This window comes from Aotus nancymaae, unplaced genomic scaffold, assembly GCF_030222135.1.
Source record: "Aotus nancymaae isolate 86718 unplaced genomic scaffold, 86718_ANA_hifiasm-v0.15.2.pri h1tg000021l, whole genome shotgun sequence".
Taxonomy (NCBI): domain Eukaryota; kingdom Metazoa; phylum Chordata; class Mammalia; order Primates; family Aotidae; genus Aotus; species Aotus nancymaae.
The window spans coordinates 1,824,698-1,896,786 of NW_026988433.1; the positions used below are offsets into that span (position 1 = coordinate 1,824,698).

A 72,089-nucleotide genomic window follows, 5' to 3' on the forward strand; every position below is an offset into this window, starting at 1 on the left:
AGGAGACAGATAAGGATGGTGAGGGGCTCTGAGGGGAGCACTGTACATGACCAGCAACAGACTCACCAGCCCCTGGGCTCACTTAGGGACATTGATGGTACTCAGCTCTTCTGTCTTCTCTCTAGGAATCCACCCTGCAGAAAATACACCTGTGGGAGCCAAGAAAGAGATTCCAGGGTGTCCTCTCTGGCTCTGTGGGATTCGGGGGTCTCACTGAACTGCCCTGGATTCCATCAGCAGGGGGCAGGTTAGATGAATGACAACTCATCTCTACTACAGAACACTGGACAAAAAAAAAAGGATTAAGGTTTAAGGGGGTTCTGTATGGTCCCATGTTGAAGGAGTCCATGGGCTAAAGCCCCACCTAGGACCTGGACGTGGCCCATCAAGCGCCGTCTGCAAGCCCTGCCCAGGTGACGGGACTGGTGACCGCCGCCGCTGCATCAGCCTCTGCAGTTCTAAGGGGACACAGACCAGGCAAACACTTCTCAGTGAAGTGAAAATGAGTCCTGGCAGGTGTTATCCTGCGGGAGAGTGGGCAGGAAGGGAGGGGCCTTTCCAGCTCTGGGGACCCCACAGAGAGGGGAGGGGTGGGCATGGGGAGGCAGAAGGAAGCTCTGATGCAGGTGTTTTCCTTTGCTGGGTGCCAGCCAGGCCTGCGGACATCAATCTGACTCCATCCCCGGGGCTCTGCCGGCTGGTCATGTCCATGCTTTCACCTTCATCCCTGCCATCCTCACCTCATCTGTGGAAGCGTCCTCATTCAGACCTTGGGTGAAGTGGTCCCTTCTCCACCCCAGTCCCTCTGGGGGACGACCTCAGATGTCTGTGCTGATGGATGAGCTGAGGAGACCGAGCACAGAGCCTCCAGGGAGGGTGCTCTGGATGCATCCCTCAGCTGCCCTGCCATGGGCACCAGCTGCTTCCGTGGGTGGTGCTGGGAGGAAAGTGGGAGGGGCCTCCAGTCTGGAGGTGCTCCTTGTAAACTGGAGGTTTGTGAAAGCATCTCCACCACCACCCCCCAATGTTTTCTCCGTATTTAGGACTCTGTGGTTGAAGGAGACAAAAAAACTCAACTCAAACCAACTGGAGTCCAGCGTTGTGCACCTTCAGGTACGGCTGGATGAAGGGGCCTGGGAGACGCCGCCAGGACCTCTCTGTCTGTCTATGTCTGTCTCTCTGTCTCCTTCTCTCTGACTCTGCTCCCCATCTGGCTCCCCTCCCAGTTGAGCTCAGCCATGTGAAGCCAACCCCCTCCACCTGCAGTGCCAAGCCCACTCCCCTCCTTTCAGGGACACTTGTGAAGAGACCCATCCTCCCAGTCCTCTGCTGAAGCCCAGATGTGGGCCCCTCTGGCTTTCACTGGCTGGGGCTTGTGTCTATTCAGCACCAGGCACCCTGGCCAGGGATGGACATGCTCTGATTGGCCATATCTCATCAACATCCATCCCAGAGCCAGAACAGACCATGTGATCTGAGAAGGGAGGTCATTTTCATGCAAAATCTGTGCTCTGTTAGTGGAATAGGAAGTCAAGGTCATGAGGGACACAGATGTGAGCACTTGGTGACCTTGAGGGCTGGGTTTTTTTCCTGGTGGGTTTTAATTGTACAAGAGCCTCCAGGGAGCAATACTTAGCCTAGAGCAAGGGAGGTGTGACTCTGGGATCTGGCACTATACTGGGTTGCAGAGGAGACATTTTGGGGGACAGGGGATCACCAAGTGCAGAGGAGGGCCCAGGGGGGTTGAGCCAGGCCAAGGAGGGTCCTCTCAGCTACAGAGCATAGTGTGAACACAGTTGCACAACATTATACGATTGGAAAATGAGATTCCAGAACCAGGCAGCCTTCCCTCTCTGGTGCCAGCAGCAAGCGTCTGTTCCTGAAACAGTGATATGGCCCTCGGCACAGTCAAGAATCACGCCATTTGGGAGGCAGGAAATCGTTTCCAGGAGAAAGGGCTCCATGCAGATGGCTGAGCATCAGGCCCTGGAGAATCTGCAAATGCAGAAAACTTCAGGATTTAAAAGAAACCCAGACTTGTTCCCTTTTCCTAATTGTTCCCAACCCTTCCCTGAGCCTTTTCTCCCTTAGAGACAATGGAATGGGCTAGAATGTGCTGAAGGATGCAGAATGCTGGGTAGGAATCTCACCTCTGGGGATGAACTGCAGAGAGGTGATGGGGTGGGGAGGATTTCCCAGCTCTTTCCAAACCAGTGGCAAGTTCCAGTTGGGAACCTATTCCCCAGGGCACTGAGCTACTAAAATAGGGCACGGACTTATCAGAATGGTGCATGGACCAATCAAAATAGACCACAGACCACACAGACTGGAGCATGGGCCAGTCAGGATGAGGCATTTTCCAATCAGGGTGGAGCATAGATCAATGGGAATGGATTATGAGATGATGACCCAATCAGGATGGAGCATGGACCAATTATAATGAAGCATGGGCCAATCAGGCTGGAGTATTTTCCAGTCTGAATGGAGCATGAGCCAATCACAGTGGAGAACCTGCCAATCAGGCTGGAGCATTTTACATTCGGAATGCAGCATGGGCAAATCACAATGGACACCTGTCCAAAACCCGGCACAGAGGGAGTGCTGTGTCCAGCTGAGTGTCTGTCATGGTGCGGCACTCACCGGGCCCCCTTTTATCCTGCTACCCTAGGCTGTGGGTCAGGACAGAGAGGTGCTGGAGGAGCCAAGACCAAGCCCCACTTCCGCCTGTGCAACGGGACACCCACGCTGAGAGAGGACTGTGGGGGGCAGAGGACAGGAGCCCAGGGATGCACTGTGTCTGTGTGTCTGCCCATGCAGGAGCCCAGAGACCTCAAGCAGCCTCAGGCTTCCAAGCCAGCATTTGTGCTTCAGATCTGAGGTTGACTCCAGGACAAGCTGATACTTACAGACACAGAAAGCGATTTAAACGTGTCCCCAGGAGCTGACAATGTAGTCTGGGGTGAATTCATTTGTAAGAGTCCATTGACATTCGTTGTAAGAGGTTAGTACTCGTCACTGGTCCTCACATGTCTCATCCCTGAGACGGAAGGGGAGAGCATAATGTTAATTGCCATACAGTATGTGTTTCCTGAAGACTTTATGGTTGCTTTGCAGTTTGTCATCGAGGGGTGGATTTATAGCACTGTCTGTGGGACCTTGTCTGCACTGGGCTCGATGTCAGGCTCTGGGTAAAATGAGAGGGTCTATGGGGCAGCCCCTTGCCACCCAGGCATCTCCAGAGCTGACTTGTGGCTCAGGGCCAGAGGCAGGCCAGGGACAGTCCAGCCAGCGGTCAGAGCCCAGGCCTGCCGGGCAAGTCCAATCCCAGGCTGACTCTGACAGCTGTACTGCATGATTCCAGAGCCATTCTCACCTCTCAGCATGGTTTCCTCCTCTGTCAAACAGGGAAATTGAGGCTGTCCCAGGGACACCACTCAGCAGCCATTCCTGCAGTACCTGGAACAGCCCCCTGAGGATCACCCCGCACCCAGCCTCAGTCCACGTGGTTTGGAGACTTCCCCAGTCCAGGGACAGATCATATGACCGTGTCACAGCCAGTCAGCACACCACCCTCCTGTGGCACGTGACTGGTTCAGGCATAGGGGCTGGAATCAGTGGGGAGAGCCTGCTTGAGACTGGAATCCACGTGGAGGAAGCAGAGCCAGGGGTGGACCAGGCTTTGGTGATAGTGTCCTGAGCTCTGGATGCACCCAGACCTGAAACCAGGTCACTCTTGCCCTACCCTAGAAGCACCAGTACATCCCCTTGGGGGCTTAGGCCCTGCGGGTGGGGTTTGTGTCACTAACATCGATGAGGACAAGATGGACCTATTTCAGAGAATAATCAGGGAACCACGAGACAATGCACCCAGAACAGGAGGTGATGGTGGGTGCCTGGCCACAAGAACTCTTAAACAGGGGCTGCTGTTAGTATACAGAACTCTCCTGCTGCTGGGGTGCCCCTCATTCCCCTGAGATAGAGCAGGTAGAATGAACCGCTTCAGCCCCCTAAAGTGTGGATGGAAGTGCGAGTTTCCGGTGTGGACATCATTCTTGTCAGTGCTGGTGTTGCTGCACTGCCCCCGACCCCAGCCTGGCCACGGTCCCTAACGAGGGACAGGACTTGGTCTCCATCTCAGTTGTTCCCTATTTGTTGAATGGAGGACTGGATTGATGAATGAACAAATGGACTGATAGATGGATAAGTAAGAGAATGAATTAATGGATGAATGGATAGGTAAATGAATAGATGGGTGGATGGATGGATGAGTGGGTGAATGGATAGAGGAATGAATGGATAGATGGATGAATAGATGGATGAGTGGGTGAACGAATGAATAATTGAAAGGTGAATGGATGAATAGGTGGATGAATGCATGGATGGATGGATGGATGGCTAGGTGAAATAGTGGATGGATGGATGAATGGAAGGATGGATACAAATTTGCAGAGCCCACATTCTCCTCTCAAATGAGTTTTCTGAGTCCTCCCCACTTTCACTGACTCCTGGTCACCTGCCCAGTGTCTGTGGGGTCATGCCCCCACAACTCCCCACTTTCACTGACTCCTGGTCACCTGCCCAGTGTCTGTGGGGCCATGCCCCCACAACTCCATGAGGACCCTCTGACTTGCACTGGCCAGAAAAAGCTTCTTCGAGGAAGGGACTCAGGCAGAACATGGAGGAGTGAAGAACTTGAGGGCGGTGTGGGGACCCAGCCTGCAGATGTTGGAGAGGGGGCCTCCATCCCCTGTGGTGGGTGGGGTCTCACAGCCTCACTGTGACTCTGTTGGACCTGGGAGAATTCTGGTGGCTAAAACTGCTTTCTTCCAAAACGTCTATAACTGGGTGATAGAAAGTAGGGCAGGTTCACAGCCCAGCAGGAATGAGGCCAAGAAGAAAACAGAATCCAGACCCAAGCATGTGCTGCTCGTTTGCATATCATTTGCATGGAATTTTTAGTGTTCCTCTTCTCCCCACCCCCTCCCTGCCACCTTCTCTGGGGCTCAGCTCACAGTGGAGCTTGTCCCAGCCCCATCAGACACCAGGGCAGGAAGATGGGTCCCAGGGAGTGTGACCCTGAAGAGAGGAAGGACCTCCTGGGACTGGGCCATCCCCTGGTGGGCTCAGGAAGACAGAGGGGGCCTTGGACTGGGGACTACAAGCAAGCCCAGCATGCCCCTGCTGGGACTTCCCTGCTGAGTCTATTGTTAGAGTGCCTTTGCTTGCCTGACCGCGGGGGGCCCTCAGGACAGGAGGGTCTGGGCCCCTTCTCTGCTCCCTTACTTGGAGTTTCTTGTGTGAGAGAGGAAAGGGCTCCTGGGCCACACCACAGGAACCATGAGACCATAACTGGGGCTGTTTCAAGTCTGCAGGGGTGTGGAAGCTGTGGTGCAGGGACAGAGCCCAGCCCGGCCTCTGGGAGAGAGAATGGGGAGCTCCCTGGGCCCTCTCCTGTCCCTGCAATTCACAGCCCATGGGCCAGAAGTGGTCCATTTTATAACCATAAAACTCTGAGGAGTGCACGGGCCCCTGGGGAGGACCAAGGCCTCTTCTGCTGCCATTGGGACGACACAAGTTCTATAGAGCTGGTGGAGCCCGTGCGGGGTGGGAGCAGAGGGTGACACCCTCTGACACAGGCTGGGGAGGGACCCTGGGCATCTGTGTGGGAGTGCAGGGCCTCAGTGCAGGCAGCAGTTTGGGGTGTGTCCCGCCGGACCCCCAGCAGAGGCCATTGGTTTGGAAGAGAATCCCAGGGCAAATCCCAGGAAAGCAGGACTGGGCCACAGCTGCTGCTAAGGTTATTCAAAGGTGGAAGTCAGGGACTTCCTGAAAGGCTGTGCAGGAGCTCCAGGCTTGGGCTCGCTGCCTGGAAGACGGGAGGTACCCTGTGCTTGGAGGCCAGAAGATGAGGGTGAGGCAGGTTAAGGAGGAAATCACGGCTCAACCTGGGCCTGGGCTGGGGCCTGGCTGGGAAACTCCCAGCTCAGGAGCAGAGCATGGGAGAGGCACAGCGGTAGCTGCTCACGAGGCCCCTGGGTGGTCGGGAAGTGCACAAAAGCATCACTGAGCCTCGGGTCCTCCGTCCGCACAGTGGGCGGGACGATGTGGGGTCCTTCTGTCCTAGAAGGAACGTTTTAGGCACAAATGAGGAAATAACACAGAAAGACTTAGAGGCTTAGCTAACAGAAGGCGTGAGGCAGTACCGGGATAGGATCATGGCTGCTTTAATTGGCTGTCATCAAATATAATATCTTGTTTTCATGATTTGGATTGGAGGTGGAAATATTAAATTACAAATTATCTATCCTGCAGTCAGTGGACCTCCCTGATGGTGGCTTCCCCAGTTCCCTGTAACTGCCTGTGACTGACGAGCCATCAGCAGGGGTGGGAGGGATGGAGCCTCGGATATCATCTACTCAATTCTGCTTGTTAAATAACTCAGGACCTGGGGGCGCTTCTCGGGGCTGGGGCCAAGTTTCCCGTGCCCACTGTGGTGCTGGGCACATCTGCTGTCTCTGGGGAGACAGACACAAAGCAGAAAGGTAGGAGCAGGAAGAGCTGCGAGCCCAGGTGGTCCTGTGGTCCCATGCCTGCTGCAGCCCGCCGCCCTCTGCCCATCCCGGAAGGATGCATCTTCCTCATAAATACCTGAGCAAGAGGCTGGGTGCACCTTCCCTTCCGCCCTCTTGCTGAGCTGGGTGGCTGCATCCAGGGGATTTTTCTGTCTCTGCCATTAAACAAATGCTGGCAGGTTAATTAACTGTGGGAGGTTTCAGGTGTTTACATTTTCAAAAGAAGTCAAAACAAGCACACCTATGCTTGGAAAATGTAATAACTTTCTAATGAAAAGAGGCTGCAAATGGGTCGTCAAACAAATGTAAACAGATCAATAAATATGGGCACACACATGTTCACAGAGGACAATTCGAAGGTGAAATGTGAAATGGACCTGCACGGAGGCACCAGCCCTGAGATGTACAGGGGCCGAGGGTGAGGCCAGGGCCACAGGGATGGGTAGTGGAGCAGGGTTAGTGTCACTGCCACACCCTAAGAAACGGGGACGGGAGGGGAAGATGGTCTGGAACCACCTAGGAGGCATTTGTTTGATTTGTTTCAGGAATTCTTCCTGCCCTGTGATTTAGGAGCTAACATTCCATTCTCTTTCTGCTCCTCCTCCCTCCAACAAAGTGCCTGCCCTTCATCAGAGCACACACGGGTCCTGCTGGCTCAGGGCCCATCGAGGTCAGTGTCCCGGGCCCTGCAGGGCATGTCTGAGGGAGGCCCACGAGGGCCAGGGGCCAGGGCCGTGGGGAAAATCTACCCCTGTGGATGGATTTGACCGCAGCCACGCTGTTCCCCTGGGGAATCAAGGAGGACCTTTCCCTTGTCTCTGGGAAGCAGGGGCTTCCCTAGGTGATGGCTTCTCAATGGCGCCTCCGCAGCAGGCTTCCTGCCCTCCCTCCACTGGGAGTCAAATTCCTCCCGCCCACCTGCTGACTTCATTCCTGTCCCCCTCATCTTCCCAGGCGGTGTCTTCCTGAGCTGCTCCCCTGAGACTGAGGAGCTTGACCAGCCAATGGGCCTGGCCCTCTCCAGGGTGCTGAAATCTGCTGCCGCTTTCTGGGTGGGGCTGCGTGGCTGTCCCAGGATGAGCAGATGTGGGACCCGATGGCAGAACTACAGTTGTTTCCGTGTTTCCACCGTGCCCTAAATCCAGCGAGAAGCAGCTTGAAGATACCTGGTGAGGAATGCCCTGCCGATAGCACGCTGCTGAGCAGAGGCCTGGGAGAGAGCAGCTTTATCCTGGATGCGCTCAGAGAACCTTCAGAGCCCAACAACACACGCCCCTCCAGAATCCATGCAGGCGTCTGCAGGCTGGGAGACTTCGGGCAGAGGAAACAATGCCATGGGATTATCACTCAGCTCAGCAAGTGCTCATCAAGCCCTTTCTGCACACGGCACTGCTCTGGGCACCTGGGGGCTTAGGGAGGGTGAGATGTGGTCTTTGAATCTGGAGACTCATGGCATAGCTGTGAGCCACACTACGGCTTCTCAATCGTGAAGACCAGGCGAGAGCATTGAGGTGCTGCCGCCGCCTCCAGCCGTCTCCTGCAGCAGCTGATAAACTTGCAGCACCGGCGTTGTCAGAAACCGGCTTTCTGGGGCCTGTTTCACCTCCCGCCTCTGCAGAACTTGTGGTTGAGCCTGTTAGCAGGATACCTTCGTGTTGGACACGGCTTCCTGTCGTGATCCAGAACTCTGTGAATTTAATCTAAGATTGCTAACAAGAGCTTCCTGGGGCTTTGGAGGGGATCATCAGGAGTGGTGCGGCTCTCAGGGAAATACGAAAACTGTCAGTTAGGGCTCGTCTTCAGCTTAAAGTGGTGGAAACGCAGCTCGCTCTGGCGTAGGTCAGGGAAGCCCACATGAGGGGGAAGAGCGAGGTGTGGCTGGGTCTCGGTGAGGCTGGAATAGCGAGTGGGGGCAAACTTTGCTGTCCTCCACTCACACTGGCTGAGCCTCACGCTGACCTCTGTGGACCCCATTCCTCTGGCATAACAGATATGTGCATAACAGACTCCAGCGTTCCCTTCACGACACCTGCTCACTGTCCTTGTAGATTTCAAAAGAGCTAGAAGAGAAGAATGTGAATGCTCCCCACATAAAGGAAAGATAAATGTTTGGGGTGATGGGTATCCCAAGTATCTTGATTTGATCACTACACATTATATGACTGCACCCCAAAATATATACGTCTATTTTGCATCAATAAACAAAGAGTCTTCGGGGAGTCTTTGCTCTGCCTGGCCCAGCTTCTGTCAGCAGCCCAGCCCTGGACCAGTTGCTACAGGCAGAAAGGGAGCCATCTGAGAAGCTCCCAGGCTGGGGCGAGGGGCTGCAGCTGGTCAGGTCGGGTGGATTTTCATTTGTTTTTTCAGGTTCTGGCTGTGTTTCCCCCCAGAGGAGGCCTGAGAGTCTCAGAGGCTGTGAGAGCTCCACGTCCTCCAGGACTCTCTTCCTTTCCCAGGGAGCAAAGGCCACTCCTACCTGCCCAGAGTCAGGAACCTCATTGGGGTTTGTGGGAACAGCTCTGATTTATTTTATTCCATCATCCTTTTTGTCTGCAAGAAACTGGATTCTAATTTTGAAACGCTTCTTTTTGGCACTAAACAAAAATGCAATCCGGGGTATTATGAACATGCAACATTCAGAAAACTGGGAGAAACTGGTTATTTTCATGTGTCGTTTAGAAATATCAGACAGTGGGCCAGGCATGGTGACTCAGGCACTGTGGCTCACGCCTGTAATCCCAGAACTTTGGGAGGCCAAGGCAGGTGGATTGCTTGAGCCCAGGAGTTCAAGGCCAGCCTGGGCAACATGGCAAACCCCCATCTCTACAAAGGAAAGTATAAAAAAATTAGCATGGTGGTGCGTACCTGTATTCCTAGCTACTCAGGAGGCTAAAGTGAGTGGATTGATTGAACCTGGGAGGTTAAGGCTGCAGTGAGCCATGATCATGCCACTGCACTGAAGCCTGGGTGACAGAATGAGACCCTGTCTTACAGAATGAGACCCTGTCTTAAATATATATATATATCAGAAGCTGTCCCATTGACATCAAGAACACCGTGAAGATGTCTGACACCGCTGTCCAAACTGTATTTAATACAGGTCCTTGATAATGCACAGGACAAAGAAAAAATAACCAGAGATGTTGAAAAGGAAGAGACAACATCAACAATATTTGCAGATATGTGATGGCCTACATAGAAACCTAATTAACCAACGTCATAAATCATAGGGACTAAAAGAATAATTGCAAATGGAAAACTCTTCTTCCCGGTCAGCACCGTCTGATTAGAAGATGCAGTAGAATACCTAAGACTGTATTTACAGAGCAGTGAGACCTTTAAAACCTGCTTGAGGAAACCTAATTAATGAGTGAGATCTTTGTGAAGGTGACTGTGAAACTCTCCTGCAAGACGTTAACCTGCTCTAGAGGGAGGGAGGAGGAAGTCGCTCCACTCCCGAGCAGGAAGCTGAGACTGTACAACCGCCCATTCTTCCCATTCTAATCCACACATTCCCTGCAGCGTCAATCCCTAGCTCCACACACATTGAAAGGGACATTTGCAAATGGATTTAAATACACCACGAAGAGTAAGTGCAAAAGTAGTGCAAAAAGAAACAAGAGAGAGGAGGAGAAGAGTGGAGAGCAGTGATTCTGTCCCCGTTTTCCGTAGTTAATAAAGGCATTGTGAATGAAACACAGTGGCACCGACAGAAGTAGAGCAAGGAGCCAACAGCATCCTATGGAAGGCTCAGAGACAGAGCCGTTTGCCATGAACTTAAGATGCAGTGAGGGAGCCGTTTCACACACTAACAGGCGTCAGTGGATGGTGTTGAGATGCTTGCCTCTTCTGTGGGAGAAAAAACAAAATCGAGCCTCAACCTCACAAAAACAAAGACTTATGAGCTAAACAGAAAACAGAACTCTGCAAACAATAGACAGAAATATTTTAAAAAACGTAGCCTGAGACACCAAAGACCTTGAACAAGACAAAAACGCAGAGGGCTAAAACGGAGCATGCATAGGTTTGATTACATCCACATTTAAAATGTCTGTATCAGTAAAGGTGGGATGAACAGATTAGCCACAGACTCAGAGAAAATATTATGGGACGCATAACAAAAAAATTATATGTAGAATCTCTAAACCCCTTCCTAGAGTAACACAAAAAAGATCAACAACCCAACAGAAATTCAGGCAAAGGATATAAACAATTTGTGGGAGAGAAATGAGAAAGGGCAACACAGAAAATGCTCAACTCAGTAGGAACGAGGGCAAACGAGCGGAAACAAGAAACGACGCTTCTCCTGTCTGATGGGCAGAAATGAGAAAGTAATTATGTCAAGTATTAGCCAAGAGGTGTGGAAACGGGATTCGTGTTCGCTGCTTGCGAGAATGGAAGTCTGAATGGTCTTTTCTTGAGAACAATCTGGACCCATCTATTCGCACAAAAAGTACACACACGCCGTGGTTCCCAATTCCACTTCTCAGCGTCTACCTCAGCATGGGCAAAGGGGGCGGGTGCTGGAATGTGTACTGCAATGTCAGTCATCCCGGAGACTTGGAGAAAAATAAAACTTAAGCCTCTTTCAAGCGTAATTTGGTTAAATAAAGCCTACGGTATATCCACATTATGGAATATTGTGTAGCAGCTGTTGAGAAATGGTAGGACCGTACATAGGGACGTGGAAAGCTTTCTAAGGCTTGCTATTCCACAAAGGAGAAAGGAAGACGACATGGCCCCAGCGTGTGTGTGTGTCTGTGTGTGTGTGTGTGTGTGTGTGTGTAAAAACCACGGCGAAGGGGGCAATTATTTCCATCCATACGGATGCATGAGTGTAAAAGCTTAAAAACTCTCTGGAAGAAGAGATCCCCCCACCCGGGCCACAGTGTTTCTCTGGAAATAAACAGGAATGTGGTGAACAGGATGGAAAGGACGGGGTGGGGTCAAGAACGACTTTCACTTTAATCTTCAAATGTACGGTTGACACATGCAATGATATTTGCTCTGGTTGGTAATTTCATCACAGTGTCTCATGAGCAAGAGGTCAGTAAGCTTCATGAGGCTTGGCTTCCTCAGCGTGAAGTGGGAATGATGATGATGGTGATTGTGAATATAATGATGGTGATGATGATGACAATAGTTATGTTGATGATGGTGATGGTGATCGTGATGATATGATGGTGATGATGATGGTGATGGTGATCGTGATGATATGATGGTGATGATGATGGTGATGGTCCTGATGATATGATGGTGATGATGATGATGATTGTGAATACAATGATGGTGATGATGATGACAATAGTTATGTTGATGATGGTGATGGTGATCGTGATGATGCTGGTATCTTATTTCAGAGAGAGAAGAGGATGTGGTGAGATCATGACAGGGCTGAGAGCAGAGCTAATCCCACCACAAATGCTGTGCAAAATGTACCTGTTATTGTTATAATCATCTCAAATTATTGGGTATGTGGAGACATCCCCTTCCCAGGGGCCATCTCCCCTATTCCTGGCTTTCTCTTTCTAAAACAGTTGCTGAGCCCCCCTATGGAAACCTTCGCTTCTGGGCTTCCACTCAGCAGCATGTTCTCCATAGAGCATGCAAACATCTCCCAGGCAAGGAGGGGACACTGGTGGGTCCCCTGACCCCGTACCAAGGGGCCACTGTGCCTGGCATCCTGGGAAGAGTCATTAATGTAAGGGACCTTGTGTCCCTGAATGGGCCATGATCAATGGCAGTTGAGTTGCACTTGGCTAAGGGACTGGAGAATGGACAGCCGATGGCAGGCGCCGGATCATCAGTGAAGCCTCTGCCTGGCCCACATCATGGGAAGTTTCCCATGGGAGGCTGTGGAACTGCTGCATTTTTTCTTTTTCGTAGGGATGGGGGCTCACTATGCTGCCCAGGCTGGTCTCAAACTCCTGGCCTCAAGTGATCCTCCCGCCTTGGCATCCCAAAGTGCTGAGATCACAGGTGTGAGTCATCACAGCTGGCCCAAGCTACTGCTTTAAGGGAGGTGCAGCTGGTCTCCCAGGCTGGTGTCTGCACTTCATGGTACATTAGCGTGGAGCGGGCGGGCAAAAATGTCACAGACCTGCTGCATCTATGTCTGGCTGATTATCAGTGAGGTGGGACATCTTTTCTTTAACTGGCTGTTGACATTCTCTGCTGTGAATTGTCTGTTCATAATATCTGCTCATTTTTCTATCACTCTTTCTCTCTGTTTGTTATTCACTTATGGAAGCCACTTAGATGTTGCAAATGGCAAACTGCTGACTATGAAACATGAGGCAAACATCGCTCCTCAATCTGATCTGTCTTTTCACTTGTGCACGGGGGTGGTGTTTACAAGGAGAGGTCTACAGCTCATCGCAAGGCTCTTGAAGGGAGTCAGGAGTTGCCAACCTGAGATATGCCATGCTGGCATCGGAATTTGAGCTGAAGGCATTTGGGTTCCTAAAATTCTTTATCTCCGGCAACCAGAGCCTCCCCAAACAACTCAACCGTCCTGAGTCTCTCCCGAGGAGCAACGGGAATCTTCTCTTCGCGGAAGTGGACCCGCCCACACACACAGCCCTGCAGACGTCGTCACAAAGGACCGTGTCTCCCAGCTCTCCTCCCGAGGCCCCGTTTATCTTTCAATAAAGTCCTTTGCGTTTCGGTAAGTGCGCCTCTGCCCTCCCCACCCCCGTTAGACGCGAGGTGAGCTCCGGAATCTCAGTGCTCCTCTGCTGTTTGCTTGTTTCTGGGACGCCCTCGTGCACGTGGAGTGTAAAATGCCCAAATGCTTTCTTCCTGTTAATGACTTTCGTCGTTTAACTCACAGGCCCCAGCCACTGAGGGTGGGAGAGCAGAGGAAAAGTTTTCCTCCCCCTACAGTTCTCTGAAATTAGTTTTCTCACCTAAACCTCCACTCTGCTCTCCCAGCAACCAGGGAAGGTTTCTCCATTCAATTTAGTTCAGGTCAAGGCTTCGTAAAAGCGGAAACCCAGGAGAAGAAAGTCTGAGCAAAACGATCTTCCTAACGGAGTTTCCATTTTAATACATTTCCCCGCGAGATGGGTTTCAGCTGGAGGCCTTTTTAGCCAGGTTGATCTTTGCCCCGAGGTGGGGGGAGATCGTCCCTGCCTGGTTCTTAGAGGCTCTTCTCGGTGTGAATTAAAGGGTTTGGGGTAGAGCTTGGTAAGCTCTCCTGGAGAATCCATGGAGCTCAGAGGTGCTGCCTCTGGAGGGGAGCCCTGCAGACCCCAGCTGCCCTGGGCGGGGCCTCCTGCCCTGGGCCCGGCCTCCTCCTCTGGGCGGGGCCACCGGTTCTGGGCGGGGACTCCTGCTCTGGGTGGTGCCTCCTGCTCTGGGCAGGGCCTTCTGTCTGGGCGGGGCCTCCTGTCTGGGCGGGGACTCCTGTCTGGGCGGGGACTCCTGCTCTGGGTGGTGCCTCCTGCTCTGGGCAGGGCCTCCTGTCTGGGCGGGGCCTCCTGGTCTGGGCGGGGCCTCCTGCTCTGGGCCGGGCCTCCTGCTCTGGGTGGGGACTCCTGCTCTGGGCGGTGCCTCCTGCTCTGGGCAGGGCCTATTGCTCTGGGCTGGGCGTAATGCTCTGGGTGGGGCCTCCTGCTCTGGGCAGGGCCTATTGCTCTGGGCTGGGCGTAATGCTCTGGGTGGGGCCTCCTGCTCTGGGCAGGGCCTATTGTTCTGGGCTGGGCGTAATGCTCTGGGTGGGGACTCCTGCTCTGGGCGGTGACTCCTGCTCTGGGCCGGGCCTCTTTCTCTGGGCGGGGCCTCCTGCTCTGGGCGGGGCCTGCTGCTCTTGGCCTGGCCTCCTGCTCTCGGCGGGGACTCCTCCTCTGGGCCTGGCCCCCTGCTCTGGGCGGGGCCTCCTGCTCTGGATGGGGCCTCCTGCTCTGGGCGGGGCCTCCTGCTCTGGATGGGGCCTCCTGCTCTGGGCCGGGCCTCCTGCTCTGAGCCGGGCATCCTCCTCTGGGACCTCTCTGCTGACCTGCTGCAGTGAGACGGTGGTCTGGGTAGAGCAGCCACAGGACACAAGTGGGTCTCAAAGGCGCCTCTCTTTTGCTCCTGGGAAACGAGGCGACGGTGGGCCCTGCTCTCCTGCATGGGCCACCGTCTTCACCAGGTGAATGCATCTCTTTAAAGCCAGGGATGGAGGACGGAGGCTGTGGGATGGGGATGGGGAGGGGCCTCTGGGAGTCCCTGGGAAGGAAGAGAGGAGGCGGCGGCCCTGGCCTTCAGACCCCAGTGAGGCCCAGACCCCCGTGAAGGCTGCACTCACCCTGGAGTGTGCCTGTGTCCCAAGAGCTTTGCTTCCGTCAAGGCCTCATCCGGCCAACTCCAGGAGCCTCCAGGTGAGCCAGGTAACAGTAACGTGGCGTAAAGGGGATTCCCCACTCCTGTTAAACGCTTCCCACCCCCACGTCCCGAGCTGGCATTAGGGCCTCCTGTCTACGTGGTGGGTGTCCTCAGGAGGGGAGCCCTCCTCCACTTCCCTGCCAATCATACACTTTTTAAAAACAAATCCACAAATTAAAACATTTTGACAAACCGAAGAGTGATGCACATAACGCCTGATCAGTGAGAAAAGACACGTGAAAAATTCATGCCTTATTTCACTCCGTGTCACAGAACTGAATGTGTTGCTCAGGCTTATAAATCTTAGAAAGGAATTTTCACTAAAGAACAAAAATTGCAACCTTCAGAAATGTTCTCCGCTCTCACGGCTCTGAAACAAAAGCACACCCTCCTCCAAGCAGGAGAGAGCCCAGCTCTGCCCCCCGGGGACACCCAGGGCCTTCACCCCGAATCGAGGATCCTGTGGGACCCTCAGCACTGGGCACTGGGCACTGCGCGCCGGGCCTGCGTGGATTTCCCAGGCTTGCTGGAATTCCGTCCTTTGCAGCAAACTCCTTCATGCAGAGGAAGCCGGAGGAGAACGCCCAGGGAGAATGGAGTGTAGACAAATGCCAGGCGCCCGTCCTGGGGGAGTCAGGAAGGGGTCCCGCAGCCCCGGGTGTGGCCCTTCCCCATGCACAGTCCCGGCCCCCCACGCCTTCTGCAGGGCCCGCCTCAGCTCCGGGTCCACCCTGAGCCAGCCTCTCAGTTTCTTCAACTGTGAAATGGGTTGTGCAACCCACTTGCAGGGTGGAACTTCAGGCCGTGTCCTGGAGGCAGTCAGTTCTGGAAGCCACAGTCTGCTGCCTGCAAATGTGCGCCTCAAATCACCTTCCCACTCGCAGCCCCTCAGCCCGCCCCGTGGTACCAAATGGCCAAAGTCCACGGCCACACCACCCTGAACGCCCACGATCGCGTCTGATGTCGGAAGCTAAGCAGGGTCGGCCTAGGTTAGAATGTGGATGGGAGACCAAACAGCCGCCGCGCGGGGCTTTCTTCCTCACACCCCGCGACGACAGTGCGATACACAGGGCCACTATTGGAGGCCAGCGGGTCACAAGCCTGTCCCGGACCCATACTCTGGGAAGGCTGTGGGATCCTGAGTGAGGCCGCCCAGGGCCACGGGCCTCTCAGAGCCAGACGTGAAGGGGAGGGAGCCTCCCAGGAGCCTCTCGGGAAACTGAGCACAGCCCTCCCCACACACGTGGTTATTGATAGATGGACACGTGACACATCCATGGGTTCAATTTTCCCGTGAGGGTAACTGAGGCCGGCGTGAACGCTCCCATTTCACCCAACAAATCCCACTAACGGGCATCTGCGATCCTTCTCGTCTCGACTTTGGAGAAGTAAATGCTGTTTTCTTTCTTTTTTTATTATTATACTTTAGGTTCTGGGGTACATGTGCAGACCTTGCAGGATTGTTACATAGGTATACACATGCCATGGTAATTTACTGCCTCCATTCCCTGCCCCCCGTCACCTACATTAGGTATTTCTCCTAATGTTATCCCTCCCCAATCTCCCCACCCCCTGCTATCCCTCCCCTAGCCCCCCACCCCTGACAAACCCCAGTGTGTGATGTTCCCCTCCCTGTGTCCATGTGTTCTCATTGTTCAACACCCACTTATGAGCGAGAGCATGTGGTGTTTGATTTTCTGTTCTTGTGTTAGTTTGCTAAGAATGATGGTTTCCAGATTCATCCATATCCCTGCAAAGGACATGAACTCATCCTTTTTTATGGCTGCATAGTATTCCATGGTGTATATGTGCCATATTTTCTTTATCCAGTCCATCTCTGATGGGCATTTGGGTTGGTTCCAAGTCTTTGCTATTGTAAATAGTGCCACAATGAACATACCTGTGCATGCGTTTTTATAATAGAACAATTTATTATCCTTTGGGTATTTACCCAGTGATGGGATTGCTGGGTCAAATAGTATTTCTGTTTCTAGATCCTTGAGGAATCACCACTCTGTCTTCCACAATGGTTGAACTAATTTACACTTCCACCAACAGTGTAAAAGTGTTCCTATTTCTCCACATCCTCACCAGCATCTGTTGTCTCCAGACTTTTTAATGATCGCCATTCTAGCTGGCGTGAGATGGTATCTCAATTTGGTTTTGATTTGCATTTCTCTAGTGACCAGTGATGATGAGCATTTTTTCATGTTTGTTGGCTGCATAAATGTCTTCTTTTGAAAAGTATCTGTTCATATCCTTCACCCACTTTTTGATGGGGTTTTTTTTTCTTGTAAATTTGTTTTAGTTCTTTGTAGATTCTGGATATTAACCCTTTGTCAGATGGGTAGCTTGCAAAAATTTTTTCCCTTTCTGTTGGTTGCTGGTTCACTCTAATGATTGTTTCTTTTGCTGTGCAGAAGCTCTTAAGTTTAATTAGATCCCATTTGTCTATTTTGGCTTTTGTTGCCAATGCTTTTGGTGTTTTAGTCATGAAGTCCTTGCCTACGCCTATGTCCTGAATGGTATTGCCTAGGTTTTCTTCTAGGGTTTTTATGTTGTTAGGTCTTACATTTAAATCTCTAATCCAGCTGAATTTTTGTGTAAGGTGTAAGGAAGGGGTCCACTTTCAGCTTTCTGCATATGGCTAGCCAGTTTTCCCAACAACATTTATTAAACAGGGAATCCTTTCCCCATTACTTGTTTTTGTCCAGTTTATCAAAGATCAGATGGTTGTAGATGTGTGGCGTTACTTCCAAAGCCTCTGTTCTGTTCCATTGGTCTATATCTCTGTTTTGGTAATAGTACCATGCTGTTTTGATTACTCTAGCCTTGTAGCATAGTTTCAAATCAAATAGCGTGATGCCTCCAGCTTTGTTCTTTTTGCTTAGGGTTGTCTTGGCTATGCAGGCTTTTTTTTGGTTCCATATGAAGTTTAAGGTGGTTTTCTCTAGTTCTGTGAGAAGGTCAATGGTAGCTTGATGTGGATAGCATTGAATCTATAAATTACTTTGGGCAGTATGGCCATTTTCACGACGTTCATTCTTCCTATCCATGAGCATGGGATGTTTCTCCATCGGTTTGTGTCCTCTATTTTCCTTGAGCAGTGGTTTGTAGTTCTCCTTGAAGAGGTCCTTCACATCCCTTGTAAGTTGTATTCCTAGGTATTTTATTCTCTTTGTAGCAATTGTGAATGGCAGTTCGTTCTTGATTCTCTTTAAGTCTGTTATTGGTGTATAGGAATGCTTGTGATTTCTGCACATTGATTTTGTATCCTGAGACTTTGCTGAAGTTGCTTATCATCTTAAGGAGATTTTGGGCTGAGATGACGGGTCTTCCAAATATACAATCATGTCGTCTGCAAATAGAGACAATTTGACTTCCTCCTTTCCTAATTGAATACCCTTTATTTCTTTTTCTTGCCTGATTGCTCTGGCTAGAACTTCCAATGCTATATCGAACAGGAGTGGTGAGAGAGGGCACCCGTGTCTAGTGCCAGTTTCCAAAGGGAATGCTTCCAGTTTTTGCCCATTCAGTATGATATTGGCTGTGGGTTTGTCGTAAACAGCTTTTATTATTTTGAGATACGATCCATCGATACCTAGTTTATTGAGAGTTTTTGTCATAAAGGGTTGTTGAATTGTGTCGAAGGCCTTCTCTGCATCTATTGAGATAATCGCGTGGTTTTCGTCTTTGGTTCTGTTTATGTGATGGATTCCATTTATAGATTTGTGTGTGTCGACCCAGCCTTGCATGCCCGGGGTGAAGCCTGCTTGATCTCCATGGATAAGCTTTCTGAGGTGCTGTTGCATTCGGTCTGCCAGTATTTCATTGAAGATCTTTGCATTCATGTTCATCGTGGATATTGGCCTGAAATTTTCTTTCTGAAATGACACTGAGCGGGAGCTCCTGGCGCCCGTGTCACATTGGAATAGAGACGGGGTCCCGCGAGGGTGGCTGGGATTCCCCGGAATCCCCCCGCGATGCAGACACTCGCGGCTGCGGACGCCCTGGGTCTGGGGGCCGGGCTGGGCCTCCCTCCCCGGCTGCAGAGACCCCGCCTCCGCCCTGCCCACCCGGGGGGCTCCCCACAAGTCCGCGCCCCCCACGCTGCCCTAAGTCACCTCCCCACGTCCCCGCCACGGCCCTGACCCTCCCGGGCACAGCCGGCCCGGCCCGAGGCGCCGCCTGCTCGGGCTCCGCCCTGGGTTCCGCGTCCTGCGCCGCTTCCTGCCCGCAGCGGGGCCGCTCAGAGGAGCCCTCGCCGCCCTCCAGACGCCCCCGAGGCCCGCCGGCTCCTCCCTTCCCAGCCCCGACGCCCCCTGGCTCGCCCCATCCCCCCGTTTCCGGATCCACTTATTCCAGGGGGCTCCGGGAGGGCAGCGATTCTGTCGCTTCTTTCGCCCTGGGATCTGCAGAGCCCAGGACAGCGCCGGGCGCGGAGTAGGGGCGGCGAGAAACGCTTGTTGAGGGAGGGAACAAACGAACCTCGCCGAAGGGTGAAATGAAAGAGGAATTCATCCAGTCGCGGTAACAGGCACCCTGTTTCCTCCCAGCCCCGAGATTTGAGAGTTTTCATCCTCCTGCCGTCGGAACACAGCACGGGGCAATCCTGAGACTCAAAGCCACGTGCCTTTTAAAACTTTTAAGAAACGTGGAGTCTTGCTGTGCTGCAGGCTGGTCTCGAACTCAGCCTCAAGCGACCCTCCCGCCTTGGCCTCTCAAAACGTTGGGATTGAAGGCACGAGTCACCGCAACCGGCCTCCAGGCAGGCTTTCTAAGCCGCAAGATTCCGTGTGTCAGCTGTACCCATGGAAACCATTATCGTCACGGCCATTCCCAGCTCTGATGTGAAGACCCCGGCATTCATCCACATAACCCAGTTAGGGTCGCACTCATCACGGAGCCCCCGTTGCCTCTGGCGCACCCCACGACTGACATCTGGGGGTCGATCGCGAGTGCCCGAACAGCGCACGGGAGCTCAGGAGCCTCCGCCTTCCGTGCAGGCGTTGACAGGAGTTTCGACTCCTTTTGTGAGTTGAGTATGAGATTTCCGAGCAGCCATGAGACGTTGGGGCGGTGGAGGCGGGGAGTCCGTTCCTCAGTCAGATGGAGGGGGGGCTCCCCTGGGCGGCTCTGACGGGCCTCAGTCCCCCCCGTGGCGTCACACAGGAAGCCCAGGGGACGGGGCGCTCCAGCCCTCCTGGGTCAGACCAGATCACTGCGCCCCGCCGGCTCCCCGTGAGTCCAGCATCCTTTCCCACCGAGTCCCCGTGGGCTCTGACTGGGGGACAGTGGGACTCAGGGTTGGGGGGCCCGAGTCATGGCTTCACTGTCCGCTGTGACTGGGGACCCCCCAGGGAGATTTCTGGGGGACACATTTTGCCCACTGCACTGGGATTTTTCTTTCAGAAGAAACGGGGAGGGGGCGCTGCATCTGCATCTGCAGGTCCCGCCAGCCCGGAACATCCTGCCTGCCTGGAATTCCGTCCCACGCGCCCCACTGATCCTGGTCCGTCCCTGTGACCAGGAGATGGAGTCCAGGGAGTCTCCAGGCCTGGGCCACACGGCTGCCCTAGGAGCCTGGCCTCAGGGAGAGGTGCTGTGGAGCACCCCCAGGTCCACTGAGGAAAGGGAGGGGGCTTCCCCATGGGTAAGTGGGGATGGAGGGCGCCCTGCCCCTCTTCACAGCTGAGCAAAGCCCTGAAGGGTCACCTGAACCACTCATGGCGGCTGGTGGGAACCTACCCAGGTCTGCCTGACTGTGCGTCTGTCTGTCTGTCTCCTGTCTCTCCATCTGTCTGTCCATGTGCAACTGTCTGATGTCTGTCCATTCATCTGCCTGTCTGCCTGTCTGTGTGTCTGTCTGTCTATATGTCTATCTGTCTGTGTGCCTGCCTGCCTGTCTGTGTGTCTATCTGCCTGTCTGTGTGCCTGTCTATCTGCCTGTCTGTGTGCCTGTCTGCCTGCCTGTCTGCCTGTCTGTGTGCCTGTCTGCCTGTCTGTCTGCCTGTCTGTGTGCCTGTCTGCCTGTCTGTCTGCCTGTCTGTGTGCCTGTCTGCCTACCTGTGTGTCTGTCTGTCTGTCTGTCTGTCTGCCTGTCTGTCTGTCTGCCTGTCTGCTTATCTGTCTGTCTGTCTGTGTCTGCACAGCCCCTGGCCTCACACTCGGGCTGGGTTTGAAGCGGCCATTTCCCATCTGAGCGTCTGTGTCCTTCTCACTGAGTTGGAGGTAGGAAGTCACATTGACATTCTGTGTGTGTGTGAAGGTAAATAAAATTACAGAGACACAGGAGGAGCAGACCGTCTGCTTCTTAGAGATAATGAAATGACTTCTGGCCACAAACAAAGTGGACACACTGGCTCCAGGGTCAGTAACCCCCACTGCTGGGCCCTGCCCCTTCTGTGTCCTGGGGTGTGAGGCTCCCGGGAGGCCGTGGTCGGTAGAAAAGGGTCCTCTGAGTGGGCTGTGGCAGACAGGAAGCCAGAGCCACCCAGGGAGTCCCATGGGGGGCACTTAATCAGGGAACTCGTCACAGAGGGGCTGGAGGAGCTGCAGAAGAAACGGCGTGGGGGGTGACCCCAAGTTAGGCATCAGCAGGAAGCTGCTGCCACCCGGGGCTGCAGGGGCCGGGAGGGGCGAGCACAGCCAGGGGCTGGGCAGCCAAGTCCAGGGCACCAGGCACAGTGTCCCTGTCCTCTCCCTGTGGAGCCACATCGGGTGTGCTTAGTTCCTTCAGCAACGTGACGTGATGGCACAGGGAGACATCGCCCACCAGGGAAGCCCACGGAGACTCAGCGCCCAGTGACTGTGGGGCTGGTCACGGGGGCACCTCTGCCTGGCACACAGACATTCCAGAGACCCAGAAGGAAGCCGGGGCTCAGGTTAGACCACGTGGTTTCCACCGGAGTTTGGACACAGGAGCTCCTCGCTATTGAGGGCGGTTGTGTATCCGTGCAGGGAACTGCTACAGCCAGATTCCCAGACACCAGCCAAGGGCACCCTGGCCAGCAGGCCTTGCCCAGGACGACCGCCTCAGGGCTGCCAGGTTACTCTTTCAGGGCACTTTCTCAGGAGGTTGTTCTGGGGAGGACGGAAGCACAGAGCATCCAAGGCTGTCACATGATCCTGGCTGAGCGCTTAGACCTCCAGAGAGGAGAGCACAGAGGCGGATCAGGAAGCCCAGACCTCCAGCCCCCAGAGACGCTGACTCACAACACCAAGGCCCAGAAGCCTTTCTGAGGCAGCTACAGAGCTCTGCAAATTGAGACCAAGCGTAAGGTGTAATCTGTGACATTGATGACATAAAGCGGGGGTTGTATAAAGGAGTGGAGTTTTGCATGCAGTTGGAGTTGTTATCAGCTTAAGATAGATTGTGATGAGATGTTTTATGCAGTCCCCATAGAAACCACAAAGAAAATACCAACAGAAGGGCTGCCTCAAGATGAAGCTGAACCCCATCCCAGCCACTGGCTGCCGGAAGCTCATTGAGGTGGACGATGAATGCCAACTTCATACTTGGTATGAGATGCCTGTGGCCACAGAAGCTGCTGCTGATGCTCTTGTGAAGCATGGAAGGGTTCTGTGGTCCGATCAGTGGGGGGAACAGCAAACGGGGTTTCCCACGAAGCAGGATGACCCGACTCATGGCCGTGTCCACCTGCTACTAAGCAGCATTCCTGCCATAGACCACGGAGAACTGGAGAAAGACAGTGAAAATCTGTTTGCGGTTGCTTTGTGGATGCCAATCTGAGCATTCTCAACTTGGTTATTGTAAAAAATAATAATAACTGGAGAGAAGGAGCTTCCCGGACTGACCGATACTACAGTGCCTCGCTGCCTGGGCGCAGAAGAGCTAGCAGAACCCACAGACTTTTCAATGTCTCTAAAGAAGACGACGTCCAGGAATATGTCGAAAGCCCTTAAACAAAGAATGTAAGAAACCGAGGACCAAAGCACCCACGACTCAGCGTCTTGTTACCCCACGTGTCCTGCAGCACAAACGTCGGCGTCTTGCTCTGAAGAAACAGTGAACTGTGAAAAATAAGGCAGAGGCTGCAGAGTCAGCTACACGCTGCCCATGAGAATGAAAGAGGCCACGGAAGACCATCAGGAGCAGACTGCCAGGAAATGCAGGCTCTCCACGTGGGGAGCTTCGGCTTCTAAGTCCGCATGCAGACAAAAGAAAGATTTTTTTGAGTAACAAGTAAGATCAGACCCCTCCAGAAGAAAATACCTATAGAAGATGCACAAAAGAAAATGGAAAAGTATTCAAAGCCATTCAGTAAAAAAAAAAAAACAAAAACAAAGAAACACAAAGAAAGCCAACAAGAGAGGAAAACAGGAAAAAATCACGATAAGACAGAAAACAACAAAATAGCAACAGTAAGTTCTTCCCCATCAGTAATTAATTTAAACGTAAGTGGGTCAAACTCCCCACTCAAAAGACACAGAGTGGCTGAATGGACAGTAAGATGCAGCTATATGCTGTCTACGAGACACTTCATTTTTTGTTTTTTACAAATTTAAGGAGCACATGTGAAATTTTGTCACACATATGTAATGCATAGTGGTTAAGTCAGGGTAATAGGGTGTCCATCACCCAAGTACAATATGCTTTTGTTAACTGAAGTCACCCTACTCTGCTATCGAACATTGAATTTATATTTTCCACCTTACTGCTTTTTTGTACCCTTCAACCAACTTTTCTTCATCCTCCCCCTCTCCCCACTTACCCCTCCCCGTCTCTGTTATCTGTCATTCCACTCTCTACCTCCATATCACTTTAGATATAAGGACATACACAGGTTCAAAGCGACAGGATGGAAAAAGATACCCCAAGCAAATGATAAACAAAAGAGGGCAGAGATGGCCACACTCACGTCAGACGAAATAGACATCAAGTCAAAAACTGTCACAAGAGACAAAAAGGACTTTGTACAATGATGAAGAGATAAATTTACCAGCAATATATAGCAATTATAAATACATATGCGCCTATTAACAAAGCACACTAATATGTCAAATGAACTGACAGAACTGAAGGGGAAATACACAGAAATGCAGCAGGAGGTCTTGCTACCCCACTTCAAAGAATGGATTCATCAGCCAGACAGAAGAACAGGGAGAGAGGACTTGAGCAACAGCACAGGCCAACTGGGCCTGACAGACACACACAGAACACTCTCCAGCAACAGCAGAACACACATTCTTCTAAGCACACATGAAACATTCTCCAGGAAAGATCATAATAAAAAATAAATCATAATAAATTTAAGAAGACCGAAATTATGCAGAGTATCTTTTCCAACAGTGGGATGAAACTGGAAGTCAACAGCAAAAGGACAATTGGAAACTCTTACAAACATGTGGAAATTAAACAACACGTTCTTGAGTCATCAATGGGTAAAAGAAGAAACACAAGGGAGCTAGCAAATATCTTGAGGCAAATGAAAATAAAAACACAAAATACCAAAGTTATACATTAGGTACAAACATACAATACTAAGCAAAAGCAGCACTAAGAGGGATGCTTACCATGGTGAATGCCAACCTTAAAAAGAGAAAAAAAACCCTCAAATCAACAGCCTAACTTTATACCTCAGAGAACTAGACAAAGAACAAATTGAATCCGAAGTTAACATAAAAAATAAATAATAACTGTCAGTGCCAAAATAAAATAGAAAATAGAAAAACACTAGAAAAAAATCAATAAAACTAAGAGCTGCTTTTTTAAAAGATCCATAAAATCAATAATCCTCTACTAGACTAAAAAAAGAGACAAGATTCAAAAAACGAAACTCAGGAATAAAAGAGGCGGCAGTACAACCGATGCCACAGAAATGAAAAGGATCATAAGAAACTAGCATGAACGATTACATGCCAACAATTTGGATAACCTGGAAAAAAATAGATAAATTTCCAAAAACATCCAACCTACCAAGACAGAACCATGAAGAAACAAAAAATCTGAACCAACCAATAACTAGTAAGGAAATTGAATCAATAATCAAAAACCTCCCAAAGAAGAAATGCCCAGGACCAGATGGCTTCATGGAGAATTCTACCAAACATTTAAAGAAGAATCAATCCTTCTCAAACTCTTCCAAAAAACTGAAGAAGAGGGAACACTTCCAAACTCATTCTATGAGACCAGTATTACCCTGATACCAAAATCAAATATACTACAAAAAGAGAAAATTACAGCACCAAATCTCTGATGAATATTCATATAAAAATACTAAACAAAATGCTAACAAACAAAATTTAGTAACAGATTAAAAGGATTACACATCATGACCAAGTGGGATAGATTCCTGGAATGCAAGGATGGTTCAACATATGAAATTAATGTGATATACCACATAAACAGAATGAAAGACAAAAACCACATGGTCATCTCAACTGATGCAGAAAAAACATTCAACAAAATTTAATACTATTTTATTATTTAAAAAAAAAACAGAAAACTATAAGTAGAAGGAAATTGCTTGAACATAATAAAGTCCATTTATGAAAATCTCCCACATAAACTCAGTGCTTAAAACTGAAAGAATTTCCTCTAAGATCAAAAGCAAGGCAAGGACGCTCACTCTCACCACTTCTATTCAACATAATATTGGAAGTTTTAGCCAGAGCAATGAGGCAAGAAAAAGAAATACAAAGCAACCACATCAGAAAGGGAGATATAAAATTATATCTATTTGCAGATGACATAGTATATGTTTTTTCAAAGCTTAAAAACTCCCCCAAAAACCAGTTAGAAATAATAAACTGGCTGGGCACAGTGGCTCACCCCTGTAATTTCAGCACTTTGGGAGGCTGAGGCAGATGAATAGCCTGAGGTCAGGAGTTTGAGACCAGCCTGGCCAATATAGTGAAACCCAATCTCTACTTAAAAAAAAATATACAAAAATTAGCTGGGTGTGGTGGTGGGTGCCTGTAATCTCAGCTACTTGGGTTGCTGAGGCAGGAGAATTGCTTGAACCTGGGAAGCAGAGGTTGCAGTGAGCCAAGATTGCAGGGCCACTGAACTCCAACCTCAGTGACAGAGGGAGACTTCATCTTAAAAAAATAAAAAGAACTAATAAACTAATTTAACAAAGTTGCAAGATATAAAATCAACATGGAAAACTCAGTGTCATCTCAATACACTAACAATGAACAATCTCCAAAGGAAATTAAGAAAACAATCCTGGAGAGAGATCCAAGATGGCTGATGATTAGCAGCTCGGGCACGTACCTCCCAGTGAAAGCGCAAAGAACGAGAGGACGCCACACTTTCAGACGAATATTAGTTGCTCATGGACCAGGAGATTCCCAGTGGAGGAGCACCACGGGTCGCCAGGGCGACTCTTGTGGCCGGCGTGGCGGTTTTGCTGGTGCCTTAGCACGCCAGTTCTTGGTGCAGAGTCCGGAGATTCCCGGGCAGAAAAGCACCATCAATCTTAACACCGCTGTTTTGGCCGGCTCAGTGGATTGCTCAGATTTCGGCACAGGGAATCAACAAGTTGGACGTCAGAGACCCAGTTAGAAAGTCGGTAATTATAAAGACGACAGACGGACAAATATATAATGAAGGGAAGAAACCAGCATAAAAAGGTAGAGAATACTCAAAATCAGAATGCCTCTCCCTCTACAGGGGATTGCAATTCCTCATCAGTAACGGAACAAGGCTTAATAGATTACACGGGTGTTCCAATAACAGAAGCAGGTTTCCAAACGTGGGTGATAAGAAACTTCTGTGAATTAAAAGAACTTATTCTAACCCAATGCAAAGAAACTAAGAACCTTGAAAAAAGGTTTGACGAAATGTTAATGAGAATGGACAATTTAGAGAAGAATATAAGTGAATTGATGGAGCTGAAAAATACAACACGAGAACTTCGCGAAGCATGCACAAGTTTAAACAGTCGAATTGATCAAGCAGAAGGAAGGCTATCAGAAGTCGAGGACCAGCTCAGTGAAATGAAACGAGAAGACAAGAATGCAGAAAAAAGGATGAAAAGGAATGAGCAAAGTCTCCAGGAAATATGGGACTATGTGAAAAGACCTAATTTACGTTTGATAGGTGTACCTGAATGTGATGAAGAGAATGAATCCAAGTTGGAAAATACTCTTCAGGATATCATTCAGGAAAATTTTCCCAACCTGGCAAGGCAGGGTAATATTCAACTCCAGGTAATACAGAGAACACCACAAAGATATTCTTCAAGAAGACCAACCCCAAGGCACATAATCGCCAGATTTATTAGGGTTGAAATGAAGGAGAAAATACTAAGGGCAGCCAGAGAGAAAGGTCAGGTTACCCATAAAGGGAAACCTATCAGACTTACAGCAGATCTCTCAGCAGAAACCCTACAAGCCAGAAAAGAGTGGGGACCAATATTTAACATCCTTAAAGAAAAGAACTTTCAACCCAGAATTTCCTATCCAGCCAAACTAAGCTTTATGAGTGAAGGAAAAATTAAATCTTTTGCGAACAAACAAGTACTTAGAGAGTTCACCACCACCAGGCCTGCTTTACAAGAGCTTCTGAAAGAAGCACTATACATATAAAGGAACAACCAATATCAGCCTTTCCAAAAATATATCAAAAAGCAAAGAACTTTAACACAATAAAAAATTTACATCAACTAATGGGCAAAACAGCCAGCTAGCATCAAACACCGGTATTAAACTTATATATATTTTAATTGGATAAAAAGCCAAAACCCATCGGTATGCTGCATCCGGGCCCATCTTACATGCAACAATACACAAAGACTCAGAGAGAAGGAGGAAGATTTACCAATCAAACAGAGAGTAAAAATAAACTAATAAACAAAAAGCAGGAGATGCAATTCTCACCTCTGATAAAGTAGACTTTAAAGCAACAAAGATCAAAAGAGGCGAGGAATGACATTACATAATGGCAAAAGGATCAATGCAACAAGAAGAGCTAACGATTCTATAGATCAACGACATAGAAAATTAACAAGGATATTCAGAACTTGAACTCGGACCCGGAACAAGTAAACTTAATAAACATTTATAGAACTCTCCACTTCAAATACACAAAACATACATTACCACCTCACACCTATTCCAAAGGTGACTATATAATTGGAAGTAAATCACTCCTCAGTAATCGCATAGCATTTCATAGGTTTAAATTAAATATTGGTTGACTGTTTGTTTGTTATCTTCTTCCCTTATTCCTTCCTGACTACATCATTAAGTATAATTATCAGTATAAAAGAGGTTTTCAATACCCATTACTAAATTGCATTCTAGCCTGGGCAAGAAAGTAATACTTCCATTCTCTCTCCCTCTTTCTTTTCCTTCTCCCTCCTCCCCATTCTCTCTCTCTCTTTCTCTTCCTTTTTCCTCCTTCCTATTCTCTCTTTCTCTTTAAAAAAAAAAAAAAAAATGTTAATATCAGAGGAAATGGAGCTGCCAGTCCCTCGGTTCCACATTCATTAGTAGAAGCCTGCTAAAAGTTGCTAAAAAAAAAAAAAAAAAAAGAAAACAATCCTATTATAACACCATCAAAGAAAAAAAATTAGGAACAAACGTAACCAAGAGGCAAAATACTTGTACACTGAAAACTACGAAATATTGTTGAAAGAGATTAAAGCAGACACAAAAGAATGGAAAGATACGTTGTGTTCATGGATTGGAAGAGTCAGTAGCATTATAATTTCCACACCACCCTATGAGATCCACAGATCTGGTGCAATCCCTATCAATGTCCCAGTGGGAGTTCTCACAGAAATAGAGAAGTTAGAAAGCATTCTCAAATTCATATGGAATCTTGAAGAACCCTGAATAGCAAAAACGATCTGGTGAAAGAAAACCAAAAATGTGTTACAAAGCTACAGTAATCAAAACAGTATGCTATAGGCATAAAGACAGAATATGGACCAATGGAACAGAATAGAGAACCCAGAAATAAGCCCTCAAGATGTGGTCAAATGAACAGTGTGGTGTTCTTCAACAACTCCCTGTGATCCAGCAGTCCCACTTCTGGGTATTTATGCAAAAGAGCTGATGACAGCATCTCAGAGAGAGATCTGCACACCCTTGTGCACTGCAGGCTTGCTCACCGTGACCAAGAGGCAGGCGCAGGCTAATGTCCTTTGAAGGGTGAGTGGAGAGAGACGGTGTGGGGTTATACACGGCAGAACCCCCTTCAGTCTGCAGAAGGAAGGACATCCTGCCGTGAGCTACGACATGGGTGAATCCTGAGGATACTGTGCTCAGTCAATACCAGTCACAAAAAGACAAACACAGCACGATTCCACTCACTTGAGATCCCTGAAACAGTCAGACTCTTAGACACAGAAAGAATGGCTGCTACCAGGGGCAGGGGGCGGGGAAAGGGAGCTGCTCCATGGATAGAGGGATTCCGTTTTGCAAGATGAAAACGTTCTAGAGATCTTGTGCACCAGGTGTGCATTTGGTTAATGCTGCTGTATACACACATAGAAGAAAAGGTGAAGATGAAAAGTTTTATGTTATGTCTTTTACTACAATTAAAAAAAAAAAAACAAGCAACCTCCAGAGAAGAAAGCCAGGCAGGAATGGGGGAGCTGAGTCCCATGGCCTGGAAGATGTCCTGGCCGAGAGGCCCGGCCCCGACCCTGGAATCTCAGCTCTGTGGGCCCTCGAATCCCCACCACCACCTGAGCCCCTGGGGTGGGCTCCATCACTGTCACCAAGGTCTCTAGGATGCACTCGGCCACTCAGACCCTACGAGGGAGCCCAGCCCGGACCTTCCACCGGCAAACGCAGCTCCCCTGCTGCCCCCAGCCCTGGCCTCACAGGACCCCAAGGGCCCCTCCTGTGTGGATCAAGAGGCCAGCATCTGAGGCTCGGGTCATCAGTCACCGCTGCATCTGAGGCTGGTCAGGTCATCAATCACCGCTGCAAAGGCACAAGGAGCCGACGAGGGCCACGGGAGCCCACCCTGCCCTTCTCATTAGAGGCTTAAATGAGCTGCACACCTTGAGATTCCATTTCAGTGAATTATCAGCAACTAATCAGAGGGAGTAATGTCCAAGACCACCCGCCACACAGTGATTAGATAAACACGCTGGGAGACAGGACGGATGGAACTCTGCCCCTGTGCAGTCCCCAGAGCTGGGCTGCCATCAGAAATGGTGAGAATTGCAGTGGAAATGCTGCCCTTGACCCTGCCTGGACCCACAGGTGCTGGGTGTGGACCCACGGTGCTGGGTGTGGACCCACGGGTGCTGGGTGTGGACCCACAGGTGCTGGGTGTGGACCCACGGGTGCTGGGTGTGGATCCACGGGTGCTGGGTGTGGACTCACGGGTGCTGGGTGTGGTGTGGAAAGTGGGGACGGGAGGGCAAGTGTCCTAAACGTAGGACAGGCCTGGTCCCTTCCCTGCTCAAAGCCTCCAAGGTTTCCCTGCATATTCAGAACACACGCTGGGCCTGAGCCTGGGACAGAGCTCTGCGCAGGCCCCGCACATTCGGCTGCTCTGATGTCCTGAATTTATGTCCCCCCAACCCCTCCAGCAGCTGCCCCTGCTATGCCTGGAACACGCCGAGTTCCCCTGTCCTCAGGGCCTTTTCACCCCTGTCCCCACTGCCAGGAAGGCCCTGCTCTGAGTGTTCACACACCTCCCTCACTTCATCGGGCGTCTGCCCAAATGTCACATCCACGTCCCTGCTCTGAGCAGGAGGTCACTTTACAGAGGGGCCACGGAGGGTGGAGGGCGGGCACCTGGCTCCTCACCTTGGCCTCTCCTCCTGGCTGGTTTCAGGCCACGGCCGGGTCTGAGCCGTCAGCGTCCCCGCACCACATGCCAGCCCCGGATCCCGGGCCTCAGTGAGTCACAGATGCTGTCATTGCTTTAGATTTAGGGGTCACTTGTAGTGAAAGACTGATTTTAATCATGAGGATCGTGTGGGGAGAGGCTGACACTGTGCAGCGTGTGGACGCCAGGATGGAGGAGGAGGAGGAGGGGCCGACCTGGGGTCCGTCTCGCGTCCACTTCTGTCGGGGACTCTGGGGCTGGAGTGGGGGCAGTGGGTGCTGGGGCTGACTAGTCATGAAACACAGCTGTTGTTGTAAATTAAATCCTGTAAACTTGCAATTGACTAAATTATGTGGAAACAAAGGAAGAAACTCTCTCAGTGTCCTTGTGATGACTTTGCGACATTCTCCCGTGGCCTCCGCCCTCAGGGTTCCTGGTGTTCGTGGTGTCTGCCTGGCGAAATGGTGGTGCCGGGCTGCACGCCTCTCCCCAGGTCCGTCCAGAGACCTCCGGTGACAGCTTGAACCAGCCACGGCGAGGGTACTTAAACCGTGGCAATCATCAAACTGTGCAAATGAGGCCTAATTTATTCTTCTCTAGAGTTTCCAGACTTAAGAAAATGCAGAAGACACATGTTCATCGTGCAGATTCAGGTTAAACACATTTTCTGTCGGTAGCCGACACACCGTGAGTAGCACAAAAAAATGAGGAAATGTTCTTCCAGCGTGAGAAAACCATTTCCTTTTCTATTTTTTACTGTCTTTTGGAGACAGGGTCTCACTCTGTTGCCCAGGCTCACGTGTGCAGCGGCGCAATCCCGGCTCACGGCAGCCTCAGCCTCCTGGGCTCAAGCAGTCCTCCCACCTCGGACTCCCGAGCAGCTGGGACTACGGGCACACGCCACCACATCCAGCTAATTTGTAAACTATTTTTTATAGAGGCAGATGGGATTTTCCAGGGGGCCTCAAGCTCCTGGAATAGAGCAATTCTCCCACCACGGCCTCCCGAAGTGCTGGGATCACTGGCGTGAGCCGCCGCACCCGGCCTGAAAATGATTTTCTGATTAAGCGAGAAGCTGCTCCTTCATTGATGAGCAAGTGGGGCTGCGGCGCCAGCTTCCGTCTGACCTGCGCTGACACGTGTGATCTCGTCTCACGGAGGTCAGTGCAGTGAAAACACAGCCCGGGCGCACATCAGAACGGCCCCCGTTTGCCGGCCCCGCGAGTCTCTTGCGGAGTCTGACGGTGACGGCACTGACTCACTGTCTGTTTCTGGCGAATCCCGCTCCATCGGCAGCCAGAGTGTGTCGGCTCGGGTTCCATCGGGAGAGGGAAACCGCACGGTGACTTCAACAGGGCAGGTTTCAGTTAAAGGCTTGTGCGATTTAACAGAGGACTGTGGTAATGAGGAGTTGAGGATTAAGGAGTACAGAGAACTCCAAAGCACATGAGAGAAGCTCATACGGGCGCCGGCACTGGAGACGCCATCAGCCCAGCGCGGCCCTTCCAGCCCAGCCCGCCAGAGCTGGTTTAGGGACCTGAGAGCCGCACCTTTCCTCCCGCCAGGCCTCCTCGGCGCCCTCTGCTGACTGTGCTCAACACCGCGCCAGCTGACATAGAAATGGTGCCAGGCCCAGACCCATTTCCGCCTTGCAGACAAAGCAGGGCAGCTTTGGAACTCAGAGGCAATAAATCAATAACCAGCACCCAGAGGTCAACTGTGAACAGAATAGCTCAGTAAAAATCAGTGAAAACATCCTGCAGCAACTGGGTACAATATGGAATTCCCAATAAAGGGCATGGTATATTTCACTATTCAAAACTGGGTGCTGCAGAGCCTTTATATCAGTAAAAATGGAAATCTGCGCACACGTGCGTGAGCAGACACACACGCCAAGAGTCCTGTTGCTCAGCCTCTGCGAGCACACCGCTGGCTATGGGGGTAAGGTATCCACACATTCCAGCCGTTTCCTTCTCCCCTCTCCTCCAGCCCCTTCTTTTCTCCATGCGATTTCTTTGCGGAAGGACAGGGCTGTGCCATTTGTCCTGTGAGTCTGCTGTCCAGATTGGTGCTGATCACATCCGCAGGGGTCCTTGGAGATGCTCCTCCCTCCCCTGCGTTTCATGCAAGTTCTGGGGTCAGAACCAGCAGCTTGATTTGATGGCATTTCCCTGAAGTTTGTTAGGAAGGTGAGTCATTCATCAGAAACACACAGCGCCCGGGACCCTCACTCCCAGCGGGGCGGAGGCTCCACCCAGCCTGGGACGCTCCATGTAGCCCATATGGCGTCGTGTGAAATTCTGTCTGTCGCCCATAGTTCAAAGTTGGGATGTTCCAGGGAAAACCTGGATTTCTACCTCCTCCTTGAGGGGAGTGGAGGGGGAGAGGAGGAGAGGAGAGCTGGGGAGGGGAGGGGAGGATAAGGAAGGAGGAGGGGAGGGGGGGAGAGAAGGGGGAAAGAAGGGGAGGGAAGGGGAGGGAAGGGGAGGGGGAGACGAGGGAGAGCACTGTTGACTGCACATGACAGAACCACGTGGGGTGTTGTGTCGTGGTGCTGCTGTCATGGCATTTGTGGCATTGTGGTGTGTCGTGTGGTTGATGTTCTGTGGTTATGTTGTGGTGTGGTGTATGGTTGTGCTTTGTGTGATGTTGGTGCGGTGTGTTGTGTGTTGTGTATTGTTGATGCTGATGTTATGTTGTGGTGTGCTGTGGTGTGTGGTGCTGTTTTAGGGTTGTTTTCATGGTGTGGTGTGTACGGTTGTTGAAGTTCCTGCTGTTGTGTTGTTGTGTTATCTTGTTGATGTCCTGCTGTTGATGGTGTGGTGTATGGTGTTGTTTTTGATGTTGTTGTGGTGTGGTGGTGGTATTGTGTGGTTGGTGCAGTTATATTGTGTTGTTATGTTGATGATGCGGTGTGTGATATTGTTTTGTGTTATGTTATGGTATGATGTGTGGTGGCATTTTGTGTTATGTTGTGGCGTGGTGTGCAGTGTTGTTTTGTGTTATGTTGTGGTGTGGTGTGTGGTGTTTTGTGTTATGTTGATAGTGTGGTGTGTGGTGGTGTTTTGTGTTGTGGTGTGGTGTGCGGTGGTGTTTTGTGGTGTGGTGTGTGGTGTTGTTTTGTGTTATGTTGTGGTGTGGTGTGTGGTGTTTTGTGTTATGTTGATAGTGTGGTGTGTGGTGGTGTTTTGTGTTGTGGTGTGGTGTGTGTTGGTGTTGTGTGGTTGTTGTGTTGTTACGTTGTTGGTGTCCTGGGGATGCTCCTGGGCTCCGCCCGCTCCTAGCGTCCCCAGCCTCTGCTCCTGGGAACGGTCCAGCCTGGACCTTGTGTGGTCGGAGCCAAGTCTGGCCAGTCTCCCGCGGGACGCCCAGAGGGTGGGCACGTTTCCTGGAGAGCCCCGTCTTGGTCTGTGGGTTCCTGGGTGGGGCCGTGCCCGGCGCTGGGAGGCGAGCAGGGCCTGGGGCTGGGGCAGCTCTGCATCCCCTCCACCTTCGTCCCACCCGTGGGCTCCAGGGTCAGCGGCCGCCACCTGGATTTCTGCCTCTCGGCTCTAGAACCCCGTCCTTCCGCCTGTGGACAAGGAGATCAATGCCAGGGCCTGGAAGCGCTGAAGAGAAGCCATCGCCCTCAACGTGGCGAGTCTCCCCGCACACGGGACTGCAGCGGGCACACTCCTGCCTGCCAGGGAAGGGCTCCTCCCACCCGCGGGGTGCTGACTCCGGCACTCACGCGGGGGACCCCCACCCAGGGCTGGGGAGATGCCAGGACGTGCGTTGACCCTCAGTGCCCGAGGACGTCTGAACCCCTCTGGAAGGAGACGGGGAGCTGCCCAGGCCCCAGCTCTGCCGAGGGTGAGGATGGGCTGCGGCTGGGCAGATCCTCAGCTGAGCCAGGCGGGGAGCCCCCTGGAAAGACCATCGAGGGTGCTGTGGTGTCATCCTCAGCATAGACCATGACAGTGACGCTGGCAGCTGCCTCCCTCCTTCCAGCACCCTGGAAGCGCCATTTCTGATCCCCTCTCTCAGCACCCAGAGCCTGGGACTCTGAGACCCGTTCCTTCTTTATCAAACCTCCCTCTTCCGCGGCGGGAGGCTTGGACGGCGGGCAGCGTCCTCCTTTGGGGGCTGACGTGGAGGATGGTGACGATGATACGGAGCTCACTATGTGGCCAGCACGGATCTTAGCAGAGCCGGACACCTGGGTGTGAGCCTGGCTCTCCATCTCCCTCCCAAGCACCCTGGGAAAGCTACCCAGCCTTCTGTGCCTGCTTCCTGCTCTGTAGAATGGGAATCACAATGGCGCTGTCCCATTAGGGTGAGGCTGGAGCAGCCCCAGCACTCAGCTGTCCCTCGAGTCCTGCACAGATGCGTCTGAAGGTCAGAGGCTCCCTCCATGCCCAGAAGCCCTGCAGTCAGACTGCAAGGATCTCGAGATTCTTAATTTTATGTTTTGGGCTTTGTGAGTGAAGTTCAATGGAACTTGCCCTGGGGGTTTGGAACCCTGGGTCTCTCAGTTCCCCCTCCTTACCCACTGAGAGCTGAGACCCCAGCCCTGTCCAGCCTCCCCTCATGCAGTGACCAGGCTAATCAAGGGAGGCCACATCCCACCCTCCATCCTTGGCAGGGGCCTGTGTCGGGCACCAGGAGGGCTGGAGTTGGTGTGTGCCATGTGGCCGCAGAGGGCCCATCCGCGCCCCACACTGGGGGCTGGGGCTGGCTCTGCACCTCTCCTGAGGACACCTGCGTGTATTCCCGCCTATTAAGTGACTGGCACTGGGCTAGATCTGCTGTTGCCTCCTTTCATGCTCACCCTCCAGGGCACAGATGCACCTGCGTGACACCAGGGACACCGGGGCTCAGTCCCAGGCTCGCCAGACTCAAAAGCCCATGCACCAGCCTCCAGCAGACCCTGCCTCTGGTGTCCAGGAGGGACGAGGGACGAGGGCCCCAGACCCTGAGGGTCCAGCAGCCAGGGGACCCCGCAGAGCTTTGTCAGCTGCCCCAGACCCACCCCAGGCCTCAGGAGGGAACGGGCGCCATGGAAACACTGCTGACACCTGGCGTGTCCCCTGCCTGCCCCTGGAGAGGGTCCGGCCGAGGTTCAGCACCCAGACTGAGCAGGGAAACCTCTCCTCACAGGAAAAGAAATCTCCATTTCTACCGATGGACATTCCATGCAAGTCACCCTGAAAATTCATGGAGGCAGTCTGCTCCAAAACCGATTTTCTGCTCCATAGCATCTGCCTTCGGAGAATCTCACATAAATAAGGAATGAGGTGCGGATGTGGAAGGAAATGGAGACGCTGTGATCGTGGGGAGAGAGCCGGAAGCTGGGAGATGGAGAAAGAGGGCAGCCATAAACATAGAGGGTGTAACCCCGGCCCCTCTCCGAGATCCCATCGTGGGGACACTGGTTGCGGGGCGTGGCACTGTCCCCATATGGCCTTGAGCACGGAGTCTGTGTCCCTGATGCTGAGGCCACAGGTAATGATGCATGGGCTCCTACGGGGCAGGACTGACCCCGTAACACCTGCGCCCATTTGCCAGGTACCTGAGGCACGGGAAGCTGAAGGAGACTGAGAGTGAATGCCTTGCATCCCAGCCCTGCTAGACACAGCATGGGGTCCCCGCAAACTGTGAAGTGCAGTGCACCCCGGCAGGTGGTGGGAGCGTCTTTGCCGCCCTCACCTGCTTCTGCTCCTTTCTCCAGAGCCCCCTGCAGACCCTGATGGGTCAGGGCCTCCTGCACTGGTGGTTCTGGGAGCATCTGGGGCCGTCGGGGCCGGCAGCGCCTGCAAAAGGCTGGGCCTCCCTCCTCCCCTGCCTTTCATTAGAAAATCTGAACAGGCACATATTTCATTTGAGAAATAAATATTCATTAAAACCACATAATATGGATGTACGGCTGCATTTGAGGGGAAATTAAAGGAATAAATAACCCATAAGTCTTTGAACATGTTGTCCTTAGGTAGAAATATCTCCAGGTTTTCTATGGCCACCTACTGAATTATTTAAGTTAGTTAAGCTTAGATGTTAAGAAATAGTCAAAATGGACCTAGTGCCAGCATTCTTATTTCTTATTAAGATCAAAAGTTTATGCAAAGTGTGTGGATTGATTGCTCTAATGAGAGTTCAGTAAAGTCAGGGCAAATAACATTTTAAAGTAAATTTCAGGGAGATTCTGCAAATCTCTAACATAAATCACCAAGGCTCTCCGGGGAGCAGATGGCCACCTCACCATCCCCAGTCTGCTGTGGTCCTGGGATGAGGGCAGTCACTGCGGGATTGCAAACCTGGAGAACTGGGGAATTTCACTAAAGTCCTAGGAAGGGCTGAATCCTGGGTCCCCATGGGGTCAAAGCAGCCACCTGGAGGGGCTGTTGTCTGCAAATTGCAAGTGCAGCCCCTGCCTCACCCCCACCCCGGGCAGAGGCCCCTGGAGGGTTTCCAGGATCAGGCGCCTGAGGGGTTCTGAGCCTCACGTCAGACAGAGCCTGCTCCCCACCCTGATGAAACTGACCCCCAGCAGGAGAAAGCCTGGCCAGGTCCACAGAGCCCAGACACCCTCTCCCGCCAACTCATGTGTGTCTGGAGAGCTTGGGGTCTCATCCACACCCATGGGCTGCAGCACCCAACCATGTCCTCCTGTTATCCCCAGAGATGTGGCCTCTGGGGGACCCCCTCTTCTGAGGTGCCCCTGAGCGGAAGCCCTGGGTGAAGCTCCTGCTGGCTCCTCTCCTTCCATGCTGGAGGCTCGTCTAAGAGATCATGTCCTGGGTGGGAGGGGACAGAGCTCGGCTGAAAAAAAGAGTCTGGCCTTGGGGGAGGAGCCCCTCTCCCTTTCCCTCTCCCTCTCCACACACTGTGGGTGCCCTGAGTGGCTGGTGGTTGTCTGAGGGCTTGTGAAACTTTGGACTGACCCGCTCTGCCCCGTCCTGGAGTGGATGGTCCCTGGGGCCTTTGTATCTGTTTCAGGAACTGGTCTGCCCAGACTGTCCATGTCTCTGCTCTGAGGCCGTCAGACAGACAAGCAGCAGCACCTTGAAGCCGTGCTGTGGCCCCTGCCTGAGAGTGACCTCACAAATGCTGGTGTGAGCTGTGGGGAGAAAGTCTGGCTTGGAGCTGCAGACCACCCCTGAGAACACGCCCGAGCTGTCAGCACCAAAAAGCAAGCCGGTTGCCAGAGGGATCCCCGCGCTTTTCCCGTTTGTTGTGGACACATGGCCCTCACTGTGGCATCCATGTCAGGGAGCTGCCAGGGCAGTTGGACCTGGTGGGGGCGGAATCGGGGTGCATGGATGCTCTCACGTCCTGGGTGACCGTACACCAAGTGGCCTTGCTGTACCTCAAAACCTAAGCACAACCATCAAAGCTACGACTACCATAGCCACACAAAATCCAGGAGGCCCTCTGGTTCCTGCCAAGATGGAGCAATGCTGCCCTCCTGGTGCCTCCCACTCCCAACAAAATATCCCAGGCATCACTCAACAAGTGCGGGAGGACTCTGAAGCCTGGGGAAAGGCAAAACTGGGGCCTGGGACAGAAGGAACCACAGGCCTGGAGTCCTCTGGGCTCCAGCTGCTGCCTCCCCCACGGTCCTCCCCCCACTTCCCCCTCCCCGAGCCATGGGGCGGAGCAAACCCCCTGGGCCCACTCAAATCAGGTGTCAAGCGACCATTTTGACAGCTCAGATGGGAACCATTACAGGTGAAAGGCGTTTCTGCCAAATGTTGTTTGTCTTTTGCATGCTAATCAGCTGTAATTGTTAGGTCCACATTTGTCACCAACGGAGAGAACAGAGTTCCCACCCTGAAGCCTGGAGTCTGCTGCTCCCCAAGGCAGGGCCTCAACTGGGGCTGGGGTTCAAGAAGCCTGGGCTTTACTGTTCCAACCTCAGGGTGCTCTGAGGCAGGAGGCCTGCTTTGCATTCTGGAAACCTCTGAGATTCTCTACAAAGGAGCTCCATTCCTCTTTCCTGATGTCCCAGCTCCTCCCCCTCCTCCTGCAGCTGAGCTGGCAGTTACAGCAGCAGAGCAGAGGCGACACTGGTGTCCTGAGTCCCCAGACTGAGCCAGAGGTGATCCCGCAGCAGAGCAGAGGTGACACTGGTGTCCTGAGTCCCCAGACTGAGCCAGAGGTGACCCTGCAGCAGAGCAGAGGTGACACTGGTGTCCTGAGTCCCCAGACTGAGCCAGAGGTGACCCTGCAGCAGAGCAGAGGTGACACTGGTGTCCTGAGTCCCCAGACTGAGCCAGAGGTGACCCCGCAGCAGAGCAGAGGCGACACTGGTGTCCTGAGTCCCCAGGCTGAGCCAGAGGTGACCCCGCAGCAGAGCAGAGGTGACACTGGTGTCCCGAGTCCCCAGACTGAGCCAGAGGTGACCCCGCAGCAGAGCAGAGGTGACACTGGTGTCCTGAGTCCCCAGGCTGAGCCAGAGGTGACCCTGCAGCAGAGCAGAGGTGACACTGGTGTCCTGAGTCCCCAGACTGAGCCAGAGGTGACCCTGCAGCAGAGCAGAGGTGACACTGGTGTCCTGAGTCCCCAGACTGAGCCAGAGGTGACCCTGCAGCAGAGCAGAGGTGACACTGGTGTCCTGAGTCGCCAGGCTGAGCCAGAGGTGACCCCACAGCAGAGCAGAGGTGACACTGGTGTCCTGAGTCCCCAGACTGAGCCAGAGGTGACCCTGCAGCAGAGCAGAGGTGGCACTGGTGTCCTGGAGTCCCTGGGTTGGAGGTGACCCCGCAGCAAAGCAGAGGCCCCAGGGAGGCCACGCCCACCAGGGCTGAATGTCTTCAGTGCAGCTCACCTGGTGAGGGGTGCAGGCACAAACAAGAATGGCACAGCTTCCACCCCACAGTGGGCCCTGAGTGCACGGGGCAGGGGCGGTGCTGAGGACGGAAGCTGTGGGAACAGAGGTGGCCTCCTGAACATTGATGCTGGAGCTGGCCCTAACTCCCTTCCTCAAGGGAAAGGAAAATTTCCTGGGCCCCCAAAAATCACTAAGGAAAACTCAAGCTGGGAACTGCTTATGGCACACCTGCTTCCCATTCTGTTCAGTCAGTCTGCTGCTCACTGAGATAGATGCATATCTGATTTGCCTCCTCTGGAAAGGCTTGTCAGAAACTCCAAAGAATGCAACCATTTGTGTATCACCGATCTGTGACCCGGAAGCTCCCTCCCCACTTCCAGTCTTCTTGCCTTTGCTTCAAGTTGCCCTGCCTTTCCAGACTGAGCCACTGTACCTCTTATGCATAGTGACTGATATCTCACGTCTCCCTAAAATGTATAAAACTAAGCTGTTAGGCCGGATGCGGTGGCTCACGCCTATAATCCCAGCACTTTGGGAGGCCAAGGCGGGTGGATTATGAGGTCAAGAGATTGAGACCATCCTGGTCAACATGGTGAAACCCCGTCTCTACTAAAAATATAAAAATTAGCTGGCACGTGCCTGTAATCCCAGCTACTCAGGAGACTGAGGCAGGAGAATTGCTTGAACCCAGGAGGCGGAGGTTGTGGTGAGCTGAGATCGTGCCATTGCGCTCCAGCCTGGGTAACGAGAGCGAAACACTGTCTCAAAAAAAGAAAAAAAAAAAAAAAACCAAGCTGTACCCCGACCACCCCGGGCACATGTTGCCAGGACCTCCTGAGGCTGTGTCATGGGCGCATCCTCAACCTTGGCACAACAAGCTTTCTAAATTAACTGAAAACTCTCTCAGATTTTCTAGGTTCACACCCCAGACACGGGCAGGTCCCTTCCCACAGGCAGAGGACACAGCTTGAAGGAAGAGCAGAGAGCCCACCAGCTTCCCTCCCAGAGCCCTGGACCAGGCCTGCCCCACCTGCCAGTCCTTGGGCGCAGACCCCTGAGGGCAGCTCATGGGGTCCCTACCTGGGGGTCCTTGTTAGAAATAGATACTTGGTGCCGCAAAGAAAAATCAGCACTGAGACAAAGGGTCTCTCAGCAAGGCAATTTTGCTTTCTGCAGAAAAGGTTCTCCCATTAGCCGTCTTGCCACAAGAGTACAACAAACAAAGGAAAAGCAGACATATTTATCCCTTCCACATTTGGGGTCATCCTTACTGCTGTGTCTGATCATTGGCTGAAGCCAGACCTCACAATCTAAAACTGAACCTGACTGGCTAATAACTTAAAACTTTCTTGAGTAGGTAAAAGCAATGAAGTACAAAAGGAAAAGAAGAAGTCTAAATGAGGAAGGGACAGGAAGTTGCTTGCGAAAGGACTTAGAAAGCTCATAGCATAAATATCTTGGTTAAAGTCCAAGGACATAGACTGTACTGCACACCTGTGAGCATGTCTACAGCCACATAGGATAGAGCTTAACAAAGAGTTATTCGCAAAAAGCAAGAAAGCTTCGAAGAAAGACTTTAAAACAAACTGTCATGTCTAACACTAATGATTTATTATTTAACAAGAAAGGAAACTTGGAAGAACTTTTCTACTTCTTATAGTCCTCAAGGGCAGGCTGTGGGAAGGAGCTGGAAGCCCTAGCCGTGGGTGCTGAAATCCCGTCCTGGAGAAAGGAGACTCATTCTCAGCTTCTGGAGAAGAGCACCATCTCCCCATGGGTAGCATGTGTCACAGCAGGCTCTTGCCTTGGGTCTTTGTGGACAACTGGGTCTCACTTCACTGTGTTGATTAAGTGGGCGAGGCTCCCAGAAATGGAGAATCTCAGCTTTGTGGGGACAGGAGTGCAGAGAGCCTCACCTATTACAGCCAAGCCACCGAGACAGACCCAGCCAAGCCACACCAGAGGCTTGGAGGCCAGAGGCTGGGTGGCAGCTTAAGTTTCCTGAGGGAAGAAATTTGGTCTGAAACAGGTTCACAGTCAGGAAGAGTCCTAGACTGAGGTCTGAAGATCTAGGGTTCATTTCCGTCTCCAAAATCTGAACCTAAGATAGAGAACTCAAGATCAAATAGCCCAGCGACCTTATGTGGATGGCATGTGGCATTTTCATGTCATGAGTGGTCCACCGGCACTCTGGCATGGCCACAGCAAAGAGACAGATCCTCAGAACCAGGTTAGCAGGTGCCGGAGCAGCCATAGTAGGTGGAGCAGGCATTGGCTTAGATTCCTTCTGGAAGCTCCCATTAGATCAGTGTTGCTTCAGGATGCTTGCTCAGGAATCAGAACAAAACCCCTCTGTGGGCTGGGACCCATGGCCCACGGTGAGCTGGGGGGCTGGGGCTCTCTTCTCCTCTAGCAGCAGACATTGGCTCTCTTCTTCCCCTGGCTGCGGCTACTGACCACCGGGCCAGGTCTCTCTGTAGGTTTTCTTTCATCTCCACACAGTTTCTGCTGTGACCTTTTATCCCAGCACCAAGTTTACAGGAAGTCTGCTTAGGGGCCAGCATGTCTGTGTTTAATAATTCAGTGCTGGCACTCACCACCAGGTGATTTAGTAACAGTGGGGAGCACAGATCCACCCATAGGTCGTGTTCCCTCAGGTTCTGCTTTGACTTCCAGAGCACACAGGCGGGTGAGGACACTGTCCTTCCCAGCGACGGCTGTGACTTTTACATGGCCATTTAATGCTCCCAGTTAATATGATGGTGAGAGGAAGATGACCTGTGCTGAGAGCTGTCCCTGCCACCTAAACGTTCCCAGCATTTTCCTTGTAAAACTAGTGCCACTAATAGGCAGGTGCATGCAAACAGCGTGCGCATTTGTAATACAGTGCACACACACTCCATATTTCTAAAGCTCTCTGGCAAGGGTTTGAAATTAAGTGACAAGACATCCCTGTCAAGGGCAGGACAAAGCAACGGTCCTTAGCTGCTGAGATGCTGAGTCATTTCGACAGCAATTTTCGTGTGTCCTAAAGAGCTACTGTTGGTTCCAAGGGACGCCTCCTCATAATGACCTGGGTGACAAATGGCTCCTGGGTGCATACTCTTACGTGCCAGCCCCAAAGATCTTCCCGGCTCTGTCCCAGGAAGGAGAGATGGAGGTGTGGCCCCAGCATGGCCTGAGGACATGTTCCCCAGGGGTGGCCTGCAGACTACCTGCCTTAGAAACGGCTTGGTGCAGGGAGGGGAGGACTTCGGATGCACGTGTTTGTTCTTCATCCCTGTCCGGAGCCAGATGCTGAGATGGAGGTAGCCTTTTCCACATTCCCAGGGGTGTCCGTGTCCGCCGCTTTGGGAACCTCTGATGCAGGGCAGGTGGCCAGGGCTGGGACCCAGGGGACTCGGGTCTGCCCTGTCCCTTCAGAGTGTTCCCCGCAATGGCGCGCTGCTCCCTGGGCTGTGCCCTTGTTACTGTGACTGCCTGTCAGGATCATCTCTGGGAGCTCTGTTTGCAGATTCAGGCAGCTCTGAGTCCATTTCTAGGGGAGGAGAGGGAGTGGCATTGGGGAGAGAGGAGGCTTTGGAAACCAGGGGCAAGGGTGACCCCAGGCCATGTGCCCAGGTGTGCAGGGGGCTCTCCGGGTCTGGGAGTCCGAGCCACCTGCGATGAGTCTCCCTCCCTGCAGGGGTGAAAAAGCTCCCTCCTCCTGTCCCAGTCTCCAACTCGGGCCTCCCTTGGCCAAACTCAACAGAAACTATAAGTGGCATCTGTGGGCAGCAGCAGCCCCTGCGTTCAGTCATGCAGCACATGGAGAAAGACCAGCAGCATGCAACAGTCAGAGCTGCCCTGTCCAGCCCCCCTTCCATCTCAGGGGCCAGAGCATGCGGGGTGGGCATGGTGTCATGTGGGGGTTACATGTGGGTGTGATATAGACAGTGGGTATGGGTGTGATATGAGGTGTGGGTGTGGGTGTGATATGGAGGGTGAGTGTGGTGTGATATGGAGGATGGGTGTGGGTGTGATATGAGGTGTGAGTGTGGGTGTGATATGGAGGGTGATGTGGGTGTGATATGAGGTGTCAGTGTGGGTGTGATATGGAGGGTGTGGGTGTGATATGGGGGGTGAGTGTGGGTGTGATATGGAGGGTGAGTGTGGGTGTGATATGAGGTGTGAGTGTGGGTGTGATATGGAGGGTGTGGTGTGATATGGAGGGTGTGGTGTGATATGGAGGGTGAGTGTGGGTGTGATATGGAGGGTGAGTGTGGGTGTGATATGGAGGGTGAGTGTGGGTGTGATATGGAGGGTGAGTGTGGGTGTGACATGAGGTGTGAGTGTGGGTGTGATATGGAGGGTGTGGTGTGATATGGAGGGTGAGTGTGGTGTGATATGAGGTGTGAGTGTGGGTGTGATATGGAGGGTGTGGTGTGATATGGAGGGTGTGGTGTGATATGGAGGGTGAGTGTGGGTGTGATATGAGGTGTGAGTGTGGGTGTGATATGGAGGGTGTGGGTGTGATATGGAGGGTGAGTGTGGGTGTGATATGGAGGGTGAGTGTGGTGTGATATGAGGTGTGAGTATGGGTGTGATATGGAGGGTGTGGTGTGATATGGAGGGTGTGGTGTGATATGGAGGGTGAGTGTGGGTGTGATATGAGGTGTGAGTGTGGGTGTGATATGGAGGGTGTGGTGTGATATGGAGGGTGTGGTGTGATATGGAGGGTGAGTGTGGGTGTGATATGAGGTGTGAGTGTGGGTGTGATATGGAGGGTGATGTGGGTGTGAGATGAGGTGTCAGTGTGGGTGTGATATGGAGGGTGTGGTGTGATATGGAGGGTGAGTGTGGGTGTGATATGAGGTGTCAGTGTGGGTGTGATATGGAGGGTGTGGTGTGATATGGAGGGTGTGGTGTGATATGGAGGGTGAGTGTGGGTGTGATATGGAGGGTGAGTGTGGGTGTGAGATGAGGTGTGAGTGTGGGTGTGATATGGAGGGTGTGGTGTGATATGGAGGGTGAGTGTGGGTGTGATATGAGGTGTGAGTGTGGGTGTGATATGGAGGGTGATGTGGGTGTGATATGAGGTGTCAGTGTGGGTGTGATATGGAGGGTGTGGTGTGATATGGAGGGTGAGTGTGGGTGTGATATGGAGGGTGAGTGTGGGTGTGATATGGAGGGTGTGGGTGTGATATGGAGAGTGAGTGTGGGTGTGATATGAGGTGTGAGTGGGTGTAATATGGAGGGTGTGGTGTGATATGAAGGGTGAGTGTGGGTGTGATGTGAGGTGTGAGTGGGTGTGATGTGGAGGGTGAGTGTGGGTGTGATATGGAGGGTGAGTGTGGGTGTGATATGGAGGGTGGGTGTAGGTTTGAGACGGAGATGGGTGTGGTTGTGATATGGAGGTCCACGTGGGAAGAGCCAGGGCCCCTGTCCCATGCATCACCCGACCTTTTACCCAGCACAGGGTCACAGTCTAAGTCCCTTCTCTCTGGCTTCCTCTCCAACCTGCAGTTCCCTGTCCATCTTGGCCAAGTTCATCTGGTCTGCAGATGGGGACCTGCCTGGCACAAACCCTGTGGTCCCCAGGTCAGCACTGTGAATCTTCAAGGCCAAGAGCAGAATATTTGACTGCATTTTTCCACTGTACCTAAGTTCCCGCAGGGAAAACCCACTTTCCTCTCTCTCTGCCTCCTTCTCTCTCTTTCCCCCTCTTTCCCCAACTTCCTCCTGAAAATCAAGAACAAAGCTCTGTCCCAACTCCTGGTGCTCCCTGGGCAGAATGGAAGCTGGCTCTGTGAGTTGAAGAAATGAATGAAGTGATTGGGAGCTGAGTGCCGGAGGAGACATCCTCCCCCGGGAATATGTCAAACCCTGGGGATCTCACTGAACTTTCAAAATCCAAAGAAGAGAATCCTGAGGAAAGATCTGTACCATTTGCCGGGCGTAAGATGTGCAAGGATATTAACAATTTAAAAACACGTGTCAAGGAAAGCTATAAGTAGCAGTTTTTTATTTTAATTTTTCATTGGAAGTGTGAATGATACATGGACATATATTTTCTTGATCTGGTTTAGTAAAATATTGCTAATATGAGATAACCAAATTCCTACTGTAACCCAGAGGACTAAATTTTATGAACAATGTTGTCTGATGTCTGGTTGCCCGTTGACCTGGTTGGACGGTCACCCCAACGTCCTCCCCACCTCTTATTCCTGGCCATCTTCAGGCAGATGGGATGGAAACTCTTGCCTGACTGACCTTCCCAGTCTCCTTTGAAGTTCTGAGCGGCCTCCGGGCTCCTCACCAGAATCAGCTCTCGGGAGCCAGGCTTCTCTGACTCAGAGCCAGCACGGGCTTCAGCCCCCACGCCTCCCCCTGCTCAGCCTCCTCTGGCCTCGGCTGATGAGATGGAAGCTCCCTCCCCTGCCTCTCTGCGCCCAGGCTCACAAACCCGTCACTGGATGTCTTTATTTAGGGAGATTTCCTGCCCGGGCCTGCTTCCAGGGCGGGATGGTATTGATGCAAAATCCATCACTTAGTGCATCTGGGCATTTAATCAATGAGGCTGCAGGGAGCCCCGTGTGACTCGGAAGGCCCCGGGAGTGAAGGCCAGGCGAGGGGAGCGTCCAGAGTGGGCCGAAGGGCGGCTTTTATTTTTGGTGCTGTAACGTCAGGCTCCAGCGGTGAGATGTCGATGCCCTGTAATGCTGGCGCTGCCGCAGAATTCCACGGGCAACCTGGGTATTTGCCCAGGTACTCATTTTATAACTCCCGTGTTAACTCAATACATACCCTACCTGTATCCTATGTGCCAGACACAGATCTAGACGCTGGGCAGAGTGAACGTACAGCTCACAGGTCACACTGAGCTTAAGTCCCTAATGGAATAATGATGATGATGGTGTTAGTGATGATGATGGTCATGGCATGATGGTTATGGGGATGATGGTGATGATGATGGTGGCAAGGGGGATGGTGATGATTGTCACGATGGTCATGACAGTGATGGTGATGGGATGAGGGTGATGTGGTGATAATAATGATGACGGTGGTGATGATGGCGGTGATGATGGTGATGATCATGATGGTGATGGTGATAATGATGGTGATGGTGATGACGGTCATGACAGTATCAGCAGGGGAAGCAGCACTGTAGTAGCAATCCCAATAAACATTAGACGGCCCTTACCATGCACCAGACACTGTTCTCGACACCCACATATGTTGGGTCACTCAACTGACACCACAACACCTGGGGTAAGTGCTCATGATCTCCACTTGATAAATGAGAAACTGAGGCACAGAGAAGTCAAGTCACCTTCCTCAAGGCACACAGGACGTGCTAGTGCTGGGATTCAGAGCAAGCACCTGGTCCCATAATCAGTGGACTCAGAAACAGCACCGTAAACTGATAGGCAAATACTTTGAGACAGTGGAAAGTACCATCAAGACCGTCAAGAGCGTGGTGTGTGACTGGGTGTGAGGAGGACATTCGGTGAGAGGTCACGGACGGCCTCTCTGAGCAGGCCCTGGTTGGAGACGGGAAGGATGCGGGTTGTGAGAAGTGCTGGGGCAGGTGGCACAGCACGTGCAGAGGCCCTGGGGTGGAGTCAGCGTGGAGCATTCGAGGAACGGCAGGAAGGCCAGAGACGCTGCAGCAAAATAAGCAGAGGGGAGATGGAGGCCAGGCCACGGGGCCTCGCGGGCCATGGGATGTGGCGTGGGTTTGCTGTGAGTGGGTGGAGGCCCCCAGAGCCCCTGCGGGGAGTCACCTCAGTCACTCCATGGTTCCTGAGTCTGGGCTATGGCACAGGTCGGGGTCTCTGCTGTGTCCTGGGGGCAATGGGAGGAATCTACTCCCAGTATTTATAGACACGTCATGAGCAGGACGGCAGGAGCCCTCTCTGAGGTGATCACGTCTGGGAAAGGCACTCCTAACACACCCCGTTTCCAGGAGCTAGAGTGTCTTGACCTGGCCCGGGAAACCACTGTGCTAATCAAGGAACGTGTGTTCATTTGAGTGGATTGCAGCAGCCAGGGTGGCCCAGCACTGGGGATTGGATCCAGGCTGTGGTTCTGTGCGATTCTCTCTCTCCGTGCAAGTCAACAGCACCACAGAAGCTCTGTTCACTTCCCAAGTCATCAGGAGACTTCGGGATGCATTTATAAGTTGAGCTGCTGGGCCCTCATGAAGTCATCCCAGGCGTCTTGGAGGCCTGAGCAGGCCACATCTCTGCAGGCAGGACCACCAGGCAGGGGGCGGGCAGCTTTGCTTTCAGGGGCAAGGCTGTAATTAAACTTGTCATTGCCCTGGCTCTGGCTCCGGGGCCGCTTTCAGGAAAATCAATTATCAGAAATGCAGCTGGTGGGGTGCCCAGACTCCCTGGGACCTACCTTGATCTGAGGACACCACTCAGCTTTGCACATGAGCTGTGCCCTCCCAGGAGGCTGTGCTTTCATGAGGAGGTGTGTGACTGTCTTAATGAGGCATCCCTGGCACTGAGTCAACGTAATCTCAGCTCCTCAGGGTGAGTTCTTGGAGCTCTGACTGTCCTCATCCCCCGTCCCAGCCTGGCTGAGCCCCGAGCAATGGGCGCTCTGACACTTAGATCATGCTTAGGGCCCACATTGTGGAGGGGGAGACCCCAGTGTGCCCCAGCCCACACCCCGCCCCCTCCATCCTCTTCCCTCTCACTGGGCTGATTGGGAAATGCTTGAAATTATTCCAGAACAGCTTTGTCCCTTGCTCGGTAAACAGTAGGTGCCTGCAGAGAGAGGTCCTCATGGGGCAGAGCCTGCAGTGCTCCAGGACCCATGTCCCCTCCCTCCTGGGCACCCTTAGAGCCCATTCCCAGCCCCCCTGGGTCAGGGGGTGTCAGGTGACCAAGCTCTGCCCAGGGCGCAGCACTTCCAGGCCAACCATGAAGAAGGCCCTGCATTTTCTCTTCCTTATCAGCCAGTTGGACAGAGAGGACCCCAGGGGCTCAGAGGACAGGGGAGGGAGAGGCAGGAGTCCGGGCCCTGACTGACTGTGGGGGGAAGGGGTGATCCTGTGCCCTACTTTGGAACGTCCCGAAGGAACACTGGACCACACTGGTTGAAGCCCCTGCAGGGGTGGAGTCTGCTGTTAGGGTCTCTCGCCTACCCTGACCACACAGCGCTGAGTCCAGACTGTTTCTCCTCCAGACGCAGTTGGTCTGAATGGGTCAGCTCCTTGTTCCAGGGGACGTGCTCTGGGGGATTCCGACACGGGGACAAAGGAGAGGAGACCGGCCACCTTGCAGATGAAGGACCCGGAAGTTAGTTCTGGCTGGAACGACCCGCGTCCTCTTTCCTCCCGACTTGAGGAGCTCACCCCGCAGCGCACAGGAATTAACTTCGTTTGTGGTCACGTGGCTAGATCCTGCCAAACGCCTGTTCTCCTTCCCTTCGACACAGTTCTTACCTTTCCCTGCCCACCCCTTTCCCTCTGTCCCCTGTGATTTGAAGGAGCCTGATCCATCCTCCACCCCAGCTCCTGCAGCCCGGGCTGGTCAGCGTCAGCCTTGGCCCCGGACTCAGCGATGGGTTAGAGATGGGCTCACGCCCCTGCCAGGCCAGGAGGCTGAATTCCACACCTTTGTGGGAACTGGCAGAAGCAGGGAGCTCCCTCTCCACTGAGTTGGGAGGCTGGTGGGGTGTCAGGCTGGGGTGGCTGAGAGCATCGCACACAGGAAAGCAAACCAAAGCTGGAGAAAGCCCGGGAGAGGACAGGAAGTGACTGCTCTTGCGGTCTGGACAGACGCTCTCGCCACACGAAAGGGTGCGTGGGTTTTATCTGTTTTTCCACCTAAGCCAGCTTCAGTTGGGTTTGTCACTTGCCACAGAAAGGACCCTGACAAATGTAGTTTAGCAAGAAAAGCTGGAAGCAGCAAATGCAGAGCAAGCCCCAGGAGCACGCACCCTTCGAGTCACCGGGTTCCAGGCTGTTGCTGGAGCCAGAGCGTCTCCGGTCCTGCCAAGCTGAGTCACCACTCCTGACGCCAGTGGAGAGTCTGCCAGGGGCCCTCTGCACCTCATTTGGGCGCCCTCAGGGACGCACACGCAGGAGTGTTCCGGGAAATTGAGCAGGGAAGGTAAGGTTGACTTTATTTTCTTCTTTTAGTGTCCTCCCAATGGACCTGTTTATCTCTGCTCTTCTTTCGTCATTTCTTTTCCTGCAAAGATAACCCATTCACAGGCTCGTCATCTGTGATTGCTATTCTGGGCTTACTCCATGGGGTGCCCTGGAGCTCAGGATCATTCACAGGGGCTGGGGGCGCAGATCAGGGCTAAATGGGGCCCTCAAGGACATTGGTTCACAGCGTGGCTGAGAGCTGCCCATCACACCACCCAGCACTCCAGGAAGGGACTGAGCCCACAATTCCGTGGTGGGAGTCAGAGGGGTCTGATGGCTAAAGGAGACTCACAGGCCAGGCTCACGGAGGTGCAGGGTGTCGGGGGCAGACAGCAGAGCGACTGCAGTAAAGTCAGGGGTGTGAGTCCCAGCCACGTGAGTGCGCCTGAGACGCCCTGGTTGAGATTCGGTGCCTGGAGAGGGTGCGTCTTTCTGGGAGCAACTAGAACTCTGGAAGCCATGTCTGGGAGGCCTGGGGTGTGTGGGGGTCTGGGTGCACGCCCAGCAGTCTGGGGATGAGTCACGGAAAGGCCAGTGGCACGTTCCACGTGCAGAATCATGAAGGCAGGATGTGGCTGAGGCACCCCATGGCAGGGCCAGTGGAGAGGATGCCATCAGGCAGTCAGCCATGTCAGCTCCTGTTGGGAGCTGGACACGGGAGTCCTGAAGCACAGTGGTCTTCTGGGGAAGACTCAGGCCAGGGCCGTTTAGAGGCAGCCCCAGGTACGCAGCCTAACAGGAGCTGCAGAGTCCACAGGGCATGGGAAGACCAAGGTCTGCTGGAGAGTGGGTCAGGGGCCAGGCCTTGGTGGACAAAATGGTGAAGCCTTCCAGGACAACAGCACGCTAGACTGACGAAAGCAGAGGGGCTGCCATGAGGTCACAGAAACATACAGTGAGAAGGTCCCTGACTTCAGAGCCGCACCCCGCCACTCCCTCACTCACTCAATTCTGAAAAACTCACTCACTCACTCCCTCACTCCCTCCCTCCTCACTCCTAACTCTTCACTCCTCACTCACTCCTGACTCCTCACTCACTGCTCACTCCTCACCCCTCAGGCACTCCTCACTCACTCACACAATAACTCACTCACTCCTCACTCCTCACTCACTCCTGACTCCTCACTCACTCCTCACTCCTCACTCACTCCTCACTCACTCCTCACTCACTCCTCACTCCTCACTCAGTCCTCACTCCGTCCTCAATCACTCACTCCTCACTCACTCTCTCCTCACTCACTCCTCACTCCTGACTCCTCACTCACTCCTCACTCCTCACTCACTCCTCACTCACTCCTCACTCCTCACTCACTCCTCACTCACTCCTCACTCCTCACTCACTCCTCACTCACTCCTTACTCCTCACTCACTCCTCACTCCTCACTCACTCCTCACTCACTCCCCACTCACTCCTCACTCACTTCTTACTCCTCACTCACTCCTCACTCACTACTCACTCACTCACTCCTCACTCCCTCCTCACTCCTCACTCACTCCTCACTCCTGACTCCTCACTCACTCCTCACTCACTCACTCCTCACTCACTCACACAATAACTCACTCACTCCTCACTCACTCCTCACTGCTGACTCACACGTCACTCACTCCTCACTCACTCCTCACTCACTCCTCACTAACTCCTCACTCCTCACTCACGCACTCCTCACTCACTCACACAATAACTCACTCACTCCTCACTCACTCCTCACTCACTCACTCCTCATTCACTCCTCACTCACTCACTCCTCACTCACGCACTCCTCACTCACTCACACAATAACTCACTCACTCCTGACTCCTCACTCACTCCTCACTCACTCAATCCTCACTCACTCCTCACTCCTCACTCACTCCTCACTCCTCACTCACTCCTCACTCCTCACTCACTCCTCACTCACTCCTCACTCACTCCTCACTCACTCCTTACTCCTCACTCACTCCTCACTCACTCCTCACTCACTCCTCATTCACTCCTCACTCACTTCTTACTCCTCACTCACTCCTCACTCACTACTCACTCACTACTCACTCACTCACTCCTCACTCCCTCCTCACTCCTCACTCACTCCTCACTCCTGACTCCTCACTCACTCCTCACTCACTCACACAATAACTCACTCACTCCTCACTCCTCACTCACTCCTCACTGCTCACTCACTCCACACTCACTCCTCACTCACTCCTCACTCCTCACTCACTCCTCACTCACTCACTTCTCACTCCTCACTCACGCACTCCTCACTCACTCCCCACTCCTCACTCACTCCTCACTCCTCACTCACTCCTCACTCCTCACTCACTCCTCACTCCTCACTCACTCCTCACTCACTCCTCACTCACTCCTCACTCCTCACTCACTCCTAACTCACTCCTCACTCCTCACTCACTCCTCACTCCTCACTCACTCCTCACTCACTCCTCACTCCTCACTCACTCCTCACTCACTCCTCACTCCTCACTCACTCCTCACTCACTCCTCATTCACTCCTCACTCACTTCTTACTCCTCACTCACTCCTCACTCACTACTCACTCACTACTCACTCACTCACTCCTCACTCCCTCCTCACTCCTCACTCACTCCTCACTCCTGACTCCTCACTCACTCCTCACTCACTCACACAATAACTCACTCACTCCTCACTCCTCACTCACTCCTCACTGCTCACTCACTCCACACTCACTCCTCACTCACTCCTCACTCCTCACTCACTCCTCACTCACTCACTTCTCACTCCTCACTCACGCACTCCTCACTCACTCCCCACTCCTCACTCACTCCTCACTCCTCACTCACTCCTCACTCCTCACTCACTCCTCACTCACTCCTCACTCCTCACTCACTCCTCACTCACTCCTCACTCACTCCTCACTCCTCACTCACTCCTAACTCACTCCTCACTCCTCACTCACTCCTCACTCCTCACTCACTCCTCACTCACTCCTCACTCCTCACTCACTCCTCACTCACTCCTCACTCACTCCTCACTCCTCACTCACTCCTCACTCACTCCTCACTCCTCACTCACTCCTCACTCACTCCTCACTCCTCACTCACTCCTCACTCCTCACTCACTCCTCACTCACTCCTCACTCACTCCTCACTCACTCCTCACTCACTCCTTACTCCTCACTCACTCCTCACTCACTCCTCACTCACTCACTCCTCACTCCCTCCTCACTCCTCACTCACTCCTCACTCCTGACTCCTCACTCACTCCTCACTCACTCACACAATAACTCACTCACTCCTCACTCCTCACTCACTCACTCCTCACTCCTCACTCACACACTCCTCACTCACTCACACAATAACTCACTCACTCCTTACTCCTCACTCACTCCTCACTCTTCACTCACTCCTCACTCACTCCTCACTCACTCCTCACTCACTCCTTACTCCTCACTCACTCCTCACTCCTCACTCACTCCTCACTCACTACTCACTCACTCACTCCTCACTCCCTCCTGACTCCCCACTCACTCCTCAGTCCTCACTCACTCACTCCTCACTCACTCCTCACTCACTCCTCACTCCTCCTCATTCCTCACTCACTCCTCACTCCCTCCTCATTCCTCACTCACTCCTCACTCCCTCCTCACTCATTCCTCCCTCACTCCTCACTCCTCACTCACTCCTCACTCACTCCTTACTCCTCACTCACTCCTCACTCCTCACTCACTCCTCACTCACTTCTTACTCCTCACTCACTCCTCACTCACTCCTCACTCCTCACTCACTCCTCACTCACTACTCACTCACTCACTCCTCACTCCCTCCTCACTCACTCCTCACTCCTGACTCCTCACTCACTCCTCACTCATTCACTCCTCACTCCTCACTCACTCACTCCTCACTCACTCCTCACTCACTCCTCACTCACTCACTCAGTCCTCACTCCGTCCTCAATCACTCACGCCTCACTCACTCACTCCTCACTCCTGACTCCTCACTCACTCCTCAGTCCTCACTCACTCACTCCTCACTCACTCCTCACTCCTGACTCCTCACTCACTCCTCACTCCTCACTCACTCACTCCTCACTCACTCCTCACTCACTCCTCACTCCCTCCTCATTCCTCACTCACTCCTCACTCCCTCCTCACTCACTCCTCACTCACTCCTCACTCCTCACTCACTCCTCACTCCTCACTCACTCCTCACTCACTCCTTACTCCTCACTCACTCCTCACTCCTCACTCACTCCTCACTCCTCAGTCACTCCTCACTCACTACTCACTCACTCACTCCTCACTCACTCCTCACTCCCTCCTCACTCCTCACTCACTCCTCACTCCTGACTCCTCACCCACTCCTCAGTCCTCACTCACTCACTCCTCACTGACTCCTCACTCCTGACTCCTCACTCACTCCTGACTCCTCACTCACTCACTCCTCACTCACTCCTCACTCAGTCCTCACTCCCTCCTCATTCCTCACTCATTCCTCACTCCCTCCTCACTCACTCCTCACTCCCTCCTCACTCCTCACTCACTCCTCACTCCTGACTCCTCACTCACTCCTTACTCACTCCTCACTCCTGACTCCTCACTCACTCCTCACTCCTCATTCACTCCTCACTCCCTCCTCATTCCTCACTCACTCCTCACTCCCTCCTCACTCCTCACTCACTCCTCACTCCTGACTCCTCACTCACTCCTCACTCACTCACTCCTCACTCCCTCCTCTCTCCTCACTCACTCCTCACTCCTGATTCCTCACTCACCCCTCACTCACTCCTCACTCACTCATTCCTCACTCCTCACTCACTCACTCACTCCTCACTCACTCACTCCTCACTCCCTCCTCTCTCCTCACTCACTCCTCACTCCTGATTCCTCACTCACTCCTCACTCACTCCTCACTCACTCACTCCTCACTCCCTCCTCACTCCCTCCTCACTCCTCACTCACTCCTCACTCCTCATTTACTCCTCACTCCCTCCTCATTCCTCACTCACTCTTCACTCCCTCCTCACTCCTCACTCACTCCTCACTCACTCACTCCTCACTCCCTCCTCTCTCCTCACTCACTCCTCACTCCTGATTCCTCACTCACTCCTCACTCACTCATTCCTCACTCATCACTCACTCCTCACTCCTCACTCACTCCTCACTACTGACTCCTCACTCACTCCTCACTCACTGCTCACTCACTGACTCCTCACTCCCTCCTCACTCCTCACTCAGTCCTCACTCACTCACTCCTCACTCACTCCTCACTCACTCACTCCTCATTCCTCATTCACTCACTCACTCCTCACTCACTCTTCACTCAGTCCTCACTACTCACTCAGTCCTCACTAACTCACTCCTCACTCAGTCCTCACTCACTCACTCCTCATTCCTCATTCACTCACTCACTCCTCACTCACTCTTCACTCAGCCCTCACTACTCACTCACTCCTCACTCACTCACTCCTCACTCACTTACTCCTCACTCCCTCCTCTCTCCTCACTCACTCCTCACTCCTGACTGCTCACTCACTCCTCACTCACTCCTCACTCCTCACTCAGTCCTCACTCCTCACTCAGTCCTCACTCACTCACTCCTCACTCAGTCCTCACTCACTCACTCCTCATTCCTCATTCACTCACTCACTCCTCACTCACTCTTCACTCAGCCCTCACTACTCACTCACTCCTCACTCACTCACTCCTCACTCACTTACTCCTCACTCACTCCTCACTCCTCACTCACTCCTCACTCCTGACTCCTCACTCACTCCTCACTCCTGACTCCTCACTCACTCCTCACTCACTCCTCACTCACTCACTCCTCACTCCCTCCTCTCTCCTCACTCACTCCTCACTCCTGACTCCTCACTCACTCCTCACTCACTCACTCCTCATTCCTCACTCACTCACTCACTCCTCACTCACTTCTCACTCCTCACTCACTCCTCACTCACTCACTACTCACTCCCTCCTCACTCCTCACTCACTCCTCACTCACTCCTCACTCCTCATTCACTCCTCACTCACTCCTCACTCCTCACTCACTCACTCCTCACTCCTCACTCACTCACTCCACTCACTCAGTCCTCACTCACTCCTCACTCCTCATTCACTGAGTCACTCCTCACTCACTCCTCACTCACTCCTCACTCCTCACTCACTCCTCACTCACTCCTCACTCCCTCACTCCTCAGTCCCTCCTCAGTCCTCACTGACTCCTCACTCCTGACTCCTCACTCACTCCTCACTCACTCCTCACTCACTCACTCCTCACTCCCTCCTCCCTCCTCACTCACTCCTCACTCCTCACTCCTCACTCACTCCTCACTCACTCCTCATTTACTCCTCACTCCTCACTCACTCACTCCTCACTCACTCACTCCTCACTCACTCATCACTCACTCCTCACTCACTCCTCACTCCTCACTCACTCCTCACTCACTCCTCATTTACTCCTCACTCCTCACTCACTCACTCCTCACTCACTCACTCCTCACTCACTCCTCACTCACTCCTCACTCACTCCTCACTCCCTCACTCCTCACTCCCTCCTCAGTCCTCACTGACTCCTCACTCCTGACTCCTCACTCACTCCTCACTCACTCCTCACTCACTCACTCCTCACTCCCTCCTCCCTCTTCACTCACTCCTCACTCCTCACTCACTCCTCACTCACTCCTCATTTACTCCTCACTCCTCACTCACTCACTCCTCACTCACTCACTCCTCACTCACTCCTCACTCACTCCTCACTCACTCCTCACTCCCTCACTCCTCACTCCCTCCTCAGTCCTCACTGACTCCTCACTCCTGACTCCTCACTCACTCCTCACTCACTCCTCACTCACTCACTCCTCACTCCCTCCTCCCTCCTCACTCACTCCTCACTCCTCACTCCTCACTCACTCCTCACTCACTCCTCATTTACTCCTCACTCCTCACTCACTCACTCCTCACTCACTCACTCCTCACTCACTCATCACTCACTCCTCACTCACTCCTCACTTCTCACTCACTCCTCACTCACTCCTCATTTACTCCTCACTCCTCACTCACTCACTCCTCACTCACTCACTCCTCACTCACTCCTCACTCACTCCTCACTCACTCCTCACTCCCTCACTCCTCACTCCCTCCTCAGTCCTCACTGACTCCTCACTCCTGACTCCTCACTCACTCCTCACTCACTCCTCACTCACTCACTCCTCACTCCCTCCTCCCTCTTCACTCACTCCTCACTCCTCACTCCTCACTCACTCCTCACTCACTCCTCATTTACTCCTCACTCCTCACTCACTCACTCCTCACTCACTCACTCCTCACTCACTCCTCACTCACTCATCACTCACTCCTCACTCACTCCTCACTCCTCACTCACTCCTCACTCACTCCTCATTTACTCCTCACTCCTCACTCACTCACTCCTCACTCACTCACTCCTCACTCACTCCTCACTCACTCCTCACTCACTCCTCACTCCCTCACTCCTCACTCCCTCCTCAGTCCTCACTGACTCCTCACTCCTGACTCCTCACTCACTCCTCACTCACTCCTCACTCACTCACTCCTCACTCCCTCCTCCCTCCTCACTCACTCCTCACTCCTCACTCCTCACTCACTCCTCACTCACTCCTCATTTACTCCTCACTCCTCACTCACTCACTCCTCACTCACTCACTCCTCACTCACTCATCACTCACTCCTCACTCACTCCTCACTCCTCACTCACTCCTCACTCACTCCTCATTTACTCCTCACTCCTCACTCACTCACTCCTCACTCACTCACTCCTCACTCACTCCTCACTCACTCCTCATTTACTCCTCACTCCTCACTCACTCACTCCTCACTCACTCACTCCTCACTCACTCGTCACTCACTCCTCACTCACTCCTCACTCACTCCTCATTTACTCCTCACTCACTCCTCACTCCTCACTCACTCCTCACTCACTACTCACTCACTCACTCCTCACTCCCTCCTCACTCCTCACTCACTCCTCACTCCTGACTCCTCACTCACTCCTCACTCACTCACACAATAACTCACTCACTCCTCACTCCTCACTCCTCACTCCTCACTCACTCCTCACTCACTCCTCCCTCACTCCTCACTCACTCTTCACTCCTCACTCACTCCTCACTCCTGACTCCTCCTCACTCCTCACTCACTCCTCACTCACTCACTCCTCTCTCCCTCCTCTCTCCTCACTCACTCCTCACTCCTGACTCCTCACTCACTCCTCACTCACTCCTCACTCCTCACTCACTCCTCACTCCTCACTCACTCCTCACTCACTCCTCATTCACTCCTCACTCACTCCTCACTCCCTCCTCTCTCCTCACTCACTCCTCACTCCTGACTCCTCACTCACTCCTCACTCACTCCTCACTCACTCACTCACTCTTCACTCACTCCTCCCTCACTCACTCACTCCTCACTCCTCACTCCTCACTCCTCACTCCTCACTCACTCCTCACTCACTCACTCCTCATTCCTCACTCACTCACTCCTCACTCAGTCCTCACTCCTCACTCACTCCTCACTCACTCCTCACTCCTCACTCAGTCGTCACTCCTCACTCAGTCCTCAATCACTCACTCCTCACTCACTCACTCCTCACTCTCTCCTCACTCACTCCTCACTCCTCACTCACTCACTCCTCACTCCTCACTCACTCCTCACTCACTCACTCCTCACTCACTCCTCACTCCTCATTCACTGACTCACTCCTCACTCACTCCTCACTCACTAACTCCTGACTCACTCCTCACTGACTCGTCACTCACTCACTCCTCAACACTTACTCCTCATGCACTCACTCCTCACTCACTCCTCACTCACTGACTCATTCCTGACTCACTCCTCACTCACTCTTCACTCCTCACTCATTCCCTCCTCACACACTCCTCACACACTGCTCACTCACTCCTCACTCACTCACTCAGTCACTCCTCACTCACTACTCACTAACTCCTCACTCACTCCTCACTCACTCCTCACTTACTCATCACTCACTCCTCACTCACTCACTCCTAACTCACTCCTCACTCATTCTTCAGCCACTCACTCACTCCTCACTGACTCACTCCTCACTGACTCCTCACTCACTCACTCCTCAGTCACTCCTCACTCCTCATGCACTCACTCCTCACTCACTCCTCACTCACACAATAACTTACTCACTCACTCACTCCTCGCAATCACTGACTCACTCTTCACTGACTCACTCACTCCCTTGTCACTCACTCTTCACTCACTCAGTCCTCACTCACTCTTCACTCACTCCTCACTCACTCACTCCTCACTCACTCTTCACTCACTCCTCACTCACTCACTCCTCACTCACCCACTCACTCCTCACTCACTCCTCAGTCACTTACTTGCTCCTCTCTCACTCACTCCTCAAGCACTCCTCACTCACTCACTTCTCACTCACTCCTCACTCACTCACTTCTCACTCACTCCTCACTCACTCACTCCTCAGTCCTCAGTCACTCCTCCCTCCCTCCTCACCCATTCACTCCTCACTCCTCAGTCACTTCTATCTCACTCACTCCTCATTCACTCATGCACTCACTTCTCACTCACTCATCACTCAGTCACTTCTCACTCCCTCACTCCTCATTCACTAACTCCTTACTCACTCATTCACTCCACACTGACTCACTCCTCAGTCACTAACTCACTGACTCTTCACTCACTCCTAACTCACTTCTCACTCAGTCCTCACTCCTCACTCACTCCTCACTCGCTCACTCCTCATTCACTACTCCTCACTCACTCACTTCTCACTCATTACTCACTCCTCACTCACTCACTCCACACTCATCCACTCACTCATTCACTCCTCACTCACTCCTCACTCATCACTCACTCCTCACTCTCTCACTCTTCACTCACTCCTCACTTAGTCACTCACTCCTCACTCACTCCTCACTCACTCACTCCTCACTCACTCCTCACTCACTCACTCCTCACTCATTCCTCACTCAGTCCTCACTCACTCCTCACTCACTCACTGCTCTCTCACTCACTGACTCCTCACTCACTCATTAACTCCTCACTCACCCCGTCATTCACTCCCTCATTCACTCACTCACTCATTCCTCACTCACTCACTACTCAATCATTCATTCATCAGTGAGTACTTTGTGAGTGCTGGCCAGGCTCTAGGCACTGGGGTCACTTTGGGAACTGAGGGGCCCAAATCTCTGCCTCAGAGTTCGTACAATGTATCCGAAAATATCAAGAAAAACAGGAAAGAAAAGTAACTATAATGTACCTTAGGATGTTACCAGTCAGTGATTCTATGCAGGAATGATTCGTGCCCGCAGGAAAACCACTATTTCTGTCAGCAGGTTGGGACTCCACAGTGATGTGCTCCCTGATACTCACCACACCTGGGTCCCCTGGGCCATGCCTCTGGGCCTGTCCCTACCTTGGTGCTGACACCCGAGTCTCTGGGATCCTCAATCAGAGCTGAATCCAGGCCCCCAGAAGCCCTTCTTCCTGCCCCTCCCAGCCCTGTCACAGCTGCTCAGCCTTCACCGGACTCCTGCCAGGGAGGCCATGCCAGGCCGTGAATCCTCCTGGAGACTGTGCTCATCATCTGTGGGGATGCAGGACCAGCGAGATACAGAGAGGACACAGCTTTCTGAAGAAGACAGAGGGGTGACTGAGGAGCCACCTTGGGACACAGGGAAAAGCTCTACTGGTCAGAGGCAGATGCAAAGCACCAGCCAGGACATGAGCGGGGCACGTAATGAAGGGGACAGGACACTACTAGGCAGGAGTTGACCGGCAGTCTGGTCTGCTGGTCACCAGCACTCAGCCAAGAGGCCTTGAGAAAGTTATCACCCCCATGTGCCTCAGTTCCTCTATCTGCACAAAGAGGAATGTGAACAGAACCCAAGTTCCTCCCCATTCTAGGAGCCGAGGCAAGGGGAGCCTGGGCAGAAGGACCCTCTGCCAGGGCAAGTGGCAATAATGGGGACAAACTGGGGGAGTGTCTGAGCCTGGAGACCCCTGAGCAACAGTTGAGAGGGCAAGAAATATCCAGAAGGAGGAAATCAAGAATGAAAGACTGACTCATAGATTTCCAGACTGCCTCTGTCCAGAAGGTCAAGCAATTGGTCTGTCACTCATTAAGTCATCCACTCACCCCCAACCCATCCATCATCCATCCATCCTTGCACCCCCCACCCATCCATCATCTATCCATCCATCCATCTCCTGATCATCCATCATCCATCCATCCACCCACCCACTCATCCATCACCCATCCACGCATCCATTATCCATCCATCCAGCCACCCACCCATTCATCATCCATTCATCCATCCACCCATCTACCCATCCATCTGCCATCCATCCATCCATTCACCCATCCACCTATCCATCCATCATCCATCCATCCATCCACCCAGGCACCCATGCATCTGTCCATCTACCCATCCATCCATCATCCTTCCATCCATCATCCATTCATCCACCCACCCATCCATAATTCATCCATTCACCCACCCATCCATCATCCATTCATTATCCATCCATCATCCATCCATTCATCTGTCTACACATCCAACCATTCATCCACTATTCATCCATCTATGCATCCACTCATCCATCCATCATCCATCTATCCATCCATCATCCAGCTATTTATCCTTCCACTCATCCATTCATCCATCATCCATCCATTCACCCATCCATCCATCCACCCATTCATCCATCATCCATTCATCCATCCACCCATCCATCCACCCACCCATCCATCATCCACCCATCTATCCACTCACCCTTCCCACTCATCCACCCACACACAAATTCAGCCCTCCACCCACCCACCCACCCATCCATCCATCCCTCCATCTATCCATTCATTTGTCCATTTGTTCAGCCAATTTTGTCGAGTGTCTGTGGTGTGCCAGTGACTGTTTCAGGTACCATGGACAAAAGTGAACAAAGCAAAATGGCCCCTCCTGAGCACTGCATTTTAATGGGGAAAAACAGGCAATAAATTAATACATTGGTAAAATATCTACATGTCAGATGATGTGGTGTGGAGAAACATAAATGGGAAGTGCGTAGGGGATGCCCAATCACCCTGCTTCTCTCACTGAGATGAAGTCATCCGTCTCTCTCTTCCACTCCCCCACCCCCCGTCTTATCATCCCCCACACAAACCTTCCCCAGATGTAGCCCAGTGGTGTCCCTCCCACACTGGGACACTTCCGATTCTTCCATAATCTTTGGAATAAAATTTCTATCAAGGCTGAGGAGCCCTCTCCCCATGAGCCAGCCCTGCCCACCTCCCGAGGTCACCACCTGTGCTGCCTCAGCCACTGGCTTCTTTCCATTCCTTGGTTCTGGACACGCACTAGAGACGGCTTTTAGGTGTGATTCATGCACCCCACCAAACTGCACTTGACTGCTGCAAACTTCTCAGAGGTCCTTAGAGCTGTGCAGTCTGCAGGATCCTTTTTCAGGAACAAGAACCGTCCAAGGAGGAGTAGCTCTGAGAAGCCTGGGTCTCGTCTTCTCTCCAGGAAAGAGACTGGGTTTTATGAACATCCGGGGCTGCTCCCCTTTCCTCATGGGCTCCAAGCAAGGATTCTTCCCTGAGATCACCCGGAGACTCTGAGGGGAGAATAAAGATAAGGTTGCCTGGTCGTTCAGCTGAGTTTTCCACCTGGGAACGCTGAGACGCAGTAAGGTGCAGGAACTTCTCTGCCATGTGCTTCTTCTTCATTGTGTGTCTGTGCTTGAGACCGCAGCTGGCTTCACCTTAGCTCATTCCCTGAAAAGCAAGAGCAGCATTTACCCTGCGGTAGTGGGATTTTCAGGGTGGTTTGTTGCTGCTGTTTAAACTAAGGTGGTTTTCACAATTTAATTCCAAGTGGTCCCTCCAAAGTCCCTCCAAAATAAATGGCGCATCAAGAACGGGTTTCAGGATGCCCTGGGGCCCCCTGTCTCCACGTACAGCATCAGCGCCACCTGGAGCTCATTAGAGATTTGAATTCTTGGACCCTCCCCCTCACTTATCCAATCAGAACGAACATTTTAACCAGACCCCCCAGGAGTCCCTGCGCTCATCCAGCTTGAGAATTGCTACTTTGAGGAATCGGTTCTCACATCTGCTGCACAGTGCAGCCTCCTGAGGGCTTTAAAAGGTTCTGATGCCTGCTTTGCACCCCCAAAACTTCTGAGAGCTAATTGGCATCTGGTTGGGGAGCAGTTAGAGCTTCTGGGTGACCCCAATGTGTGGCAGAGCTTCGGAATGACTGATTTAGGGAAACAGGAGAAAGGAACCAGGAGGCACTGTGATCTGACGGTGGATGGTCTCTGTCTATAACCCAGAAGGGCTGTGCCTCATTGTATAATCCAACAGTGCTATGTTTCCCCACAAGGACAACAGGCAAGGAAGAGAATGGAAGTGAGGGACCTGCGTCTGGAATCTGGCTGGTGCAGGGTGGTCCCCGCGTGTGTGTGGCTGACCCAGCCTTCCCTTCTCAGCTGTGGTTTTCAAACAACTGAAAAACGTGCTGAGACTGCAACATCCCAGATGAGAAGGGACCGTCTGGAGCAGCCTAGCCTCTGTCCCCACCCTTCCTAGAACAGGATGTCCTACCTCAGTTAACCCACCAATCACGTGTCCCCGGGGTAGAAAACCCAGGGCGGGCGCTTTCCTAAGTTCTCAGCTGCAGTGCCCACGAGGGCCGGCCGCACAGTGAGACTCCCTCCTCCATGGCTGAGCTCCGGAGACTGACGTGCCACAGATCCAAGGATTCTGCGGTCCCCTGTTGTCTGCCTGATAGTGATAAAGCTGGTGTGTTCTGCTCATCAGAGTCATGTGAGTGGGAGTGTGGGCTGGAGATGGGGTGGCCATCTGCGGGAGGACCCCACATAGGTAAACTACTACAGGGACAGAAATTAATACACACACACAGACGCTGTCATCACATAAACGAGTCCAGGGTCAATGAGCCGAGATGGGCCAGGAAGACTGGATGGGATGTTTCAGCCTCTCAGTCCTGCTCATTCTGGCTGGTGAGGGGAGTCAGGGAGGCTCCTGCATGCTCTAATCCAGGTTAATGGGGTTTCCCTCTCTTGCCCTGGAAAGGCCCTGACAGACAAATTCCAGGGGCACCCGGCACTGCCTGTCTCTCCCTGTTTGCCCTCCACGGAAGCCTGGGCCAGCTCTCAGTCAGAGGAACGCATGGTGGAGACGTGGCCGGGATTTGGGACTCCAGGGGCGTGGCCTGGTTGGCCCCATGTCCTCACAGTGAGTGCAACGCTCACGTCAGTCCTGAGCCCAGCTCAGCTTCCGGCTCTGCAGTGATCTCAGATCACCCCACCTGATGCACAGAAGCCAGGTGTGCCAGGCAGGTGCCCACTGACTCCTGCCAGGGCTGAGCTGTCCTTGCTCCCCTGCAGGAGAAGTGTCCGTTGTAACACATACCTCAGGTGAGAGGTAACTGGAGCCTGGGCAGCACTGCTGTCCCTGCACGGGGCTGTGGGACTGGATTCTGGACTGCCTGAGGCTGGGAGGTTTCCATACGACCAGTCTCTTAGAGGAACTGCTGGGAAGACTGGGCCAGGGTGCCCAGACATGCTGATGGGCTGAGACAGCACCTGAAAACGGTTAAGAATCCCTTCTGGACAGAGTTGCAGCCCTCCCCTGAGGACCAGGGCCGCGTGCCGTGCCCTGGCGTCTCTCCCATGTTCCTCGGGAAGCTGCCTCCACGGTCTCCTCTCCAGCTCACAGCAGCACTTCTCCAGAGGACCAGACAGCAAGCCCTGTGGCTTCAGAAGCCTCATGGACAGGCTGGCCCATGCTCAAAGGGCTAGGACTGAACGCTGTCCCATCAGCTGACTCAGGTGCAGGGCCTGGGGTGGCCTTCTGTCCAGAGATCCACCGTGGTGAATGACGGGAAGTCAACCAGGGCAGTGTCCAGCGTGTGGGCCGGGCTGGTGCCACCGTTCCTGGCCCAGCTCCTGGGGAATGATTCTAAGACATGCGGGGGCTTGGCGTTGGTTCACGGTTGGAGACTCAGTCTCGCGAATAACTGGGCAACAGAGATAATTAATATCCGGGGACTTCCCCGGATATTTCCAGGAGATTCAGCCTGGGTAGTCTGGAGTCAGCCTGGTGAATGGTTGGAGAATCAGTGTGGTCCATGAAGAGGAATTAGTCTTCATACGGGTGACTCCGCCTGATTAATGTTGAGAGACTCAAGCTCTTGTGTCCCAGAGGGAGAAGGGAAAGCAAATACCCTAGCCTGTTCTTAAAAGGTAAAAGGCGATAGTTAAATACCTGCTCGAAAGGCCCCTGCTGTGACTGAGAGTCTGAGCTTGAATAGGTGCCTTGGTTCAGGCCCACTGTGAAGGACCCTTCATCTTGCTGCTCCTGGGTCCATTCATTCTCCACATCGGCACACACTTGACCCCTCACATCTACCTGAATTTTAATTGCCCATTGAGCTGCTCTGAGATCCCACAGACTTCTGTACTAGAGCTGGGAGCGACCAGCACTTGTTAAACTTCTGCAACAAAATATGAACTGGAATTAGCAACCGCCCTTGTCAAAGCTCAGTTCAAGAGGATGTTGTGGAACTATGAGTGCGGTTACTCAACGTGAAGCCCCCCAGGGAAGGTCAGCTGCTCATCCTGGTGAGATCATGAAATAAGGACTCCTCGTGGTCAAGATCCTCCCAGCGGGAAGTTTCTGGAGTGTGGGAGTTAAGCTGTAAGGGTCACAGAGATGAGTTAGGACGCTGCCTTTCTAAAGTCTCAGCCCCAGTGCTAATTCTCTTAGGGGGCACTCGGCTTCCTGATGGTGTGGAAACAGTCACTAGCATCTATCCATCATCCACCCACTTATCCACCCATCCACACATTTATCCATCCATCATTCATCTATTCATCCATCCACTAACTCCTATACGCATTCACTTACCCATCCATCCATCTATCCATCTGTCCATTCACTTACCATTCATCAGTCACCCATCCATCCACCCATCTCTCACACACTCATATACCTATTCACCTAGTCACCCATCCATTCACTTATTGGCCATCCATCATCCATCCATCCACCCAACTACCCATCCACCTATCCGTCCATCCTCTTATCATCCATCCATCATCCAGCCAGCCATTCACCCATCTACCGTTTCCTTATTCATTCACTGATCCACACACTCATCCCTTCATCTTCCAGCCATCCATCCACACATCTACCCACTCACCCATCCATCCATTTGTGAGTTATCCACCACCCACCTGCCCATCTCCTCTCTTACTTATTCATCCACCCACCCATTTACCCATTACTGGTCCATCCATCCACCCATCCATCTACCCATTTGTTTCTTCATCTCTCCACCCATCCATCATCTATCATCAAACATCCACCCCTTCATTCAAAGATGAATCAAATATCTGCTCCGTCTCAGGCACTGCTGGGCCGCTGGATTTATAAAAGACCGTGAAAAGAGACATTCTGCTGCCAAGAACCTCCGTGCTCCATCACAAGTAATCTTGGCCAAGATCGTAAGATGCTTTGACAAAGATGCTGCCTAAGGTTGGGAAACGGATGATGAAACCAGGGCAGCATCTGTCTGGCAGTGATGGAGCCTCTGCAGCGCTTTCTCGCCTTCTCATCCGGCCATCCAACAGGCATTACTGAGCTTCACCGGCCCCTGTACTTGATTCAGTAACTGGCTTGAGAAACTTACTGTCCTTGGGGAGTTAGTTACAGAATAGGACTTTTGGAGTCAAATAAGATAAATGCAGCTCAGAAATGCTAAGACCAATGGGAACATTTACCGACTCAAGGAATACACGAAGGGCTGTTTTGCACAAGCTATTCTCTGACTGTCCCTCTGCATCGATTCTGTGCCCTCCTGTGACATCACTGTGCCCAGCAGGCTGACCTCTGTAAACGGCACCGGTGGGGCTCCCCGCCCTCTGGATTCTGTTGGTTTGGCTGATGAGAGTCAGCAGGAGAAGGCTGAGATGGGAAAAGACAAAGGTTGGAGCAAGTATTGCTCCTGTCTGATTGAGCTTTGGCAGTGAAGTTTTTCCCAAGTAAGATCTTAGATCCTGCCAGGTGACCCCTCTCCCAGAGTTACAACCCTGCCTGCATTCCAGAAACAAAGCCCTTAACCTCTGCCCTGGGGCTTATGGTGGATAACAGCTTCCCTGCTGTTCCAGTTCATCGGGTGCAGGTTCCACACCCCTATTTAGACCTCTGTAAATAGCCTCTGCATTGGACTCTCTGCAGGGAGGCCTGTGGGTCTGCTCTCAGACTCGGGTTGTGCAGGCAAAGAGCAAGTCAGATGTGCAGGTGAGCATCAGAGCAGCAGAGCCCCACCTCCTCTATCTTCTAATGAGATTGGCTTAACTCTTTGTCACAGTAGATCAGCCTTCTCCATATGCCAGAAAGCATGCGGTCTCTTCCCCCCTTGGCTTCATGTCAGTTCCAGTTTGAAAAATCCCAGGGAACACTTCCAATAGGCGTGTCTGGGGCCAGGTGACCACCCATAGACCAATCAGTGGTGGTTATGGTGGGGGAGTCATATATGAGCACATTATCTTCCTGGAAGCAGACGGTTGGATGGGAGGAACATGTCCCCCGAGAACAGAAGGTGCATTTCCACACGCGGTGGGGGTTGCTGGAATGATGAGAAGTGAAGCCCCCATGTGGATTGCATTACCTGTGGCCATTGTGATGTGTCATCAAACAAACAGCACTTATCAAAATTTGAAAAACTGCCTGCTCCATTTTTAACCCAGGCGCCCAGATGCCCATGGCAGCAACAGCCAAGGTACTGAAAGCTGCCCCTGAGCCCTGGGTCTAAGAGGCGGAGGGGGCTTGTTTTAGGGCTTGCAGACCCCGAGGCACTGCAGGTAAACCCAGGACAACCACCCCCTGAGAGGGGACCCGGCCTCGGGCCTGCCCTGGAAGGTCAATAACCCTGAAGCCCTGCCCAGGTCCCCTGGGGCTCTGCACCCCGTGAGCTGGTGGAGGACTCAGGCCGTCAGTCTGGATTTCCCACCCTGCACACGCAGCAGTCACAGGCTCAGCTCCCCACGAGGGACACAGGTCACTCACAGCTTCGGTAACTGAGAACCAAGCCTGCCCATCCCACTCCGTGCCTTTGACATCGTCTGGCAATTTTAAAGAGGTTGAGAGCTGCAGTTTCTCGCCTCACTTTGAATCTAGGGTGATCACTGGGTTGACAGCACTCCTGAGACGTCTGACTGAGAGATACCTGGGATTTGGCTTCTAGACCACTGCCATGGGGTCGGACGTGTGTGTGTGTGTGTGTGTGTGTGTGTGTGTGTGTCCAGGTCCTGTGGGAGCCATTTAAGGAGGCTGCTTTGCTGCTGATGGACAGACTCAGATGATGGTGCTTGAAAAACAGACACAATCAGAACACTGAAGGGGACGCCTCGGTGCTGAGAGTCATGATTGCACCTGGGACTGCGTCTGGGTCTTTTATCTGACAGGCAGATGGACGACTGCTCCTGGAAACAGAAGGCAAAGTGCAGGGCATTTCACAGGGAAAATATCTCATCAAAAAGGAGAGATTGGTTCCCCGCAGCACCCGCTTCGACTTCTGTGAGCAGAGATGTGAGGACTCACATTTAGATGCCTGAGGCTGGCTCCTGAGTAGACCGTCAGGTTAATGACCAGGCGAGCTGAGAAATGTCAGAGGCCTGAATCTGGCTGAAGCTGGGAGCCTCGGGTACAGGTGACCCAGTCCAGGAAATAACTGAGGCTGAAGCTGATTAATGTCAGTTCAGGGACCCTGAGGGGTGATTTCGGAGAAACCACTTGACCAACGTCGGGAGATGCAGCCCAATTACTGGTTGGAGACAGCCCTGGCAGTAGGAGGACTGAGCCTGACTCATGCCGGTGACGCAAGCCGTGTACTGCCTGGAGACCCAGAGGATTGAGTCACGAAGGAGGGACAGGTGAGGATCAGCCTAGAAAAGCACAGAGCCGGGAGACGGGCCTGCTGCAAATGTCCCTGGGACGCAGCCTCAGCCCAGGTCAGAGCAAAGCTGGGGTTCCCGCCCCCAAATGGGGAAACAGAAGCCGGAATAGCTTCAGGAAGAGGGAACAGAACAGAGGAAGACCCAGAGGAGAGCAGATGTAGCTACGTTTTGCTGGATAATAAAAGGCTGATGTGGCAAAGATGGGAAGTGAAACTGAGGAGGACGCGGGGCAGGATGAGGGAGGACTCTCCTGTGAGGAGGGAGGATGGGGAAGGATCTCCAGGGTCTCTGCGGAGCCAGAGTCTGGGGGCGGATTCCAGAGGGGAAGTGCAGCCAGGCCTTGTCTCCAAGGCTAGAGCGATGGGCCTCAGACCACTCCCTGACGTGCTCAGGGCAGCACCTTCCCAGCACTGAGGCTGAGAGCAGAGACCTGAGGCCAGGCTGCCTGGACATCCGCCCAGACACAGATGTTCCTTAGGAATAAGACATGGGACAGGAGACTTAAGCTCCCTGTGCCTCAGTTTCTCCTCGGCACAAAAGGGAGAATGACAATGCCTGCTTCACGGAGCTGCTGCGAGCTCTCGTTATTGCGTAGACTCCGGGTGATGGAACGGGGGGCATGCTGCCAGACTCAGCCACGCGCCAGGTGATGAACCCGGGATGGGAGGCACCCGCCCCGAGTGGCAACCCCATGTGCTTGTGTCCCAGCCTTTCTGGGCGCCGCATCACTTGCACCCGGGACAGGCTACTCCTCACCAATCCCTGCCATGCTGGACTCTCTGCCCCTGGACACTCTGATTTATCTGCCTGTATTGGGGGCAGGAGCATGTGCAGATTCCTCACCCTGAGCCTCTGCAGTGCCAGGGACCGGAGGCACAGAGGGTAGACACTGGCAACAGGAGGAGGCCCTGGAGCGCCCGTCTCCAGCCTCCCGGGTCCCGTGCAGGCAGGAGCTGCTGCTTTCTCAAGGTGCCCTCAGCCACACGTGGGCCTCCTCCTGGGAAGGGAGGCTCCTGTTCTGCCCCGCTGAGGGCCGGGCCTGGACAGTGGAGAGGGGATGACTCTGCAGCCTCCATCCCTGACTGAGGGACCTGCAGGGAGAGACGGGCAGTCCTAGAAGAGCCGTGGAGTCCTCCCAGCAGGGTGCAGGCGGCTGTGCCACACTGGGCCAGAGCACCAGGGCCAGGAGACCAGCCGACCTGGGAGGGCAGGCTCCTCACGTGGCCACCAGCTGGCCCCGAACTTTCCCGAACGCACTGCTCTGGTCACCTGTATGCCCTTCCTGAGGTCCAAGTCTGCGGACATGCGCGCCCTCGCGGAGCAGCTGCTGCAGGCGCCGGCATCCTGATGGAGAAGAGGATTCCTCGGATTCCACCCTTCCTGTCAAAGGTGAAGGAGGGCCTGTGGGAAAGCCTGTGCTGTGTTGGGAAGCCCAGGGACACATGGGTTATGTAACTCGGTGTTCTAATACCAGCCCGCAGGGGACCCGAAAGACACTCCACGTCTTGTCACAGTGGCTGCAGAATCGCCAAGTCACCCCGGGCTCACTCCATCCCGGAACGCTGACTTCTGTGGCAGCAACAGCTGACATAAGACCAGCCCAGGCCCTGCAGATCCAAGGGGGAGGGGCCTTGTTTCGGTGCCTCCTACCCCCTACCCCCTTCCGGGCAGGGAGCCCGGAAACCTCCCCTGAGCTGCTCTGCTCTGCCTGGTGGCCCCTCAGCCCCTGTCTGGGCCCCTGTGTAGCCCCACACCCTGGATAGCTCAGGTGTCCAGTGCGAAGCCCTTCCATCCCAGACCCCAGCAGCTGCAGGCTCCGCCCCTTGGGGACACAGAGCAGCTCAGGGTTCCCGTGAGGTGGCTTGCTGCTGCCACTCCTCTGATATTCACAGACCTTTCCAGAGGAAAGACCAGACTCGCTGGCTGCAGTTCCCCTCCCTTCACATGAGAGAGTGATGGATTAGGTGGGCCGCGTTGCTGAAGCGCACAATTAGACACAGACCTGGGCGTTTAGTTTCTGGATCATCGCCCAGATTTGGGCACAGGTGTCTGCGTGTGTCTGGGCCTCCTGGCTCCCTTTCAAGGGCTGCCTCCCGAGCACAGACTCTGGTGTCTGCCTGCAGACGCGTTGACACAGGCTCAGAGAGCTGCAGAGAAAGCCTCAGCACGGGAAACACCGTCGTGCTCCTGCACTGCATCTTGGAGATAATTCTCCTTCATCTGACACTGGGGTGGACAATCGTCCCCAGAAATGAAAGACACATTCGTGGCTATTGTGCGGGAAAACCGTGCATGAAAAGAGAGAGAAAGATTGGTCCTCACACAGCTGGCGGTTTTGACTTCCACGCGTACAGATGCGGGGGCTGTTCATTTTTAATGTCTCAGCGAGACCAGCGCCAGACTGGCCGTGCATTCCAGTTCTCCTTTCAGATGGCACTTTTCCCGTGTGGAGTCCGGGCCCCGTGTGCACCTGGAGCGGCGGTGTCGCCCGTGCCTGCTGCCTGAGCTCCACGGCAGAGGGACAGAGCAGCCTGCCTGCCCCGAGGGGAGCTTCCTGGGAAGGAAACAGCTGTTCGGGAGATGGCTGTGTTGGATGCACGTCGCAAAGGGAGGACACTTGACACGTGGATTACGAAACGCATTAGAGGACTTGTCATCATGACAAATGGTAAGAGCAGCGACTGCTAAAGAGACTCCAGTAGCACAAAAGCAGCTCAGAAATATCATCCAGCATCGAGGCGGGCTCTGCTGGCTGCTGCAGCATAAACGTTCTAACAAGCAGCTTCCGCATCCTTCCCACGTGGAGCTGGCTGGTGCCTTTTTAATTTTTAAATTTGTATTATCTAATTGCTTCTAGGAAAACAAGCCTCGTGAACTTAGAATTCCAGCTTGTTTGAAATCCTTCTTTCCCCATAACCTTGTGGGGGGTCACCCGACCCAGCTGAGACTTCTCCCTTGAGTTCTCCTTGCTCATCGCTAATTATTTACAGTTAGGAATGGGAAGGCCCTCAAGGCTCTGATATTCCCCTGGGCACAGCCGTGGAGCAGTGACTGCTGCCGCCAGTGTGCTTTCCTTCTCTTTTGTGCTGTGGCAATAGCGTCCCCAGGATTTAGAAGGACACATGAGGTCCCGGAATAAAGACTACAATTCCCAGCATCCCTCACAGCATAGTGTGGTCACATTGTCATGTTCTGGCCAATGGGATGAGAGAGAAAATGGTGTGCAGCACCTCCAGGTCATGCCCCTGAAGCCTGCCCTCTTCCTCCTCTCCCCTTGGTCCTGGAGGTAAGTGGATGCCTGGAGCCATCTTGGATCACAGTAGGGTGAAGGAGCATCTAGGGCTGGTGGAGCAACCATGTAGAAAGATGGGGACCTTGACATCCTGGGGTCACCACAGGACCCTGGACAGCTTATGCCTAGATTGTCTATAACAGGACAATCCCCATTTTATTT

The 72,089-nt window shown here is 52.9% G+C and overlaps 1 pseudogene; it reads left to right on the forward strand.

Annotated features, from left to right (window-relative positions):
• Positions 1 to 22,383: 22,383 nt before the first annotated feature.
• LOC135276209 (small ribosomal subunit protein eS6-like) lies at positions 22,384 to 23,142 on the forward strand (annotated as a pseudogene).
• The last annotated feature ends 48,947 nt before the right edge of the window (positions 23,143 to 72,089 follow it).